This window comes from Toxorhynchites rutilus, chromosome 2 (assembly GCF_029784135.1).
Source record: "Toxorhynchites rutilus septentrionalis strain SRP chromosome 2, ASM2978413v1, whole genome shotgun sequence".
Lineage (NCBI taxonomy): Eukaryota > Metazoa > Arthropoda > Insecta > Diptera > Culicidae > Toxorhynchites > Toxorhynchites rutilus.
This window is the reverse complement of record NC_073745.1, coordinates 254,034,290-254,092,133: the sequence shown is the minus strand read 5'-3', so window position 1 is coordinate 254,092,133 and position 57,844 is coordinate 254,034,290. Positions and strand designations below refer to the sequence as shown.

Here is a 57,844-nt window from a genome sequence, read left to right as displayed (position 1 = left end):
GGAAGAAAGTAGAAGGGGAATTATTTGCTTGTAGCGTGAAAGAGACAGACTGATCACCAGCGAGCTTCGGCAATAGCGTATTGTATTTTGTTTACAAACAAAACACATTAGACTTCCAAGATGGCTGAAGAGTGGTTTTAGCAAGTTGGCCCACCTTAGGATATACTTCTACGCGCCTTGAGTCAACCGACATACGTCCGAACGTTACTGTCATAATAAACAACACGAGTGGACCAAGGTATATTTATTCAAGGTGTGTCAGTGGCAGACTTACGTCACAATGGTTAACAGCATCACTAGTGGTTCTTTTTTCTCCCCGCTAAACTGTCATCTCAAACAAAAACGAATGGATCATACAATTGGTGAGTATGGAAACTATTATACTTCATTATCATTAATTACTTCATTTCGTTTCAGCTATGAATACATCCGTTCGGATAATCCGACTTTTTCGCTCCCATCAACTGGTGAGTGAGAAAAATGATTTCCCCAATCACCACAATATCTATTTCCACTTCTATCACAGCAGCCAACAGCATCAGCTTTCCCGCAGCAGTATCCTCCGAACCCTGGGGGTTATTCCGGGGAACAGCTTCAACGACAGCAGGACCTGACCATCGATAGTATTTTGAGCAATTTTCCCTATCGGAGATCTTGTGCTTCGCGCACATTGAAGAATCCTCCTCAGCATGTGTGTCAAGGAGAAAAATATCAACTGCAAGGAGGTATTCATTACTCAGCTGGATTCGAATCGTCAATCCAGACAACCCGGATGCACCGATTCCATAATATCTACTTGTTTATTCAAGATCTTGTTTTTATTATACATACATTTTTATTTTATTTTTATGTAATTAATTTTATAATAAAATAGTAAAGTGATTGAAATTGATCAATATATTTCCTTTTCATGTTTCATAATAAACCAATACAAACATGAGGTGAGCAGTGCTGCAAGCAGGTCGACGCCTTGCATATGTTGGCAAGAAAGTGGCGTCAAATTGTTCGGCGAATGCATATGAAAGGTCGATAACTCGATTGCAAGGTGGCAGCATTTGAGGTCGATTGTTGACATTTCATCGACCCAATCTTGGCAGGCAAAACGGAATATGGGTGGTTGCGCAGTACTCGTTCGATTAATAATCGATTTCTATAGGAAGTATTCGATTAATCGATTAATTGAACGATTATCGGGGATCACTAGACTCGACGACCGTTTGGCCGCGCTCGCCGATGAATCAGTCGAGTTGTCTATTTTGTTTTATGGGTTTGTTCCCCTTGTTGATTCGGTATTCTTCTGTTACGCCTTTATCTTCAAAAATTGTTCCACGGCTGAACTAGTATTTCATAAGCAATGTATGTTTTCAATTGCAGTCATCAAATTCAATTCAGTAATTGCAAAATTTTACAGATTTCCAAATGAGCCTCTTCCAAATAGCACAATCAAATGTAAAGTTCAATGTTTATCCAGGGAAGCCAGATGACTGTTTTGAATATATTAACACGGCACGAAAAGCCCCTTCACATCATATTGAACGAAAATGAATAATTCAAATAATTCAAATGTGCATTTTCGATAAGCCAATGTCTCGGGTTCAGTCATTGTTCGTCTCGTTGCCTGGAATAGGGCCCATTATTTCTCGAAAAAGTCATATTTGAGATATACAAGATTTTTTTTTCAAACTGTATACAATCGAGTCCAAAATTGTATATACACACGGGTTTTTTACCCGGGGGATACGTACCTCTTAAAAAATCCGCGTTAATTGGAATGTGCGCATAAAAAACCGCGTTAATTGGAAAATCCGCGTAATAAAAACACGTTAATTGCAAAATCCGCGTAAAAAACACGTTAATGGCGGCCATTTTGGTTAAAAACTAGTTTTTCATGAAAAATCGACAAAAGGGGATATGAAGAAACGGCTATGTAACACTTTAGACAATTAATTTTTACATGGTGATAGACAAATTCAACCATGTCGGTCGACTAAATCCTGAGATATCGATAATAATAAATTATAAAAATAATTTATTAATTTATTTATTATTTTTAAAATTATTTATAAAAAATTAAAAAAATTGTAAAATATAAAAATTCGATTTTTCGACCTTCCACCCTTTTTTGACCGGGGTCCCTCCCATGAACCTTACATATCGAGCCTGTAAAAATAAAAAATAGAACGAATCCGCTAAATCTAAATGCTATGTCTACTAGAGCAAGGAGCGAAAACTCTGAAGCACAAAGCCAGCCCATCGTTGTTACATCTTAAACAGAAGTACCGATGTGCTCTTTAAAATAAGGGGCTCAGAATGCAAGGGGTGTAAGTGACTTGATCGATTTCTCTTCATCAACTTTTTATTTAGTTAATAACTCAACTGCAAAAACGTTCCAATTAAATTTTGCTATACAATCCGATAGATGAGGTTCTGACCTATCTCCACATTTCCAAATACAGCTGGGAATGTATTTGCAGCTAAGTTATGACCAAAAGAGAGAGTCGATGTAGAGAACTTACACTCCTTTCATTCTAAGCTCTCAAATATAAGAAAACGCAAGAAGGAGGAAGGGATCGTATCAATATTCTTGAAAATACTGCGCTCATTAGAAAGTTTACATACTAGTTCAGTCAAAATACTGTTTGGAAACTTTCACAAAATTAACATCAACATGCTTGAAGAAAATATATATACACAATAATACTGTAATAAGCCATGGCTCACTCAGTTGGGTTAGATGCAAATCATTTCTCTAATTCACTTCAGACGAACAAAACGAAACAATTCATCTGACTGACGTGTGCACAACCCTTGAACTTGATGCGCTTTATGCACGTGATGGCACCCACCAGCGGGAAAAGGCAATAAGTCGCTATAAATCATATAAATCATGCCACATATTTCAGACCCGTGTCAGTACAAGTTACTTTGCATACAAATCCGCATCACATAATGACCAATATAGTAAGAAATGGTCGGTTAATCCTGCTCTTCTTGGGAATTCTCCCCAGTGTGATAGACAATCTTTCCGCAAACAACGGAAAGGATAACATATATAAGTCAGCTCCGCGTATTCTTTCCAGCGATGAATACCAAATCGAGAAACCACTAATTGATGGCGATCATCCGCGTGAATTGATCAGCAACGGACATGTGGTATCAAGTGAATACGAACGATTGCAGCAGACTAACGATGTATTGCCTTACAAACCAAGATATTCGGGTGTTGGCTTCGTAACTAAATCTAATTTTAATAAGACAAAAATTGCTGCAGGTGATCGAAATACCCACCCACTTTCGAAGAAGTTTGCGTCCCCTGGACACAAGGGTCGCATATTGCTAAACAATCACATCGAAGACGATGATGCAGCAGCAACAGACGTGAAAAGCGATCTACGCTCGGGAAGTTACTTTGATGGCAACGGAGATTGGTTCCATAACGCTCATCATGGATCAAATATCGGCGGAGTTTGGACAAATGAATTGGCTTTCGATAATGGCATTGGAAGTGACAATCACAATCTGCCCGCGGCGATCGGACAATCGCACGGACACGCTTTATTGGGGGTACATCTGCTAAATCCGTTCATACTGGTGGCAATGTTATCGTTTGTGATTAGTTTAATGAACGCACTTCTCGGAATAGTTGATAAGTTCAGGTTACCCGTTGTTAGAGCACGCGGAGTGTCCAACGTGTCAACGCCAAAGTATTCTCGAGCTATAAACAAGAAAGTTCCAAGTGAACTGGATGATTTGATTCCTATTTTATGGAAAAGACACAACGAATAATGTAAAATGTTATGCCTAAGAAGTGAATTTCGAATATATTAAATAATATTACTCTGTTATACTTTCTTCAATACTTTCTTAAAGACATATCCAATCCTATTTGACAAGGCCCAACAATGATAAGGTCTGTTCCTTGTACTTCTGGAGGTTGTACTCATTTTCGCCATCATTAAACAGTTGCTCTATCGAGCGAGCATAACTCTGGGGTGCCTCCACTCTCTGAACATCCTCTGGTTTGTTCCAGTTTAGAATAGCTTCCGAACTAATTTTCGCACGATTGCGATTGAAGTCGTAATACTCCATATCGGCTTCCGATTTCGTTTCCTCCCAAGGCTCAACAATGTTAGATTCATGATAAAGTGCCGTCAACAAATACATTGCGTGGTCATAATTTTGCTTTTTCAGCGGACATCTATCCGTCACCAGGGTAAGTACGTCAGTATCGGGATTGTACCGCTCTCCAACCAACCTTAGAAACTTATCCTTGGCGTGTTTGTTGAGCTTCAGCGTATCGAGCTTCAGCTGGATCGTTACTATACGTGAAAGCGGGTTACGAATTGTCGGTAAGGCGTGACAGTAGTCCGAAGAGATGAAATCCACCGGAAAGTGCTGCTTCATTTTGTCCTCGCTTTCAAGACCTTTGGGCCATGGGGTACAGAATTGTTTGAGTGCTTCACACTGCTTCTTGATGACTGGTGGGGTGAGATGCAGAAAGTTTGGTATTTTCATTAGTTCTGCATTCGCAAATTTGCCCGGTGGAAACTGATGCTTTTTAGAGACGTAGCCTTGACGCAGTGGCAGCGGAACGGCTGATGGGTTGAATGATTTTGGACCCGGCCACACCGCACCCCAGTCCTGATCTGTCGCCATTTGTTGGAATCTGCGAGAGAGAGAAAGAAAAAAAGGAGATATTGTTTAAATCATATTACGAATAGGAAGTTGTGAAAAATATATTTCCTATTCTCCCAACTCCCTTTGTAATATATGGCACTGATTGACACATACAGAAAATAGTACTCCATCGAGTTCAGCGAAATTGCGTAGGGGTAGTGCGGACAAAGTGGTCACCTGCTTGTTTGATAGTATAACTATTGACTATTAACACCGTATTGATAGTCACCTTATGTTTGAAGAATTTAATGACTTTTGAGTCGCCCTGTACTTCAGTAGTACCGTCACATGTCAAAATATAAATAAAAACAGAAATTGCTCTCACAATAGCCGTAGTTCTGTGCGCATAGTATCTAAGGAATTTCTCGTGAAATTTAGTTTATTCAATCTGATATGTTGTACAAATCATCAGTTTGGATGACTGTTCATATATTCTAGGAGAGATGAACAGATATTTTGTTCAATCTCAGCGATTAATTAACATAGAAATTACTTTGATGTTTGGGGGCAAAGTGGTCATAGGTGCATAACGACGTACAATGTTCTGTTTACTAAAGCTAATATACCTCATCACATTCTGCTCTTGAAGAGGTTCTTCTTGTGGCTTTGACCCTGGAAAATATGCTACTCCCACTAAACCAAGCCTCATTTTGCGGAACGTTATATGCTTCTTACAACGTTTTTGTATGCATTAGAAAATTTAAATTGAGACTATAGGTGAATATACCAAGCTTGATATGTGCGAGTGACCGCTTTACCCCAACTATATGATCACTTTACCTCCAAGCAAAAAAAAAAGATCGATTTTTCACCTTTTTTTCTAATGATGAAAAATGTACTATTTTGAATTTTTATAGTAAAAGTCGTATGCTATCTTGAACAACAATGAGTTGAACTATAATATTCTAAGAAAAACGGGAATTGTAGCGGTATGTGAACGCTGGAAATGGGCATATTCCTTAGGGTGACCACTATGCCCCCACTTCCCCTAGCATGTCTAATGGCCCGCATACGTGCCAATCTGGTTCCATTACTTCAGACAATTTGTACAATTCATTGATTTTATGAGGAAAAGTGTATTCCATTTAGAATTTGGCCACACCAAATTTCCAATTCCTTCATGAGGAAATAAAGTACAACATCGGCAAAAATATATTTTTGTAGGTTTTTTATTAAGGCAGTATCAGTCTTCAGAAAACATGCGCAGCCCTGCGCTTGAGTATAATTTTCATCAGCGCGAGTTCAACACAAACACGTACGGCTTCATTTCCGTTTCCAATTCACGTAAAATGTAATGTAATCCGGAAGTAAAATGTAAAATCCGGAAGAGTTCATCCGTCGTGACAACTTTGATGAAGTCGGTGTTATTATGAATACCACGAATGTGAGTGCGAGTGTAAACACACATCTCCTTACATCCCATCCTTTTCCTAATGAAAATGAGTCACCCTTCTAAACTCGAGTCGACCGCGAGTAATCGGTTTCCTAGTTCATTAACCATAGAATTAAGGAAAGAACATGTTGATATATGCTATTTGAAATATAGTTAAGAGTTTGGCTCCATTAAACTTATGTAACTGAGCCTGTAAAAATAAACGGATTAATAAAAAAAAAATGAATACCACGAGACTGTCATGTCACGGAGAAAAACGAGTATATTTGTCATTTGTATTTTAGATGGTGAAAGCTAGTCACGCTGAGTTTCAAAGAATTTGCCGAAAGCAGAAAGTGATTCAGATTGTATTTAGACGGATATCAAAATTATGAAGAGAAGGAACTAGAGAAGAATTTAAAAACGTATCTTGTGAATACTTAGCAATAATAGACTCATTTTTTTCCTTGTTTGAAACTTATTATCACTTTTTTAATATTCTTTCATTCAAAGTATGTCTTCAAAACAATATCGTTGAGAATATCTATTACGTAAAAAAACAAAGGCCTTATTTGGTATAACTATCGTCCTCATTCGGATCTTGTCCTTTATATAGAATAGAATAAACAATGAATTTAAAAAAAATGTTTGAATTCAAAAACCAGCTCTGGAATGTTGGAAAAACTTTACAGTTATTATTTTATACTCAAAATATCAACAAATCAATATTATACATAATCAATCATGATGATCATTCTTTCTAATAGGAGATTATTAATTATTGTTTTTTTCACACTATTGCAGCGAAATAGTGACCTCCATTCCCATTTTATGGTGTTGCAACTCTCTGTTGTTCTAATCCTAAAAGTAGAAACAAAAAAATTCTATTCATTCAGGATAATCGGAAGTAGTCCTTTCGCTATGTTTCAATGCTACATTGCCATGTTTCAATGCTACATGCGGGAGCTACATTTTTAGTCCCATATTACATTCCATAGCGCATATACGGAATCCAAATAATAAATTTACGTCTTCTGGATACGTCAGGATTTCGTTCTAAAAATGCCACCAGGCGGGTAAATTGCTGTTTGTTCATCTTTTCTTCCCTAAAAAGCAAGATAAGATTCAAAACGTTAGCAAAAAAGCTAAATAAATACGAAATTAAACTTACTCCATTCCGCGTAACTAGCCTTCACCATCTAAAACACAAGTGACAAATATACATGTTTTTCTCCATGACGTGACAGTATCGTGGTATTCATAATAACACCGAGTTCATCAAAGTTGTCACGACGGATGAACTCTTCCGGATTTTACACACACAGTGGCAGCCGTAATAACGTTGTATACAATTCACTTCGTATTCACCGTGAAGTGACGTTCGTGATCAAGCCCCTCTTCTCACTTGTGTGATGCGCGCCTCATTCTATACACGCGTACACATACACATCAAATTCTAGCGCCTGCTTTGTCTTCGGTCGTTCTAAGCTAAGCATAAAAACAACAGCGCGTCTCCATACGAACCGTATACGCTTGTGTGAAAAAAAATATCTCAACAGAGAGAGCTATCCAGATTCAACCGCGCAGTATAGAAATATGACGCAAGCACGGTGTAAAATTCAGCGCAAAAACTCTGTAAATATTTCTGTTTCAGATACGCAATATATGTACACGTAGAATCGAAATAGATGCCAAGATATTTGAAATTCATTGAGTGGGTTATTGTTTTGCCGAATAAATGAAGCGTTAATTTTGCGGGTTTGTGCTTTATACAAAAAAAACCATCTTTGTTTTCTCCGTGGAGAATTCGACACCCATGTGGACAAAATATCCTGTAATGGTCTTTGCAGATCGGTGGAGGAGGATCCCCCAACGGAAACCACTACATCATCTGCAAGTTGTAGCGTGCAATGTACCGAAAGGCAATTGTCGATATCATTAACATAAAAGTTGTATAGTAGGGGTTCAAACATATAGCCCATATGTTTTTCTGACAGCAAATTATACAAATAATTATTTCAAGTTGGCCAGTGTCCACAATTATGAAGATGAACAGCGAGGTTTGGCGGCCAAATAGCTTCTTAAGTTTCTTCACCGTGTCGTCCAGGCCGAAATCGCGGGGATGCTTTGGCAGGATACTGTTTACGTACCGCTCATGGAATTTGGTGCCGATCTTCCTTAAGAGTAGCCTCACCTTCGCCGGATCGTCCAGATTCTTGCCGTCAACTTTGAAGATATCCTCGTAGCGCGCGAACCATGCATCGAAAAACACTCCACCGTCAGGATCATAGTAGAAGTCTTCAATTCCCGTGGCCAACGATTCGATGATTTTCTCACTTCCCGGTTGGTTGGCTTGACCGGTTCGGTTGAGAAGTTGAATCTGCTCTTGTTGGCTAGCTACCAGTTCAGTGAGCCGGAGAATTACGTTCCTCAAATCCTGGTCGGACATCTTGCGAGGGGTTGATCTGGATCGTCTTGAAGTGGGTTGAAATGACCTCGTCGCCAAAAATTGTTACAAACTCCAGCAAATGGAAAGACTTGTTTGTTCGTATGTCTGTATTCTTCGGAGGTTGGATTTTTTATTTATTTATAATGATACTACATCCCATTGAGAGATTAGATCTTCTTCACAATTTTTCGCCAATAGTCCCGATCCATGGCTGCAGTTCTCCAACTCCCGGCTGCACCGATTCTTGCCAAGTCCTGCTCCACCTGGTCCAACCACCTCGCTCGCTGGGCTCCTCTCCTTCTTGTTCCTACCGGATTCGATGCGAACACCATCTTTGCAGGGCTGCTGTCCGGCAATCTTGCAACATGCCCTGCCCATCGCACTCGTCCAGCCTTGGCGACTTTCTGAATGCTGGGTTCGCCGTAGAGTTGCGCCAGTTCGTGGTTCATTCTCCTTCTCCATACTCCGCTTTCCTGTACACTACCGTATATTGTTCTGAGCACTCGGCGTTCGAAAACTCCAAGCGCTTGTGAGTCCTCTTCAAGCATCGTCCATGCTTCGTGCCCATAGAGAACAACCGGTCGAATTAGGGATGTGTACATGGTACACTTCGTACGGGGTCGGAGTTTGTTGGACCTCAAGGATTTGCGGAGCCCATAGTAGGCACGACTTCCATTGACAATGCGTCTTCGAATTTCACGGCTGTTGTTGTTGTCAGTTGTTATCAACGAGCCAAGGTAGACAAATTCCTCTACCACCTCGAGCTCGTCGCCGTCGATCACAACACTACTACCAAGAAGAACTCTGTTGCGATCAGTCCCTCCAGCTAGCATGTATTTAGACTTAGACGCATTGATCCCAAGCCCAATCAGCCCTACTTCGTGTTTCAGTCGGGTATACAAGTCGGCTACCGTCGCATGTGTTCTTCCGATTATGTCCACGTCCGCACACTGCACCGCACACCGTTCATCGTTGCCTGAATCAGTCTTGTCAGCTTTCGGGGAAAGCCGTGTTCGTCCATGATCCTCCATAGCTGCCGTCGGTCGATTGTATCATATGCGGCCTTGAAGTCGACGAAGATGTGGTGTGTAGGGACCTGATACTCGCGGCACTTTTGGAGGATCTGCCGCAGTGTAAAAATCTGGTCCGTCGTCGAGCAACCGGACATGAATCCGGCCTGATAACTTCCCACAAATCTACTTACTATTGGCGATAGGCGGCGGAAGAGGATCTGAGACAAAATTTTGTAGGCACCATTCAGGATTGTGATGGCACGATAGTTCCCACAATCCAACTTGTCGCCTTTTTTATAGATGGGGAAGATTAAACCGTCCTTCCACTCCTCCGGTAGCTGTTCTGTGTCCCAGATCCTGACTATCAACCGGTGCATACACTCTACAAGTTTTCTCGGACCTCCCTTGAAGAGCTCCGCTACGAGGCCATCCTTACCAGTTGCTTTGTGGTTCTTGAGCTGATTAATGGCCTCCTTAACTTCACCCATCGTCGGGGGTGGTACGTCGTCGTTGTTCATTGCACCGGTGTAGTCCTCCTCAACGCCGTCTAGGCTCCTGTCTGCGCGCTGTTCAGGTGTTCATCGTAGTGCTGCCTTCACCTTTCGATCTCCTCGCGTTCGTTCGTCAAGATGCCTCCTTCCTTGTTTCTGCATATTTCGGCCCGCGGCACAAAGCCTTTGTGCGAGGCGTTTAGTTTCGTGAAGAACTTCCGCGATTCTCGAGAACGATAAAGCAGCTCCATCTCCTCACACTCTTTCTCTTCCAGGCGGCGCTTTTTTTCCCGAAAGAGATGTGTTTGCTGCCTTCGTTTCAGTCTGTATCGTTCCACGTTTTGTCGAGTCGCTCGTTGCAGCATGGCTGCGCGTGCTGCATCCTTCTCGTTCAGGAGCGCTCGGCACTCGTCGTCAAACCATTCGTTCCGTTGTCCTCGTTGTTCATACCCGATGACGGTCTCTGCTGTGCTGCTAATTGCTGATTTTAAGCAGTTCCAGCATTCATCGAGGGGAACAGCATCCAGTTCGTCTACCCCCGGTAACGCAGCTTCAAGACGCTGCGAGAATGTTGCAGCAACGTTCGGCTCCTGTAGTCGTCGTAGGTGGTACCGTGGTGAGCGCTGGTGTCTTATGTTATTGACGACTGACAGTTTAGAACGCAGTTTGACCATCACCAGGTAGTGGTCTGAATCGATGTTAGCGCCACGATAGGTTCTGACGTCGATGATATCCGAGAAGTGCCGACCGTCGATCAAAACGTGGTCAATTTGTGTTTCTGTTTGCTGTGGTGATCTTCAGGTGTAACGGTATTGGAGGCTGTGCTGGAAGAAGGTGCTACGTATGGCCATGTTCTTGGAGGCAGCGAAGTCGATAAGTCTTAGGCCGTTTTCGTTGGTTCGCTGATGGGCGCTGAACCTACCAATTACCGGTCTGAATTCCTCCTCCTGGCCGACCTGAGCGTTCAAATCACCGAGGACGATTTTGATGTCGTGTTTTGGGCAGCGATCGTATTCACGCTCTAGCTGCGCGTAGAATTCTTCTTTATCGTCATCGGTGCTAGCTAGATGGGGGCTGTGGACGTTGATAATGCTGATATTGAAGAAGTGGCCTCTCATCCTCAATTCTTTCATTGATCGGCCACCAACCAATCACCCGTTTTTGCATCTCCCCCATCACGATGAAAGCTGTACCCAGCTCGTGTGTGTTGCCGCAGCTCTGATAGATGGTATATCCACCATGGAACGATCGCACCATCGAACCTTTCCAGCACACCTCCTGCAGCGCTACGATGTTGAAATTGCGGGCTCTTAATATTTCCGAAAGATTTCGGGTACTCGCAAGAAAATTGAGAGACTTGCAGTTCCATGTTCCGAGTTTCCAATCTCTAGTCCGTGTTCTTTGCGTAGGTCTAGTCCGATTGTCTTGTCTCGAATTTCTTTGTGAATTTTCCTGTGCGGAGGTTGGAACAATACTTAATAATGAAAATTATGCTGTCAACCAGCTTAATTATTCATGGGCTTCTAGGATGATCGTCTAATGTGGTTTCTATGGAACAAATTATATTCTCCGACAGAAGATAATTTATGAACCGAGTCAAAAGATTCAGAGATTATTTCGCAAAATTTCATTAGGTCGATATTTTTCGTTATTTTTCGTTTCGTTATTTCGGAATATCAACTGTCTCACATGGATATGAGTCATTGGCAATTGATAAATATATAGGAAGACTAGCTGACCCGGCAAACGTTGTTCTGCCATAAAAATTATATCTAGTGAATATGTTGATTGTAAAATAAAAAATGACTTATGTATTGTAAGTGTGTTTAAATGATTTAAAGATCTGCACATACTTGAAACGTTCGTTACTCTTTCTTTCATACTTGTGTTTGACATACCGAGGTATAGAGCGCCAAGTCGATGACAAAAATTTAAAAAACACACAAAACATTCCTTGTATTTCATTCCCGATGTATTTCATTCACGAATCTGACATGTTTGTTCTCTTGAACGTTAAATGTAAATTGAAAAAAGGAATAAATTTCGTTTTGCAATTTTGTTGCTCTTCATCGAAGGTTTTGCTCAGCTGAGGCGAATATGGCACTACTGAACGGTTTTCCATGTCAATGTCTGCGTTGTTAATTTTTATGAATGATTGTCCGTCATTATCAGTTTTTATTCGTTGATAATTTGGACATCCACCTAGGCTTGCGGTCGTGTCGTTGATGAAATCTTTAAGAAAATGCATTGTGCAGTTTCCATCTGCCATTCAAGGCTATAAAAAAGGCTATGTTTGTGGTAACAATATCGAACAATCACCCATATTTCGTCATTAGCAGACCCGAAAGCAATTTAAATTGTTGAAAGTTAGCCTTGACCCTAACTCAACTATTTTTCTATAAATCTCCTTGCATTTCAGCCAAAATATTATCCAGAATATAAAATAATTATCAGAGACTATTTTTGACAGATATTTTCCCTACCTGTAAAGAATGTGTTATTCTGTTACACAGAACACACAATAGAGCCATAGTTCATTTAAAATTTTTGTTTTAAAAGCGTGTTTATTTCACTCGAAAATTCAGAACGCTTCACGCTTCACAGAAATGGAACACGAAACTCAATGACGTCTATACGCATTGCGTTTCAAGGTCGGATGATATTCGTTCTCTTTGAAAAACAATCTACGGGTCGATTATTTGGATATTATTTATACCAAAATACTAAAATCGCGATTAAAAATAGGAAATGGAGATAAACCTTTGATTTTTTGAAAAAAAATAAATAAAAATTATTTAGATTTTTTTTTGCATAGGACCACCCTAATCGGTATAAAACATATGGTAATCGGTACCTTAGCGGTATCATATATAGTTTACGTCCTATTCTCATGCCTACCAAGGTCTATTGATAGGTCTAAAACACTATCTCGTGCGGGGGGTTTTGGTACCCTAGTAGCCTCCCCAGTGTTTAGAGTCGTCATGTTCAATATTTCGACAATGTTTGCCTTATAACTATGTTAGTAATATGTAACCGATTACTCGCGGTTGGCTCGAGGTTAGTATTACAAGTGTTTTCGTAATTGTGATGTTGCTGTCTTCAATGATCTGTACCTGTGCCCGACACGGGATACTTCCTATTGGGATGCAGCTGACCATTAATCAGCAACGCCCCCCTAGTCTGAACCCCATATCTAGCGTGGTGCGTCTTCTCGAGGAATCCAGGATAGAATGGTCACTAGCCGGCGCAATCATCAGCTCGTGTAGAGTTGTCATGAGCGGTACAACCTTTGGCTTTTGTTGAATCATCAGTGGACTGCACAACCTTTGGCCCGTGTATCTGTAAAGAGTGTGTGTATGTATTGCCGCGACTAAGTAAAAGTTTATAGATCGAATAGGAGGGATACGAAACAGGGACACAACGAAGGAAAAATCATTAAACGTTGACATCGGCGTTCCTGAGGAACAGGTATAGATGAAGCAGAAGATCAGGATCACGGCTACCTAAGATATCCCGGATGGGGATATCCGATTGTCTGCCTTGTGCTCTCAGTGCTCTAGAGAGCTGAGAGCGAGCAGCATGGAACCGGATACACGACCAGACAATATGCTCGATGTCGTGGTAGCCATCGCCACAATCACAAAGATTGTTTGCTGCGAGCCCAATTCGATAGAGATGCGCGTTTAGGTTGTAGTGATTGGACATAAGCCGAGATATCACGCGAATGAAATCACGACCGACATTCAATCCCTTAAACCAAGCTTTCGTCGAAACCTTAGGGATAATCGTGTGTAACCAACGACCGAACTCATCTTCACTCCACATGCGCTGCCAACTAACGTGTGTGTCCTGACGAGGAATGTGAAAAAATTCGTTATAAGTAATTTGCCTTTCAAAAAGTGTGCCTTCTGAAGCGCCCACCTTAGCTAGCGAGTCCGCTTTCTCATTCCCCGGAATCGAGCAATGAGAGGGAACCCATGCTAAGGTAATCTTGAATAATTTTTCGACCAAAACACTCAATAGATGTCTTATTCTTGTTAGGAAATAAGATGAGCGTTTATCAACTTTCATTTAGCGGATTGCCTCTATTGAGCTGAGACTGTCTGAAAAAATAAAATAGTGGTCGATGGGCAATGTTTCAATGATCCCTAATGCGTAATATATCGCACCCAGTTCAGCGACATACACGGAACAAGGATCTTTGAGTTTGAAAGAGGCACTGGAATTTTCATTGAAGATGCCGAAGCCAGTGGACCCGTTCATGCATGAACCGTCAGTAAAGAACATTTTATCAGATCCAACTTTCCCATATTCTGCCGAAAATATCTCCGGAATGTAATCGGAGCGTAGGTGATCTGGTATTCCATGGATTTCTTGTCGCATGGACAGATCAAAAATGACAGAGGGATTGCAAAAGTATGGGAAGCAAACTTGGTTGGAGATGCCCGGTGAAGGGTGCACTTCATGGGTAAGGTACTCATGGTATAGAGACATAAAACTTGACTGAGGAGTCAGTTGGAGTAGATTTTCGAAGTTATCAATCACCAATGGATTCATGATCTTGCAACGGATGAGAAATCTGTAGGATAATTCTGTGAACCGAAGAGTAAGCGGGGGTACTCCTGCCAAAACTTCGAGACTCATCGTATGTGTCGAATGCAAACACCCCATGGCTATACGATAAGCAACGATATTGTATTCTCTCCAGCTTGAGAATATGAATCCTGGCAGCTGATCGGAAGCAAAAACTGCCATATTCTAACACTGATAATATCGTTGTTTTGTATAACTGAATGAGGTCTCCTGGATGGGCACCCCACCATGTTCCGGTTATTGTTTGGAGAAAATTGATTCTTTGCTGGCATTTCTTTTTCAAATACGCAATGTGTATTCCCCAGGTACATTTAGAGTCAAAATATACTCCAAGGTATTTGAAAAACATCGAGTGCTTGATCGTTTTGCCGGATAGGTGAAGCTGGAATTGGGCGGGTTCGTGCTTCCTAGAAAAAAGGACCATTTCGGTTTTCTCCGTAGAGAATTCGATACCCAGCTTGAGAGCCCACGTGAACAGGTTTTTCAGGGTATCTTGCAAGGAATTTTGCAGAACGGCGGGATTAGTACCCGTGATGGAAATAACTCCATCGTCTGCAAGTTGTCTCAACGTGCAATCTCTAGTTAGACAATCATCTATATCATTGACGTAAAAACTGTACAAGAGGGGGCTTAGGCAGGAGCCTTGTGGGAGGCCCATAAAACTGTAACGAGAAGATTTCAAGCTGCCATGATTGAAAAACATGTGCTTTTCTGAGAGTAAATTGTACAGGAAATTATTCAGAATTGGTGAAAGTCCACGATTATGAAGTTTCTCTGAGAGAATTTCCATGGAAACTGAATCAAATGCCCCTTTGATATCGAGAAAAACGGAAGCCATTTGTTCTTTGCGAGCAAATGCGATTTGGATTTCAGAAGATAGCAGCGCGAGACAATCGTTCGTCCCTTTACCTCGGCGGAAGCCAAACTGCGTATTTGACAGCAAATTGTTCGTTTCAACCCACTTGTCCAAACGAAGTAGAATCATTTTCTCTAACAATTTACGAATACAGGATAACATTGCAATCGGCCTATACGAATTGTGATCGCAAGCCGGCTTGTTGGGTTTTCGTATGGCTATCACTCTCAGATGTCTCCAGTCATGCGGGACTATATTCAGCTCCAGAAACTTGTTGAACAAGTTCAGCAAACGATGTTTTGCCAAATCGGGAAGATTCTTCAATAAGTTGAATTTAATCTTGTCCGACCCCGGAGCTGAATTGTTACATGAGAGAAGTGCAATTGAGAATTCTACCATCGAAAAATTCTCATAATCGCCTTGGAGCGGAATGTCGCGTACGACGCTTTGTGCAGGAACGGAATCGGGACAAACCTTCCTTGCAAATTTGAAAATCCAACGGTCAGAGTATTCCTCACTTTCATTTGTATGGTTCCGGCCACGCATTCTCCTAGCCGTATTCCAAAGAGTGCTCATAGCTGTCTCCCTTGACAAACCATTGACGAACTTCCGCCAATATCCACGCTTTTTTGCTTTAATCAGACCTTGTAGTTTGGCTTCTAGAGCTTGGTACTTTCGAAACCATTCCACTAATCCAGTTTTCCTGAATTTTTTGAAAGCGGATGATTTTTCAAGGTAGACCTTTGAGCACTCCTTGTCCCACCAAAGTGATGGAGGACGACGTCGGAAAGTGGTAGCAGGAACACGTTTCCTTTGAGCTTGAAGTGCGCTTTCGTAAATCAAACTCGATATAAAGTTATACTCTTCGAGTGGAGGAAGTTCATGCATTGAAACAAGTGCTTCAGATATTATTTCTGCAAATTTTCTCCAGTCAATATTTTTCGTGAGGTCATACGCAATATCGACTGACTCACGAGAACCTGATTCATTGGCGATCGATAAAATTATTGGCAGGTGATCACTACCGTGGGGATCTTGGATTACCTTCCACGTGCAATCCAGGGATAATGAAGAAGAGCAAAGTGATATGTCTAGCATACTTGCCCGTGCAGGAGGGTTGGCTATCCTAGTTGCTTCCCCTGTATTTAAAACTGTCATGTTGAAGTTGTCGCACAGATCATAAATCAACGTGGCACGGCTGTCATCATAGTGTGACCCCCATGCTGTTCCATGGGAGTTGAGGTCACCTAAGATTAGCCGCGGCTCCGGCAATGCCGCGATGATATCAAAAAACTGATGGCGGCCGACCATGGTTCTTGGAGGAATATATATCGAGGCAATGCAGAAGTCTTTGCCATTGATTTGTGTCTGGCAAGCGACAACTTCAATGCCTATCATCGATGGGAGAGTGACTCTATAGAAGGAGTGACATTTTTTGATCCCCAATAGTACGCCACCAAACGAGTCATTTCGATCGAGGCGAATAATGTTGAAATCGTGGAAATTCAGCTCGTCGGCTGAAGAAAGCCATGTTTCACAGAGGGAAAATACATCACAGTTAGAACTATGAACTAAAAATTTAAATTGATCTAGTTTAGGGATGATGCTTCTGCAATTCCACTGTATTACAGTGGTCAAATCCTTGACCTCTTGCACTGAATCAGGCATCGAGGGAAATGAACGCTGCTAAAAAACCACATTTTTCTTTCAAAAATGTTCTCACAATCGGAAGCAAACATAATACTATGCTTTTAAGAGGGTCATTTATATTTAGAGCATTTAAAATGTTGTCCACCAGGTCAGAAAGCGCAAGCAAACCAGATTGTGGCTGTTGCCTCGACCGCGAAAATGGAACAGACCGGGTGGGTGCTGCTCCGGGAAGTGTTGAGGACCCCTGGTGCGTGGAAGAACAGCTTAAACCAGGAGGTACTTGCTTCGGTCTATTCTCAGCACGTTCAATTCGAGTTTTCATTCCAACTTGGGAAGTTTCGGTCGTCTTTCTGGGGAGTGAAGGAAAAGAAGTAATTTTTCTTTTCCTGACGGCACCCTGCGATGTACCGGAACTTCCTGCATTGGGAGCGTCAGCAACAGGCTCGTCGTTCTGCAGAATGGAGTAGGGATTGTCCTGAGTCGTTGGAACGGAACTCTTAAGCATTTCTGCATAAGTCCGCTTGGAACGTTCCTTTAAGGAACGCATGATTTTTTCCCCTCGTTGTTTGTACACCGGGCATTGAATAATATCATGAGGAGTCCCGCCGCAATGAAGACACTTGTGCTCTTTCGCGCAAGGATTCTCATCATGGCTCTCTCCACAATCTGCGCAACGTTTTTTATTGCAACAATAGGCGGCCGTGTGACCGAGTTGCATACATTTGTTGCATTTCATTACCCGGGGTACAAACAACCGAACAGGTAAACGAAACCTATTGCAACGTAGTTTGGAAGGGCGGAACCCTCAAAAGTCACACGAGATTGAGAACCCTTTTGTCATTTTTTTGTGACACAGATTTCAGTCGATCGCATGCAAGAATCTTCACAGTTTTTAGTGAAGAGTTCTTGAAGCGACCGACACCATCGATAATCTCTTTTCGAGTCAAACCCTTTTCGGTTATTACGCCGTCTATTTCGACGTTGCAACAGGGCACGTATACGCGATACTCAATCGCAAAGAGGTCGCAGCGCGTGATTTCGTTCGCTTGGGTCCTGCTTGAGACGACAACTCGTAGTTTGTCTGGCCCCATCCGTGTAATCTCGGTAACTGCAGAAAACTTCTGAGTAAGTTCCTTCGAGATACGAATGACATTGAGAGGTTTAGATTTTCGTCTAAAGTATACAATGAATGGGCCTTTGGAGCCTTCATGGTATTCTTTTGGACGAAAATCCTGTTTTTCGTCAATGTCCTCATCTTCGGAACTTCCAACTTCATATACAGAAGTTTCTTCCTCAACTTCAGCTTCATCTTCCTGCTCTTCAGGAGGAGGATCGGTATCGGAAATATTCAATAGCGTCGATGGGGGATCCTTCCCGCCCTCAGCCATATCAAAAAAATCGGTCAACTGTTCGATATGAACAGAATATAATGATAATCAAAATAAATAAATAAGTGAAAAAAATATTTGTTATAGGGTTATGATGCGAATATTAAAATCAATTTATTTTATGTTAAATAAAATGATAAAATGAAAAAAAAATTCCAATAAAAGTTCAACGGTATATAAGAAATAATGATCACCCCTAATGCCAACGTTTGCCGATTTGGTTAACACAAAGTTGAACAATGGTGTAAATCGTGCACAGAAGGTAGAAGGAATGATAGGGAAACAAAAGAAAAATAAATTTCTACTTGCCGCGGCTGTGTGGCGTGTGTGATGAATGTGTCTGATTTGGATCCTCAGCGCGCACCACTTTAAACTTCGCTCCACTCGCAAGCGCAACCGGTGAAAAAGAACACTATTATTCGATGTGAAAAAAACACCTTTGTTGGATCGATTAAAAACTTGTCCGATCTGCTTGCGAGTTGTCGAACCAATCAATCTCTGAGATGTTGACGGTGAACTGTAGTGCTAGCAGAGTTATAAATTAAAGCAATATAGAGGTCTCTGCGATTGATTTCTGTCTGGCAAGCAACAACCTCAATTCCTGTCATCGAAGGGAAATGGATTCTATAAAAGAGTGGCATTTTTGGATCTCCAGTAATGTGGCATTATGATCTAGACAAATTATGTTGAAATCGTGGAAGTTCAATGCTTTTTCTGGAGAAAGTCACGTCTCACAAATGGTGAACGCATCACACTCGAAACTATGAATTTAAAATTTGAATGAGTCAATTTAGGCAACAGGCTTCTGCAATTCCACTGTATAACCATAATTGAATCCGTGGCCTGTGGTGCTGAATTATCCATTGAAAGATATAAACGCAGCAAGAAAAGCTAATTTTTCTTCCAAGTAGGTCTTCACTGCCGGGAGTAGGTATACAATGAGGGTCTTAAGAAGCTCACTTACATTTAGAGCATTCTACATGATATCTACAAGAACTGTAAATGCCAACATCCCAGCTGTTATTCAGATTGCGAAAATTGGGCTATATTGTTGGAAGTTAGTTTGGGGAGGTAGGTTCAATTCAGGACTTTGGATAGTAGGGGGTGGGCCTCTGGTTAAAAGAGAAAGCGCGTAGACCAGGACGTACTGGCTTCTGTTCAATTGCCACGCGTTTCTTAGAAATTGGCGTGCTAGTTAGGGATGTTTTCGCTCGTAGTATCCGGTCATATATTCCACTTCTATGTTTGGTTTGCCTTGCGCGATCGAACGTCAATGTTTCTCGGTTACGTTTAAACAGTATTCATAGTCGATTTGCAAATTTGAGAACCTTGACGAGCATTCCTACTGACGACGTTAGGGTTTCAACATGTGTGTGTGTAATTTTGACGTAGGACTACGTCTTTCATTTCTGTACCGGGGTGTAAGTTTTCAAGGTTCGAAAGCGAGAGAGTGACGCTGGACTGCAAGGTTTTGAACGTTAATACCTCTTTACCGGTTGAATGGAGTGGTATAATAATCACTTCATCCGAAAGATAAAATGTCAACGAGTTAGATGATTGTCATTTATTGGTTCAAAAAATCGTTTCAATAGCTTAAAAATTGCTTTGAAAGCAAGCTATTGAAGTCATAACAATCTAGCTCATTGATGATGATTGGTGATCGCAATGTGTTCCCGAACACGGATGCAAATTCTAGGCACCTGGAGAAACCGTTATAGCGAAAACATGCAAGCTGTGATTTCTTTTGCTCGCTTGCATTGGTGTTTGGGAAACCATAGCGGACACATGCAACACGTGAGTACTTTTACTCGCATCAGTTTCTGTTCTGCTTTCGCATGTAATAGACATGAAAAAATGTTTTCGTGTGAATGCGTCCGAGCGAAGGAATATTCGCAACCATTTACGCATTCGACTTGGTGTTCCCGTGATGCAATCCAAAGCATCAGTTTCCGTTCATGGAACAGTCATGAAAAATTGCTACATCACGGTAAAAGCGAAATAAATATTATGCAAGGTTATATACACTTTATTTCATTTTCAACATGAAATGCCGTTCTAAGTTTCTATTTTGCGCATGGAGTGATTATGAAAAATCTCGTGTTATTCTCACGAAAACAAAAATGAATCACGTATCAAACATCTTCAGTTGCTTTTACAAGGCCACTCAAATTTCATCGGTTCGTTTTGGGACCAGCAACAAGTTGGAAAGAGTTGAATTTTACGTTAATAACAATTCTATATTTCCAGCCAAACGCTAAAAAAAACCTTTCAGCTATCTTTTAAAATATTCATTAATTCATTAATTAAGAATTGATTCAGATGCAATTTGAAATAAATTATTACCGATCCAACTGTAGTTCTACATCTACCTTGCGGTTACATCACAGATATAACCCACTTTTTGTTTTTTTTTCATGTATCTCTCGTTTTATCTTCGATAAATTTTTGAATGCGTTTGTCAAGCCTGATGAAATATGTAGTATTAAGTAAGTACTGCTCGTTACTAAGTAAGTAATTTCTTCCAGATTAGAAGATTGTCATTAGTATCTTGGCCAGGCCCCGAAATCTTCGAAGGTGAAAAATGAGGACCGACTCTACTCCCAGTAGCTTCGCTTCGACTAGAACTGCTTCGGCAGTCGCCGCCAACGAAAAATGACTTGACTAGCGCTGACCAGCGAGGATGACTGGTGAACTAGTCCAGTCAGTGGTTATTTTAACTGACTCGACTAATGAATACAAATCTGCCTCTTCATTCAACTGACTTCAATCCACATTTCCATTTCCCCCTGATACTTATTTTGTACCCGCGTATGCACGTCCATATAAAGAGGAACGAAAACTTGATTCCTGATGCAAAAAAAGTAGTTACCCCATCAATGGACGGTTTTTTTTTCTACCCATCGTGAACTAAAATCAACGAGCTTAGACATTCATAAAGTATGCTATGAAGGTCCTCGCATTAGTATTAGTTAGTATTAGGCGTGCAAAATAGCGCACGCACACTGCACGCTATTTTATACGTGTGAGTAGTTTTCGTGTACGCTACAAAAAAATCTACCTATCCTGTAGCGTTTGTCAAACCACGGTGAACTCAAAAATCGATGCATGCAAACGTGCATGGGAGAGAGAGGAACGAATTCGTTTTGGGGGAAGTTACTTCAAAATGCAATGAGGACAATTTGACTGGGAAGAATGGAATGATATAGTCGAGTCGGTAGAGGGAGTTAGCGACTAAACGCCCGACTGACTGTTCAGTCGTTTTGGCGGAGAAATGCGTGAAAAGCCAAAAGTCATTTACCGACTGACTATGGATATAGTCAGTCGGTTAGTCAGCCGACTATCCTCAGTTGACTATGACTATACCGAGCTCTGATCTTGGCACAACTCGAGGCGCTGTAGTAACTAGGCAGAAGCTAACTTCATCAGTTGGTTTTGCAAAACCACGCAAACCCAACGGTTCTTTTCTGGACCACCAAGTTCGAAATAGTTGAATTTCATGTTAATGACAATTTCATACTCACACTCATCCACTCGCACACTAACAAGGAAAACTTTCAGCAATCTTTAGAAATAATTATTCACTCATTCATTGAGAATTGATTCAGTTGCAATTTAAAACAAATGATTACAGAGCCAGCGGTAGTTCTACGTATACCTTGCGGTTATATCACAGGTATAACCCACTTCTAGTTTTTTGATAGGTTATGTGAGGTAATGTACTTTACGTACATAGTTGTTTTAAACCGAATTTATTGCCCAATGGAATTTTACGAAATTGAATGAATTGATAGTAAGTGGTAGCTGATAGCCTAAACTATCATTTGATCCCAAAAACTTACCGTATGATTGTTTTCCGAAGCCATGAAAAATTATCAAAGTTTTTTTTTTCCTTTATTGATTTAATTAGGCTCAAGTGGATAAAGAGCCACCATCAAGCAATACATTTTAAAACTATTTGAATATATTATAACTACATAATTATTAACTTAAGTCTAATTAGCTAAAACTAAAGTGTAATATATAAAAAAAAATATAATTTATTGCCTCGTCGGTATTATCCTTGTCTTGAACAGTGCCTGTGGTGGGTCGTAACAACTACATCGCCAGTTGATGTAGCAACGGTATCCTTTGGTAGTGAGTGCCTCCTTGTTATGTTAATAGCTCCTGTAATGATCTCATCTCAACGGGTACTAAGTTCTGCTTGTGTAATAGGAAAGGAAGGGAGAGTGGACAGTGGGAGTAGGAGATGTGACCTAAATAATAACATTAGCGCTTCTTAGGAAGACATGGGGAAGACATGGGGAACATAAAATTAGGGTCGCGAGTAGCTAAGATATTGCGAACTGTCATGCGTGAGTGTACTCCTTGAGCCTCTAAATCGGCAACCAGTTTAATTCTTTCATTGCAAAATTCATTACATGACCAAACAACGTGCTCGATGTCATGATATCTTTGACCACAATTGCATAAATTGTTAGTAGCAAGACCTATGCGGAAGAGATGCGCATTTAGCGCGGAATGATTGGACATCAATCTGGACATAGTTCTAATAAAATTTCTGTCAAGATCTAACCCTTTAAACCAGGCCTTCGTTGAAACTTTGGGGATAATAGAGTATAGCCATCTCCCAAGGTCATCTCTGTTCCATTGGTTTTGCCAACTGGTGAGTGACTGCTGTCGGGAAATGGAGAAGAATTCCCGATACGCTATTTGTCTTTCAAAAACTGTGCCCTGCATACTACCCATCTTTGCGAGTGTATCCGCTTTCTCATTACCAGGAATAGAGCAATGGGAAGGAATCAAAATGAAAGTGATTCGAATACTTTTATCAACAAGAGAATTCAATGCATTCCTAATTTCGATAAGAAAATATGATGCTTTCGTCTGTTGTTTCAAGGATTGAATGGCTTGTATACTGCTAAGACTATCCGAGAAAATAAAATAGTGATCAGGTGGTAAGGACTCAATGAATTATCAAAGTTACTGTTCGATTTTTCGAACGCTTGGCATAAAATGGATTAATACTAAAATTTAACTTTAAAATTTTTAAACTGTCTTGTTGAAGTCTTCGGTAGGCATTTCAGTCGCAATGTTGACAAGGGAGTATGATTTTGACTCACTCGATCCACCCCCTCGAATGCATAGTAACTTGATAGCAAAAAGGTGGAAATTGACTTCTTCATTATTTCTGTTGACCCAGTTGGTGATGTCTTGGATCAGAATATCCATCTACCTTTTGAAGTTTTGTTCCCCGCTTGCAGCCACTTTCTCTGCGAGTCACATCTTGTTCTTATACGGACACCTCTGATATTCTGTACGGTTACATTTTTTAAAGGTCATGTTATCTGAAGTCGGATCAATGTCGATAGCAATCATTCCGGCCATGACCCATACGGCTTCCATGGATATGGTTCTGTATGTGCTCGCTACCCTCATGGCCATGGCTCTGTAGGCTATCGATTATTAGACCCAAGCACATAAGCTCACGTTTAGGGACAATAGACTGCTTCCTATGAGTTATTTTCGCACGCTGAACAGTTCTACAATTGCGAACCAGCACGATTTCAGTCTTGTGATGCGCTTTTGTGAGATTTGCAACCATGAAATAATGCCTCTTCTGAATCAGCGTCGAGAGCAACCTCTATCCAGCACTTGCATTGGATATCTATTCTCATATCTTTAAAATATTGAAGAAGTTTTGGATTCAAAAATCACCATAAGCGATTAAACAATACAATCAAAAAATCTTGGTTCAACCATGCCATCACATTTTAACATAAGAGAGCTTGTAAGTCTCTAACCCTTTGGTACCTATGGGTGTTTAGTAGTGCTATTAAAACTCGAGGAGGTTTAGACACCAAATTCTGCATTCAGAATGTACTATGCTCTGACATACTCTTCCGTTCCGACGCTTGCTAACTAATCATTTACATAACTCTTGCCTACTACAGTGCAATAGTTAGCAATAAACTAACTTTGAATCTCTCCACGCTATTTTGACTATCTCCTAAAATATATTTTAGATTTAACTTTATGGATTATATCGGAAATCATCAATTTGACTTGAAATCACTAAATATCGTAGAATACAAAAAAGATTTATGAATTTGAAAAATTGCTTACAGCTTATATTATTTACCTTGGTGGAGGAACCTCTTTCATCGTCCTCCTTCGAGCAGGTGGTCTAGTTTTGACTTGCTTAAAATTCAAAACCGGGAATTCTGAAACAAAACAAAAATTATCACCATCATTATCACACACATGCGTCTGGTTTTCAAATCGAAACCTACCCTCATCATCAATACGTTTGCTAGAAGCATCTGGTTGGGTGGATTGAAAACGGCAACACACAATCCGTACAGGTAGTATCGGTTTTCCAAATCGTGTGATAAGCGCCATTCCTGTTGTACGTAATTATTCGAATTTTACTAATCCTCAATAGAATAATGCAATGTTTTGGTGAGGCACTGCGTTCATTTACATCACACAGCTGTCATTGCGCAAAATAAACACAAATGACACAGCGCGGGCGTCGATAAAACAGACTACGTTCTTCAAAAACTTAACGAAAGTGTTGATGCGCCATCTTGAATAACGCCCAACGCACACTTTGCGGGGATCGTCAATCAAAACACCAGCGGAAAAAACCGAAAATACAAACAGCCATACAGAAGCGTAACTGCCGCTCTGAAGTTTTTCACCTTCATTTCGTTTGTGAATCAAGTTATTTCTGTTAAAATTAGTGCCCAAGCGTTCGTGAGTTTCGTTGGTTTCTAAAAATTACGTACATTTGTGCTGAACGGAAACGGGTCGTCGCAATCATCGTTCACATTGGAAAAGCTAGTAAAATGGGTGACAGCCGAAACATCCGAGTGGCGGTTAGAGTCAGACCGTTCAACCGGAGGGAATTGGAACAAAATCAGCGTAACATCATCAAGGTAAGGGTTGTATAGCTTTTGTCAAGGACATGTCCAGTTTGGTTTCCAGTTATGTGCTGGTTGGAGTCGAACAAACCAGCATGTCATAACATGTTCAGCATGACCAATGTTTTGGTTCAAACAGATTTAACGGCTATAAGTTAGTTCGACGCTCAGACCAAATTGCTTGGGAGTAACACTTGCATTAAGATGTTAGAAATGGCATATGGAGAAAAACATTGATAACATTGATAAAATGATTTTTACGTGGATTTTACTAGGATAGATTGATATACAAGTTCGAACAGCATCAGGCGTAAGTATTGGTATCGTATCTCGATTGTAGGGTGGAATATTTTTGTGCTGAATATCATCCAATAAGAAAGATCCGTAGAATGATGATGATGTTGGATTAAAGAGGCTTTAAACTTTTCAGTTCATTCGCCACTAGACACGTAGAATATTGCTCTCTTTGTTTATAAATTCAAGAAAAAACATTCCACGATTAAAGGAAAATATCAATATCATCCTACAAATGAACTGAAATTGAAATTATGCACGCGGAGGCTATCTGGAGTAATGGTAACATTCATACCTCTCACGTTAAAGGTCTCAAGTTTAATTTTCACTCCCGATCAATCAAAACAATTTCGATCCGTTATTCCTGCATGATTTTCCAAATCCGTTAAATGTGAGGTGTAGCTTACAAAATACTTAAACTAATGCAATCAATAACTCATTTTTTTTCAAATTTTGCGTTTGGCCCCCTCTGACTTAAGGGGTATGCGAGCCACGAAAAAACAAAGAATATTTTTACTATCCATTAACAGTTCAGCTGAAAAGTTCATAAGGTAACACAATAAAACAATTTTTTGCAAAATTCAATTTTATTCAAAATAATTGCCTTCGAGGGCGATAAAGTGATTATAGCGATATTGCAATTTTTCGTTACCATACTCTTTCAGTTTTTCCAAAATAAGTCTCAGTTTCGGTAATCACTTCATAATCGGTCTTAAATTTATTGCTAGCGAGCATGCTCTTCAGGTCTGCAAACAGAAAATAGTCGCTGGGGGCCAGATCTGGAGAATACGGTAGATGCGAAAGCAATTCGAAGCCCAATTCATTCAATTTTGCCATCGTTTCCATTGATTTGTGATTTTTCCATTTTTTTCACAATAACAAAAGTTGCTTCACTCTCAATGCTGTTACTCACGAACCAATCGACCGATTGCTGTCAAATTTTGACATGTATCCATTGAAAGATGGTACTTTGTGATAGTCAAGTAGATTTTTGCAAGAGACATCTAGACGTCAACCTTATGAACTTTTCAGCCAAACTGTTATATAATCATTTGTGTATCTATCTTTTACCAATAAAACAAAAATTTAACGGAAAAAATATTCATAATTAGAATAGTTACAAACTGATAAAGTGAGGGGGTTAAAAAAAAAGTTGTGCCATGGCGTAACGATTCCAGCCCTTCTGGTTATCTGAAACAAAAAAAAATCGAACAGATTCTGAATCAGTGAAGATGTCGCTATCACATTGACTGGGCCATTTCGTGAGATAACACGCTCACCAAACATGGTTTTCAATAAATCGATTGTTAAATTCGCTGGGTGGCTTGTGGCGCCGTCCTGTTGAATCCACATATTGTCCAAGTCCATATCATCCAATTCGGGCCAAAAATATTCTGTTATCATTGAGCGGTAGCGATTCACATTCACAGTAACGTGCTGGTCTGGGTCATCACGGAAGAAGTACCGGACCATAAACCGCACCAAACCGTAATTTTTTCGGGATGCAATGCTGAATCATGGAGTACCGTCGATGGGGGTGAAAATGGGTTAAAAATTGTAGTTTTCGAACTTTTTGTTGAATAAATATCGTAAATTAGAATAAAACACAATTCTGATTACGTAGAAATACATATTTTCTAATGATGAACACTCGTAAGTGTTCAAGGAATTGTTGAATAATATTATTTCTTCACTGAACTACGATTAAATGAAAGTTGACCCAATCTCATCCCTTAGAGGGGGTGACAATGGGTCAAAGTAGTGAATATTACTTTCTATTCAGAATTTTGTTTAGTAAACGATTTCTCAATAATTTCAAGATAATTTAACAATATGTAAGTGTCTTGAATGCTTATTCGAGTTAAGAAAATAGTGTCAATCCACCTAGAAGGGCGATCGAAATGATTATATATACTGCCATTCCATGTCAAACCGGTATAGCGGTTATCAGTTTTTCGGGAAAAGTGATAGTTTTGTTTTTTTATTTCAAAACATTAGACCCGTATTTTATATCATTAGGGTGGTTATTTCGATTTTAGGGTTGCTCAAAAAATATTTTTTTCACAATTTTTTCAAAAATGACTTTTTAATTCATAACTTTTGAACTACTGTACCGATTCGGATAATCTACATATCAAATTGAATAGGTGACCATTTCCATTTTAGGGTGGTCGGAAAAATATTTTTTTTTATCATTTTTCCAAAAAAAAATTTTAAACTCATAACTTTTGAACTACTGCACCGATTTAGATGATCGATATACCAATTTGAAACCACATGAAATACCACATGTGCATGAAAATTGAACGAAAACTGAAAACAAGTTACCTTTGCAAAATCACTCGAAAACGATTTTAACATATCCTCTCGGATATTCGGATATGTTATGTAAAAAAACTTCTGCTTTCAAGAAATAATATAAAACACATGGTAACCTTATTTCCGAAACCATTTTTTTTATTAATCCGTTTATTTTTACAAGCTCAGTTGCATAGGTTTAAAGAAGCCAGACTCTTAGCTATATTTTTTCTAAAATACATCAACATGTTTCCTTAATTCTATGGTTAATAAAATTTCCGAATCCATGTATGCTGTGAAAAACAATTACAATCAAAAATTACGAAAACAAAATCTGTTTTTTTTTCAAGTGTAATGTTTTTCAAACAAAACTAGCTCATTGGCAGCGTCTCAGTTTTGACAATCTAATTCAACTAGTTCTGGCCAACATAGCATCATCAAAAAGAATTGAAATCGACGTTTCATCAAGTACATAAATTATATTAACAATAACAATGCATGTGCATGAAGTAGAAGTCATATCGAATTTAAATGATTAATGATGTTTTAATTTTGTAACATAAATACTTATTATAAATAAACTATATTTGGACAAAAAAAGATTGAGAAAGGTCATCTTTGGAAAAAGGGGGAAAAGTTGATTTTTCGATTTTCGTGAAATCAGAAATGACTCATCTGACAAGACTTTAAATAATAATTCTATCCAATATTTATAATTTTAGTAGTTCTGTATAATGCTGGCATGAGATTTTTTCTGAGGTGTGAATTATTAAATAATAACTTTTCGTACTACAGTTAACTATTATACATTGGAAGTTGTGGAAATATGTCTCCTATTAAATGGCTCACAGCTTTCAAAAATATTCGCAATATTTGACGATATATTACTATTAGTAACTTTTTCCATTTTTGATCCAATTTCACCCCCACAACCCATTTCACCTTCATCGATGTTTTACTTATTGACTCATCGCCGAAGATGATTTTTCGATGAGAATCCGGATCATTTTCAAGTTGTTGCTCAGCCCAATTCACGAACATACGATGCTTCTGGTGGCCAAGTGGCTTCAGTTCTTGCGTCAATTTGATCTTGTAAGGATGTAGGCCAAGATCTTTTCGCAAAATTCGCCACAACGATGTCACAGAGATGCCCAACGCTTGACGCTTGACGAATGACGTGTGAAAGACTGATTTGGGCCTTCCTCAATTGATGCGCTAGCGGCAGCAACATTCTCGACACTACGGGTACTTCTTTGTTTCACTGGCACGGGAACATTTTGAACTGTGCCTGTGGAGCGCTCTTAAAGTTGAGGTCATTGACTCCGAATTTCAGTTGTAATTTTTGATAAACTCGACTCGTTGTCGGATCGTATATCTTTCCATTTTGAAATGGCAAACCTTACTGAAGAGAAATGTCAAGAGAGCGGGAAAAAATATGGCGTCGTTTGCTGTCCCTATCGGTCTACTTTTGTGGTGTGCCTATTGAAATACCCATTACAGGCAAACATTTTTTTGTGCGGTGGATGAGAACCGCATAAAAAATAGTGCAAAACTTAACCAGTAGCTTTAAAAAAACGTGTTCGGTACACATTTTGAAAAAAACTTTTTTTGTGTGGTAGATAGGGACCGCATAAAAAAAGTTTCCCCAAGAAGTAACTCAAATCCACGCCGTTCACCGTTTTCCTTTGGTTCCCTGCTTGCGATGGGACAGTTTACCTCTTCGGTTGTGATAATATAACATGGTCTGGAAGCTTTTGTGATAATTTTGAGCTGTAGAACCATGATGACGACCAACCATAGATGGTGCACCATCAGCCATGGAATGATCGATTCTCCTCTGATATCAGTCTTCATATATGTAGCAAAAATCATTTCTTGGTACATATTTTCATCTTTAACATATCGAACATAGCTTAACAACAGAGCTTCATTGCTGGGTAATGTAGACTCGTCCAGCTGGAGAGAAAATCAGTTGGTCTATAAAAAATTGAAAAACATTTTTCCTTCTTCTTTAATTGAAAAAAAACCATTGTAACAAAGTCTTGCATCTATTCTAACTAACACATATGAACACCTTATTCGACTATTTTCCAGGTTTTGGACAAAACCACCCTCATGTTCGATCCGGACGAAGACGAGGATGAATTCTTCTTCCATGGCATGAAGCAAACACATCGGGACATCACAAAACGAGTGAAGAAGAAACTCGCGATGGAATACGACGACGTATTCGACGCTGAAGCCAACAATGAGATCGTCTTCCAACACTGCACAAAACCACTGGTGCAGTCCGTTATGGACGGATACAACTGCTCGGTGTTCGTGTACGGGGCGACCGGAGCGGGCAAAACGTTTACCATGTTGGGCAGTGAAGAATTCCCGGGTATTACCTTTCTTACGATGGAGGAACTCTTCCGACAGATAGACGCCCTGTCTGCGGTTCGTAAATTCGACATCGGTATTTCCTATCTGGAGGTGTACAATGAACTGGTGATGAATTTGCTAACAAAATCTGGCCCCCTAAAGCTGCGAGAAGACGCTAGCGGTGTTGTGGTTAGTGGACTGGTGTTGAAACAAATCCACAACGCGAGAGAACTTCTCGATCTGTTGGCGCTCGGTAATCAAAATCGAACCCAGCATCCGACGGATGCAAATGCCGAAAGCAGTCGTAGCCATGCCATCTTCCAAGTACACATCCGGATGGTAGATAAGACCAGTGGACAGAAGAAAACGGTCAAACTCTCGATGATAGATCTCGCTGGTAGCGAACGTGCCGCGAGTACAAAAGGAATCGGGATCAGGTTCAAGGAAGGCGCCAATATAAACAAGAGTCTGTTGGCGTTGGGAAATTGTATCAACAAATTGGCAGATGGTTTAAAACACATTCCTTACCGAGATTCCAATTTAACCAGAATTCTCAAAGACAGTCTCGGAGGGAACTGTCAGACGCTGATGATCGCCAATGTGTCTCCCTCGTCGCTAACCTATGAGGATACTTACAATACACTGAAATACGCTTCACGTGCCAAAAAGATACGTACTACTTTGAAACAGAACATCGTTCCATCGAACGTGCCAAAAGATTATCTGATCAAGAAGGTTAATGAACAAGCAGAAGAAATTGAGCGGTTGAAGGCTAAACTCAAGAGCCTAGAGGAGCAAAAATCTGAGATCACTGCGCCTATTGTGGGATACGGTTTGCCCGATGAAACACTCCTGAACACATGGCGTTCGAGAATTGAAAATTGCTACGCCATTGCCAATACCTCACAGGAGCACTATTTCAACCTACAGAGTAAGGAAAAAATACTGAATCTACGTTCCAAATTGAAGGAACAAGCGGAGGCCATAAAGAAAATTGTAACGCTAGACGGAAAGCATTTGAATTTGGTAAGTGGGGATATGATTTTCCATAACATTATTCCAAACCTTTGTTTCAACATATGTTCCATTGAAACAAACTGTATTTTCTCGTATAACATTACAATTTATATTAACATAACACCTATCTACTATTTATCTCCCATGAGCTCAGCCTGTTTAGTTTCCATGAGCTGTTCCGCTTCTTTTATGTATTCATTTGCTATCGCCGTAATCTGAGCTTGCACTTGGAAGTTCAAATCCTCTGATATATCGGCCTGTTTCTTAACCTTTTTGATGACTTGATTCTGAATATCTTTGATTGCATCCCGACACTTGATAAAGAGACTCTTGGCGTTTTTCGACAAACTTTCACGATGTTCTCTGGTGACTTTTGGCACCGGGATGAACAACGTGGTTCCCTCTTGTTGGGGATTTAGGTTCATCCCACTCTTTTGAAGTGCTTGCAAAACAGCTGGAATCGTTTGTGGGAACGACACCAGATTCACAACGACAGTTTTGGGATTTTTCCTCACTACTTGACCCAATTCCTGCAGCTGATAATCGGCGCCTTCGTAAGCAACCTTGAGGGTTTCTAGTGCCCCAGTTGCGGATCGAAGCGAAAGGTTCTTGATGTAATCATTCTTCATGTTATCCAGTATTTTCTCCATCTGCGTCCGGAAAGTGCCCACGTCGAATACCTCAGCTAGTTGGCCATCGTTGATGTGAACCTTCGCTGGTGCTCCTTTTTTCTCCTTTTTCTTATCTTTACTTTTGGCATAATTCCGAACTGGCTGCTGCTGCTGCTGGAGTCTGCATATGGATGGTGAATAGAGGATTCTTGTGTCCGGCCCGGCATCTAGCGTATTCCCACTGACAATTGATGAGAATCTGTACGCGACTGTGGCTACAAAACGAATGTTTCTGATTTTTAACATCTCCCGCGGGTATTTTAACCGTTACGACTGAACTTCTCTAAAAATGAGTGTTTCAGAATGTTTGTAAACAAACCAATACGATATGATTCAACAGCGAAGTCCGACTTGTCAAATTCAAATGCTTCGTCAAATTGAACGAAATGCTTTGAGTGAACCCAATGAGGTACATATGTGGTGAAGCAGAAGGTAAAGTATACAGTAGAACCCCGATTATCCGCGAGCATATGATCCACGGTGCGGATTATCCGCGAATGCGAGTTCCATAGTAAATTCACGGAATCCGCTAGTGAGAGACAGGCTCATGCTCTTTTCTTATGGTCTTGGCTTTCACATTATCTGACCATTGGTGTACACGACCTTAAGACGCGTCCACATTACGCCAATCGGTACCGGCCGATCAGCATCATTCGGCATAATGTGGACGCGCCTTTATAGATGGATAGTTTAATGATTTTTCTATTGATAAAACATAGTTTTCTTGCCGAAATATCTTTTTCCGTGTTTGCACCTCATTTTGAGTCCTTTATTGCGTTATCCGCGATTTTCGTTATGCGCGTTGACTTAGCTAGCGTTATGCGCGTTGACTTATCCTCGAATATTGTTTCACAGTAATATTCGAGTGGTGGGAAACGTTATTTTGATCTGCTCGAACGGTTAATTAACACGCAGTCCACTTTGTTGTGCCAGATAGGTCCCAACAAATGGTGTCGACAACGGTACCAATATCGTGCCATTTTGCAATGATTTTGTCGACCTACCCTTCGTATTCGACAACCAATTACGAGCCAACACTGTGCCAATCTGGCACCACGTCGACCGGTCATAAAAATTGCTCGAATCTCATTATGGCTTTATTTGTTTTCATGAAAGTTGAAACAAAAATTGAAAAAAAAACTTCGATAGAAATTATTTATTTGATATCCAATGCGACTTTATATAAATCGATACTAATACTAACACTATGATATATTGTATACTATTACGAATAATAGCTATCCTACACAACACGTTACAATGAACGAAACAATCTTTCACTGGAACATTCGGCGAATACATTTTAAGCATTCATAATTATCGTCCGATGATTATCCTATAATGACTACCGTAAAATTATTCGATGCGGCTAGAATGAAACTTTAGTCCAAATACCACCATTCTAGACTATACTTTGCGGATGTGGACGAATCAGATCTTCACTAAAAAGTAAACGTAGAAAAAATAAATTGATTGCAATTGTTGTCCAATTGAATTTTACCTGAACATTCCTATTCAGTTAAAGTTTGGGATGTTGAAAGCATCATCTATATCATCAATAAGTGGGTTTAACGCGATCGTTGGATGCAGGTCCTAAAGCAGCTGCTGACGAAGCAGTTAGAAATTCAAGGTTAGGTAATTGTTACGATGGTCCATGCATCAGATGCTTTTTCTGTAACTGCGACGTTCTCTGAAATAAAATGCTTTTAAGCTAACAATTTATTGTATACATTGAATTGATATGCACATCTGGCTGCTACTGAATAACGCTCAATCGCTGATTTTATACATGTTCATTTGTTCCTCAAATAGTGAGAATGTTTTTTTTCTTTAAAGGCTGATTGATCTGTATGCATTTTTACATAGACAGGTGACTGCAAATCCGGATGCATCCATTGCTACATCAATTATATCCATACAAGTCTGATTGAAGACAACAAAAGCGAAATAACCACATCAGATGAAACTTCGTTGGAAACATCCGTTGGCGATATTGTCTTTGAAATCTTAAATTTATTGTCATCACTTCACGTCCTTCGTTTGCTATTCGCTGAAATTCAAAGAAAAAAACAAAATCTAATTGTTATTTGAAGAAAAATTACCTGTTTAAGAAAATTCTTCACTCAGTTCACTCTTTTTGCTTTTGTTTATTCGAATGACAGTTCAGTGAGAAAGAAGAAAGGGAATCGATGCAGTGATGTCGTTTTACTAAGTACTAGTTATCGTGTACTTTTATAGTTCAACTTATGGACAGTTTAGCCTGCGGGGGTGAAAGAGGGGGTTTTTTCCAGCACTTTACACCGTTCCGGTCGGTATTAGGTCTATAACCGCTCGAAAGTATAGTAGAGCGGGCAGTTTATTCCGCTATTTCCTGAACTACATATAAATACTACACGAACTACTTGTTATTTGCACTGTTTTGTTATTTTTTGGCGCTACAGAAATGCGTATTTGGGATTTGCGGTATTAACGTATGAGCGCCACCAGAGCGTGACACATATTTCGAACCAAAAATGTATGCCGTATGTAAGTATGCTGAAGGATCGTCTCCTATGTTTAAAACTTACCGGGCAATCGGTAGAACACGGGTTTGCTTGCGAGACCGCCGCTTCCGACGGCGCGTCGGCGGGCCACTCGGATTGCGTTACCCCGGCGGCTTGGAGCCGCCTCGGTTCCTTATCTTCGTTAGATGGATACTTCGTCACCATTATTGACACTAGAATAAATGTCATTGCGAATAAATAAATTCATAATGAAAATTGCCCTACAGTGGTGTTCATACGTTAATACCGCAAACCCCAAATACGCATTTCTATAGCGCCAAAAAATAACAAAACAGTGCAAACAACAAGTAGTTCGTGAAGTATTTATATGTAGTTCAGGAAATAGCGGAATAAACATTTATGTAGCACAAAAGAATAATAAAACACTGCAAACAACAAGGCAACAACGATACAAAAGATATCTGTGAGCCAGTGCGAACAATAAAATTGCTATCTATTAAATTTCGGCTCCGGTGATTAGCGTGAATACAGTGATTTCAATTAACCCTCGATGTAGTCCTACGTCTCTCCGGTTATGTCCACAATATTACCCACCTTTTTTAATATAAAATTACAAGATCTTGTTAAAAGTTAGTCTCCCCATATACCTTCCAATTGGTCTATGCTATCTGCCGGTTTTTGTGTGAATGTAATTTGCAATTTTGAAAAAGACAACGAGTTTTCATCTAACGTTGTTCTTGTTATTTTTGTAGAACATAGCCCGCCTACAGGCATCCATCGATCGGTACTCCAAACAGATCACACAACAAAGGGAAGAAATGCATCGATGGGCGAAGCGGTACAAGGCAGCCATCAAAAGTATTGCTACTTTGAAGGCAGAAGTGAACTCGACTCCGCTTGTCGGCTTTCTCAAATATCAGCTCGAAGCTAAAGACGCGGAGCTTAATGAGGCAAAATCCCACCATAAGAAAAGTCACGTCATGAAAATCAATATGATCTATGTCGATGAAAACAAGCAATGGGAGAAGATAACGACCCTCAGTGCGGACATAATTCAGCAGAACTACTTGCTCCTACGAAGTATGGGACGGCTGGACAATATCATTCTTGAAAAAATGGAAAAATTGGTCCGCTTGGATCAGTGTCAACGCGGTGTCAAGTTCAGCGAAGACGATGACCAGAGTGAGCTCATGAAAGAGGTGAATATAACCGATACGAGCATCGAGAAAATCACAAACCTATCTGATTGCGTAGATACACTCGATTGGAATGGGGAAATGGAAACAGAATGTGCACTGAAGCGACTGAAGAGTGATGATGAAAGTGAATCAGAAACTGTCTCCAAAATGCAAACTGATGAACCCAACGTTGTCGAGTTTAAGAAGCCTAAGGCTCTGCGACCTCTTAACTTCAAAGCGCAGAGTTTGAGTGTGAAAACCACCGTAACCAGGAAAACTCCAACGAAATCTCAGAAAACAACCACAATAGCACAATTTAAAGTTCCTAAGCTGCTCGTCAGTGGTTCCACCAAAATGTCTTGTGCCAAAAAATTGCAAAAATTCTCCAGTTCATCGTCTTCGACCGATACTAGTGATCTTTCCGATGGTCCTGATGAAGGCACTGCTAACGGCAATAACACCTTCTGCATCGATTCTAGCAAAGATTCTGCCAGTTCCTTGTTCTCTAACGTACTTGTAGAGAGCAACGTCGATCCCAAAGTACTGAATAAAGGTTGGTATCTATCAGATTTTCGACTGAACCCAGCAGTTACATTTTCAATCTATTTGAACCAGTTCTCAGGCGAGCTTCCACCAAGGGAAATGTGATTTCCAAAGTCACACTAACCCTGAACAAGGAGAACCGGAAATTCAGCCCCAAGCGAGTGGGCAAAAGTCCAAGGCCACTGACACGTACAAACAGTCGATGTAAGTAACAATACCGACGGGGGGCATTATGTGAACCGAAAAGAAAAAAATCATCTTTTTTCGCTTCCTTGCAGCACATACTACGGCAACAAGTTTGATCAATCGATATCGGATGATGAAGGCTGGTGCAATCGCAGGACCTTCTTCTACTGCTGGGCCCTCGTCGGGAGGACTGAAAAGTGCCTACAACAGTGATAATGAACGAAAGAGAGCACAGCCGATGAAAAAGTAAACTGATCAAGATTAAAACCGAAAGGAAAATATTCCCCATAATGATGTTGTGTTGGAATTTTTCGAAACTTTGTATATCTACATTTAAAGGCTTAATTTTATGCGTTCAGAAACAATTGTACCGTGAGGTGAGAATGTTGATCATATTCATATCCTAAGATATTATTTTTATAACTGTTTATTGAATATATAGCATTAAATATGAACCCACTATAAAAAAGCATCGCTCGTAAGTGTATATAGCTTGGAGCCCATAGAGAGAAAAGCATTCTGAGAAAGATTATTTTTTAGGGAGTAGATTATATGAAATGCATATCGTCGTCGTCAGAGAAATTTTATTTATCCATCGCAAATTACAAAAATCGTCCAAAATTAAAGTATAGAGTTCAATTTTTTTCCGAAATCCTTTTTGTTTTTTTTTGCAGTGTCTTAGAATATCAACAAATATTCACGAGTAACGAAGTATCGTGACCATGAGCAGCTGGAAGAACTGTTTCGTGCCAATGAAACGCAGAAGCTCTACGAGAAGGTAACCCAATCTTGCAGAGACTATGTGCCGCAAGCCGCCATATGGTATGGCAAAAAATGCACGAGAATTTGGACATTTTCGACTGACCAAGGCAACCCTGAACTGTGTAATGTGCTACGTGTGTGTCTCGGGATACTCACGAGTCCCTTCGTGTCGAGCAGAGGCTTAAAACAAGGGGAAGGACTATCATACCGCCGGCAACAACACCAGTAAGAAGATCCGTAGACCCATTCTAGGTGGTAATCGTGTCTACCTGACACTGACATTACGGACGACCCTGAGATCGAATCAGGTGCGCCGCCGCACGAAGTTGAAGCTGTACAAAACGCTGATTACACCGGTGGTTCTCAATGGGCTTGAAACGACCCCAATGCTCACTAAGGACATCCTAATAGACTTGATGTTTTTGAGCGAAAAATGTTGCGGTACTCCACCGAAGATAGTGGAGTACAAGCCTAAGACGAACAGTGGTGTAGATGCATGAACTAGTTACTAGTTACTAACTGGAGAAACCCCCATTGCACATCTGGCAAAAGTCAGAAGACTGCGATGGGACGGACATGTCGCAAAGATGCCGGACTACAATCCGATAAAAAAGCTTCTTTTCAGCAACCCCTCCGGCACCAGAAATAGAGCAGCACAGATCGGAAGTGACTTGCGTGTGTTGGGACGCCTGGGATCGTGGCGACAAGTTCCAAATCATGTACGAAATGAAAATATGCCTCCCTTCGAGCAGTAACTGCAACTGCAACGAAACAACTAAAAAAGGGAAAATGGAATAACTCTATTTAGAACATTCGTGTTCAACATTCCATCGCTAGCGAGCTTGAATGCTTGATCAGTTCTTGCAGTAGTGCCGTACTATTCCCATCGTGTATCACCTCCGACATCATCCCGGTTGTGGCTAAAGAAACATCTATTCAAGCATCACCGGGACTGCTCAGCAGTCATTCCATTGTCTTCTCTTTATCTCTCCTTCCAGTGGTGCCGGCTGGGGGCGAGTAACCATAGTGAAGATCGGGTAACTAACCCCGGTGGGATGTTGGTCGTATAGTGACAGGGAAGGGGGCCTATCCGAGCGTCTGTTCACTATGAAGGTGCAGCTCAAAACAGTGTCTGTTCCCCATGTCAGGGGCGGCTGATAACTGTCTTCTTGCCATCGGGGACTCCAAAAAGAGCTGTGTACGTCGGTCCTCTTGCGAGACAGGGGGTTGGTGCAGGCTCGCAAGGCATCCGTAAAAATGAAGCGCACAAACACGAGCTGGGTACAGCTTCCTTCTTGATGGGGGATATGCAGAAACGGGTGATTGGTTGGTGGCCGATCAATGAAAGAATTTGCAGATTGAGGATGCGAGGCCACTTCTTCAACATCAGCACCATCATCATCCACAGCTTCCATCTAGCTAGCACCGATGACGATAAAGTAGATTTCTACGCGCAGCTAGAGCGTGAATATAATCGCTGCTCAAAACACGACACCAAAGCCTTCATCGGTGATTTGAACGCTCAGGTCGGCCAAGAGGAGCAGTTCAGATCGGTAATTGGTAGGTTCAGCACCCATCAGCGAACCAACTAAACGGCCTAAGACTTATCGACATCGCTGCCTCCAGGAATATGGCCATACATAGCACCTTCTTCCAGCACAGCCTCCAATACCGTTACACCTGGAGATCACCTCAGCAAACAGAAACACAAATTGGCCACGTTTTGATCGACGGTCGGCACTGCTCGGATATAATTAACGTCAGTACCTACCGCGGCGCATATATCGATTCATACCACTACCTGGTGATGATCAAGCTGCGTTCTAAACTGTCAGTCGTCAATAACATAAGACCAGCGCTCACCACGACAAATGCAAGCGACTCGACAAAACGTGGAACGATACAGACTGAAGCAAAGTTAGCAAACACATCTCTTTCGGGAAAAAAGGGCCGCCCGGAAGAGAAAGAGTGTTAGGAGATGGAGCTGCTTTATGGTTCTCGAGAATCGCGAAATTTTTTTCAAGAAACTAAACGAATCGCACAAAGGCTTTGTGCCGCGAGCCGAAAATTGAAAGGTGGAGCCAGCACTACGATGAACATCTGAACAGCGCGCAGACAGGAGACCAAGATGGCATTGATGAGGACTACACCGGTGCAGTGAATACGACGACGTACCACCCACCGACGATGGGTGAAGCTAAAGAGGCCATTAATCAGCTAAAGAACCACAAAGCAGCTGGTAAGGATAACTTCGTAGCGGAGCTCTTCAAGGGAAGTCCGAGAAAACTTGTAGAGTGTATGCACCGGTAAGAATCTGGGACAAAGACCACCTACCGGAGGAATGAAAGACGGGGTAATCTGCCCCATCTATAAAAAAGGTGACAATCTGGATTGTGAGAACTATTGTGCCATCACAATCCTAAATGGTGCTTACAAAATTCTGTCTCAGATCCCCTTTCGCCGTCTATCGCCAATTAGATTTGTGGGAAGTTATCACATTTTGGACCACATTTTACACTGCGGCAGATCCTGTAAAAGTGCCGCGGGTATCAGGTCCCACATCTTCGTTAATTTCATGAATTAAAGGCCGCATATGATAAAATCGACCGACGACAGCTATGGAGAATCATGGAAGAAAATGGCTTTCCCCGAAAGCCGACAAGACTGATTCAGACAACAATGAACGGTGTGCGGTGCTGTGCTTGGATCTCAGGTGAGATGTTGGAATCGTTTGAGACTCACAGGGGACTTCGACAAGACGATGGACAGGAGAGTTTGCTTTTCAACGTGGCGCTGGAAGGTGTTATGCGGAGAGCAGGCTCCAACATGCGGGGCACGATTTTCAACAAGTTTAGTCAGTTTATCTGCTTCGCCGACGATGTGAACATAATCGGAAGAACAAATCGAGATGGTGAGGAATTTGGCTCGTTGATAACAACTGACAACAACAACAGCCGTGAAATTCGAAGAGGCACAGTCAATGCAAGTCGTGCCTACTATGGGCTCCGCAAATCCTTAAGGTCCCACAACCTCCGACCCCGTACGAAGTGTACCATGTACAAATTTCTATTTCGACTGGTTGTTCTCTATGGGCACAAAGCATGGACTATGCTTGAAGAGGACTCCCAAGCACTTGGTGTTTTCGAACGCCGAGTGCTTTTTTTTCCCTGTTGGGTGTGAACCACTGCGTCCATTATTCTGAACTATTGTGGTATATCCCATTTTTTTATACTCAGCTTCAAGCTTACCTACTGCTTATTGATGAAGAAGTAGACTGAAAGCTATAGCGAGATAGGTGCCAATCAGGAATACTCTGTTTGATAAATTTTATAATCCTGATCGGCGACGCAGACCAAATTTCCTTGGGCTCCAGAATAGCCTTATCAAGGTATCGAAGTCTGCGTCTAGTTAGAGCTCCACAATTACAGAGCAAATGTTCCGAGGTTTCGCTTTCGGTATTACAAAAACGACAAATATCATCTTGCACTAAACCTATGTTTTTGAGATAGTATTTACTCGGACAGTGTCCTGTTATAAGACCTGTGATTGTGCCTAAGTCTTTCTTATTAAGTAGAATAATATACGGTGGTGTACAGGAAAACGGAGTATGGAGAAGGAGAACCACGAACTGGCGCAACTCTACGGCGAACCCAGTACATATCCAGAAAGTCGTCAAGGCTGAACGAGTACGATGGGCAGGGTACGTAGCAAGATTGCCGGACAGTAGCCCTGTGTTCATATCGAATCCGGTAAGAAAAAGAAGAAGAGGAACCCAGCGTGCGGGTGGTTGGTTCAAAGGTGGACATGACTTGGCATGAATCGGTGCGGTCGAGAGTTGGAGAACTGCAGTCTTCGATCGGATTTATTGGCGAAATATTTTGAAGATGTAAATCTCTCAATGGGATGTAGTATCATTATGAATAAATAAAAATCTGGTGTTACTTGAAGACGTCTCATCCTAATTCATTTTGATTTGTGTCACACGGGGCTTGGAGTCAAAAATGTTGATGAAACAATGGTTTTGTCCGAGTGTTTTCTCGTAATTTTCGTTCTGAGTATTCATTGTCTCATCAACTATGTACGGAATACGCGCCACATTGGGACTATCTGCCTGGAACACAAAAAATTGTTTCACCTCTGATACCGGACCAACATAGATCGTGTCAAGGTTGTCAAGAGCTTGATTGAAATCTTCCGATTCGGCTGGTCCAACGTAGATCATTGCCCATTCGAGACCCTCTTCAATTTTTTCAGATCGCTTCACCCGAAAACAATTTAAACAAATAAAAATTGTATATCAAGTTCGTAAAATACTTACATTTCATAAGTGTTTCTTTAAACTGAGCCAACACCAAACAGTGAAAAAACTGTTTGGTATTACCCCTAACCAAGGATGGTTCCAATCGTATCAACGAGCGCTCGTTACATTTTCTTATTTGATTCATTCAACGCACACAATAAAATGCTTCAAATCACTCATGAAACAGAAAACTGACGTGTCAACGAAAACACTGAATGAACACAGCGTGAGAGTTATCGTTTGGTATCTGAGCGCGTGTTCATCGATACTCGCTTGTATCATTTTATGACTCGTTCGTTAGTTTCTGCCTGCGCTTTACTTTCGTTTCCTGATCCGATTGGGTGCTTAGCCTCGGAGCTTTGGATCGAATCGCTTTGTGATAGAGTGGTGTCGCTCTCAGAAAAGAATTGAATCGCAAGGCAAAAATGCGATGCGATGAAAATATAACTTTTCGATGTGCTAATGGGCGCAGGTGCGCACCTAACAGTTGTCGTCCAATAACTTTTAAAAGGAAAGCCAATAAGGTTAAGTTTGCTTACCAGATAGTAACTATATATAACCTTCGATACGCAATTTATAAATACTTGGTTTTGCTTGTCCAATATTTATTATAATACAAATTGTCAAAAGCGGATTTTTGTCTAATAGTGGAGGCACAAGTTCGCAGCCTATGGGGCAAACGATCGCACTTATTGAAATAAGCTTTTGAGATAACTTGTACCAAAAATCAATGATTTATCATTGGTAGCGAGTGAAAAAATCATTAATAGCGTGTGTAGGCATCATCCAAGAGGGGATGGGTAGTTGATTACTTGCTGGCTAGACTGATTTGTTGTAAATTTCGAAAAGGCATACGATGCATCCTCATGAAGCTAGATCTCGTCCCTCTAGTTTTGTAACCTGGTTGTATCCGCGCTGGACTTTGATGGCTTTCGCAAAAACACCAAATCTTTGGAGAAATCGTTTTGTCCAATGGTCTGCAATGGATGATCAGTTTCTCAGACTGCTCACTCTCGACTAGAGATGAAAAGGAATGTTGATTTTATTTTCACTCCGGATGATCGAATTTTCCGGATAATCGAATCATAAAAAAAATAAAAGGAAATCTCTCGGTAAACGTAAAATAACAATGATTCGCACTGACTTATTCATATAATGCAGTATCTTACCCACAAATTAACTAGCGCCCCATGGGGGAGGAGTAATGTTTTGAAATTCGAGAAAAAAAATCATTGCCTTGTTACAGCTCATGAACCAAAATATTATTCAAATGATCTAGTCCAAATACAAGCAAAAGCTTGGCATCCAGGAGCCAAGGAGAGTTCGATGAGATGGTTAAGCGAATCAACATTAGGATGCTATGTTTTGGGTGGCCGAGGCTTGGGATGAGGTACCAACTGATTCCATTGTGAAGTCAAGGAAAATGTTGATATCCTGTTGTCGGCTGTAAAAGAACGCACAAACGCATGAACGGTGATGTTATGGTTTTCGGAAGACTCAAACTTTGGCGTCTTTACGACAATAGTAAGTAAAGTCTGAATGAGCTATAATGTTGTATAGTATATCTTTTCGAGGTAATCAATATTTTTCAGGAAGTCCCATTCGTAAATTTGAGATGATCATTCTCGCTGGCACTCTAATGCACATCGTTACTCATGAATTAATTTTCAAACCGAAATAAATAATAATTTGCAAGAAAAAAAAATTAAATTAAATTAAATCTATTCTGCGATAATATCGTAACATATGAAGATGCTAAATAGACATCTTTTGAGAATCCAATAAATCGAAGGACTATCCAAGCGGATTCAAAGATTTATCACTTATTTTGTATTCTTTGCAACAATCTCAATACTCCTACCCCAACTTTTCCTTTTCCTTACTACATCCGTGATTGTTCGAAAGATCATATTATATATGATGCACTGTGGATAACTGAATTAAAACATACTAAACAGACCATGCTCATCCTAACTACATCCATGTTTCATTGAATTATCATATTAGGTATGTTTAAATATTAAATCGATGTATTCATTTAAATTTGGAATTTCCAACGTATATAAATCTACTGCAGATAATCGAAACTAGTTGTATTGACCAACCCCTTTTCCAGCCCTCTCCTCTATCTAGCTTCGTACAAATTTGTTCAAATAATCATATTTATAAAGTATATTAACAAATTATTCAAAATTTCCGATAAAAAAAAAATCAAAACCAAAATACTCCGGATGATCGAGTCTAAAATTCCGGATAATTGAGCCCTCTGGATAATCGAGTCCGACCTGTACTTACTCTTTCTTAACTAATTTTAAAATTATTTCAATATATTCCCAAAAAATCATAATTGTAACCTTTCAATATTCTTTCTGTTCAATATTCCTTGCAGAAAACGTGATACTCTATTAATATGTGTTCTTCGTCTTCAATCAGTTTTTAAAGTCATTTATCCTCCATAGAACAAAATTATTGATTGTCGGTCTGGGAGACCATTTGCGCGAGTATATTAGGGTTAAAAACAGGTTTAAAACGTTTTGTTGGGAGAAATAATGCATACAATCTGGCACGTAACGTTATTTGATTGTGTTAAAAGTTCTTTCGGATTTACATTAGAACATCATTTCTTTTCTGAAGAACATTCCGCAAAAACTGAAATATGTATATTCGGAAGATTACTGTACCGTATTTATTTTCCATCGATTGGTGAAACGCTATACTCCATGCGAAAACTGGTAAATATTGACCATCCGGATAACAGAAAAATTGTTGCTATCAATTTCATATCACATCTGTGTGTATATTCGCATGCATCAGACTTTTTTATTCGATATTTTCTTCTTTACGTTAGCCGTGTGGTCCTGTTTTTTGTCGTTAAAAGTTACCTGCTGGCGGTTTTCTAGTTTCCTTTAATGCTGATATTCTTCGAAAACAAACTACTGTACCACAAGCATTTACAAAACATAACATATTTAATCGCATATACAATTAGCCCACATTAATCTAAAATATGTATTACACCTGATAAATTTTTTAGAATAAGTAGGGGACATTCAAAAACAACTGATCGAATGAAAATTGCCGCTTTGTCCCTGCTTATAAATGTTTGTACGGTATGCATCACAATATACAGATATTTGCTGCATCGGCCCCTAAAACGCTTGCTGTCGGTATGATAATCGTTCAAATGAGTGCAATCACGGGAAAATTATCGCTTGGCGATCCTTCTCTGTCTCATCCGCACACAAATCCGATCGATGGTGAATCATTGGTCGACAAAGCTGCTGTTCTTTCTACTTACGAGACAGAATGAACTTGTCTACCACATGTTTGGATTCGCTCACTCACTGATTGGTATCGTATGATGCGAGACCAACACATTGATTGAAGAAGCTGTTTTCACATGCTGAAAAAAGTTGGATGCTTTCGTCGATTCTCTCGTCAATCACCAACATTGCCCCTAACAAATATTGAAATTCAATGAACGCAAAAATTAAAACGACAGCACTGCCGTGATTTCGCAAAGTGACGCAAGCGCCAAAATTGACATTTTACTTTTTATGTTATAGATCGATAAATAATACCAAATCCTTTAAAACGACTGCAAAGTTTTATAGAAATGTGAAAAAATGACCCCGTAAAAGCTTGAAAACGGCATGGCGTAAGCGCCATTTCCACTGTGATGTGGCGCAAGCGCCATTTCCCTTTTGATGTGACGTAATTTGATTGTGCTGCGATGTGATTTTTTTATCTGTTCTGATGACATAGAATGAACGAGAAGGGACAGCAAATTTCTAATAACAACATGTTCCGTAATAGACTTTTTGCCGAATGAGAGTCGCATGACTTTTTTCTTGTAAAAAACACATTTCGGAAAATCTCCTCATGCCAAATATTTTAATAAAAACAGTCGATCCCTGTGCAGTGATACATTTATAACAACAATTTTGTTATACAAATCATGTACTTAGAAGCTCTGTTTAAAAATCTTGTCAAATATTTAAAATCAGAAAATCGAACTCATATTGAAAGAAAACAAGTATCCTAGATTGAAGTGTACTGTTGTTCTCACATATTGCACATAACGATTGTAACTAAATAGTTAAAACTCATCAATCATCAAAAAGAAAAAACTCATCAATTGATTACAAGGATTTTCCAAAAGTGTCCTTTATCTTCAGGAATCAAGAGACAAAGCTTCTTGACGATGCTTACTTACCTCACCTGCTCAATTTCTCTTTCGGATGAATTGAAGTGTTGATTGAATGGTAAATGTGGTAAATGTTGGTAAATGCTGCACTCTTCTAAATTCTCTATCGAAACGCACCTTAACAAAACTCAAAACATCCTCGCGTAAACTGTATTTGCTTGACATCGAATAATTTCGGACGGGATTATCTTATTTGACACGGATGTTTTCAATTGCATTTTGGATTGGAAAAAAATGGTGCTATCCATAATTGTTACATCTGGTTCTCAACTACGTTAGCCTGCTCGACGATTGCTACAAAGTCGGAAAATTTGTAGAACTCTTCTCCTTGATGCTTCCTTATGCTCCGTCCAACGGCGGCATTTTGGAAAAAATAATTGGAAACAGATTCTCGCATTCTTTGATGGATGAACGCCAATCGGTTGTGGAAACAGCGATTAAAACTTGCTGTTTCCACAACAAACTGGCGTTGGTAACATAACTTAAACAAAACTCCATTTTTTCCAAAAATCAAGCCGATGGCAATGTTTCTCCATCAATTGTACACAATTTGTACAGATCAGATTTTCGTAATGTACGCGTATGCTGGTTGTACATGCAATTTTGCGAAAAGTCTCATACTGAAAATTCTTCCCTCTGGCGCTTGCGTCACTTCGCGAGATTACGGCAGAACAGCAATTGAACGGAAAAGCTGTCGACACATATCGTGCGCGACTCGACATGCTGAGTTGAATTGAAAAAGTTGGTTCTTTCGAAGTTGCCAGTTGCCTAGTGTATATGCTCCCATTTGATTACACATGCTCTCGACTTCTTTGCGATATTCGTCAAGTTGTTTTCCAACTTAGGTTGACTAGTGTGTAGATAGCCTTACTCGATAAGCCCAGGGTATTCTTATGTTGATCAATGAATATTTACCATTGTTGTACGTCTAAATTAAACCTACCGATATAGTATTAGGTTTACAGGTACTCTCAGGTAGAGTTAAAATCTCAAATAAAACAAGTGGGTTTCTTCGAATCGAGCACATTGTTCGTCAAACCACCGAAAGTGTAGTGTATATCGGTCTGGCGCAGCACATGTGTCGGTAAAGCAGATGCATCTGTTCTGATAACAGCTGTGTTTGTAATGAACCAACCCTGGCTTCCAATCACGCCAGCATCCGCGTTGACGGCATTGAGCTTTGTATTACAGAATGGGGGAGTAGGCATGACAATATGGGTTTGCAGAAGAAATGAACACCCTTTTGGAATAAAAATTATGAATGAAAATTATTTTTCCCAAATCAAATTAGTACTTCATCTAAATGAAAATCACTTTTGCTTACAAGTAGTGTAAAAATATCATACAAAAATTGTGTCTAATGATAATTTTATATTATAATGGTAAGTTTTGGTGAAAATATATGAAAATTCATAGAAAGTAGTTTAAATTAGGGTCAGAAAAATGTATTTCTAGTAGAAAAATAACGCCAAGGAAGAATTTTCATACAAATTTTAGCTTTAAAATTGCCTTAGGGCCGACTAATCTGACAGGGAATAGTTGGCCTCATACAAACTAATGTCGTATCCAGATGGCGACACCATTCCACCGTCAACGCGAATTTCGATGTCATGCTAGAGTTGTCAAATTTATCTGAATGGTGAATTCCAACAAGAAGAAAAACCACTACTGGAGGCGAATTAACAGAGAAGCTTGGTTCTGAGAGAAAGCAAGCAAGTGCATCTCGGAGATTCAGCCGTTTCTATATGTATTCCAAAATGCAGAGTGTACTTCAAGCCTAGCTTAGAGAAGAGTTTGTTTTTGTTTAATTCTGCTTTAAACCGCTTCTTTACTGTGCATTTGTGTTGTGTTCAATAGTGTTCTTTTTCTTTGCATCAAGCCGAGCCTTCAGAGTATAGTTTTGTTTTTGTTGACTATTTCATTTGATTATATCCTGTGCCAGAGTCGAAGTACAAATAGTTAATATTTAATTAGTCAAAATGATAATCGCTATCGAGGGTTGTGCTCACGGCGAGTTGGAGAAGATTTACGACCTGATTGAGAGCATTCAGCAGCGAGAAGGATACAAGGTCGATCTTCTGATCTGCTGCGGAGATTTTCAATCTACAAGGAACCTACAGGATCTGCAGTGCATGGCCGTTCCAAAGAAGCACTTGGATATGTGCACCTTTTACAAGTGAGTGGAATTATCGTCAAATTTCGACGTAGGGTCTTACCATTTTTGTGATTGTGATTTCAGATATTACAGCGGTGAAAAAACTGCCCCGGTATTAACCATTTTCATCGGCGGAAACCACGAAGCTTCGAATTACTTGCAAGAACTTCCGTATGGTGGTTGGGTGGCGCCAAACATTTACTATCTCGGGTATGCTGGTGTAGTGAATGTAAATGGTGTTAAAATCGCGGGAATCTCCGGCATTTATAAGGGACACGATTATCTGAAAGGTAGATTTGAGTTTTCTCCGTTCAATGAGTCTACCAAGAGAAGTGTTTATCATATTCGCCAAATCGATGTGTTCCGCTTGAAACAGTTGACGCCAAAGGTGGACATTTTACTTTCTCATGATTGGCCTCGAGGAGTTACCAGTTATGGAAACAAAAAGCAATTGTTACGATTTAAACCCGCATTTCGAGAAGACATTGAGGAGAACAAGCTCGGAAGTGCACCTTGTGAGGACCTGTTGATGACTTTGAAGCCACCTTACTGGTTCTCAGCTCATCTCCACTGTAAGTTTTCCGCGCTCATTCCTCATGGCGATGGAATGGTCACAAAGTTTCTGGCATTGGATAAGTGCTTACCCAAACGGAGGTTTTTGCAAGTGCTTGATATAGAAAATCCCGAAGCATCTCCTGGGAAGAAAGTGGAGCTTTGCTACGATTTGGAGTGGCTCACGATTCTTCACCTCACCAATCATTTGATCAGTGTGAAGGGAAGCAATGGATACATGCCGGGAGACGGCGGCGGAGAGCGGTTCAACTTCGTTCCTAATGAGATGGAGAAAAGGACTGTGTTGGAGCGGTTCCAAAATGATCTCCGCATACCTTTGAATTTCACACGGATCACGGCACCACACGATCCAAGCGCTGCGGCTGATTTTGATCTTGTGGAGCAGCCCAACGCCCTGCTGAATCCCCAAACGACAGATTTCTGCGACAAGCTGAACATTGATGATCCCCTCCGGTTAGCCATGCTCATGAGTGGTCATGAGCTCAACGTCTCAAACTACGTGGACCTGAGTCCGTTGACTGTTTCGGTTAGCCCGGAACGAAACGACGATGAGCTGATAATAGAAGACGATTCATCCTCGAATGAAGAGTCCAATGAACCCACACATTTGCTAGCCCGGCCCACGTTGTCATCTATTCTACCGAAACCCAAGTGGCGCCCTAATTCTAGTTCAGACGAGTCTACGCTCGATTCTTCCTCCCTGTCTACATCGAATCGCAGCGCTCCGACGCCCAAAAAGCAGGATTTGAATCTATCGGACAATTTCACTATTGACGATTTGAATCTGTCGAGCCCTAAAGTTATGCATGTCGACGGTGCATCCGCCGTCGTGGTTGAAGACGCAACGGTAGGTAATGCCGAGGAAAGACCACCGAATAAAAAGTTCAAGCGGCGGAACCAAGCGATATATGCCAAGGAAGACAGTGATTAAGGAAGCGCGGATGATCAGTTGTACAAAAGTGGTGTGCATGATTTGAGGGGAACGATCATCAGCTATCAGCGATAGTGAATTGTAAATTATTGATCAACTTTGCAATACTCGTGGGAGGGACAAATCACTTTGACGTCAGTAATTTTAAACATAAGAAATTTTTTCATTGAATAAATTGAAAAGTATTCGTGAGATTGCATGTTTATGCATTAATTTTCAGCCCCTCTACCAATTCGGTACCGGGTTCGATTATGTGAGATGATGAATAAAATTTTGTAGAAAAAAATAAGATAGTTTAACCAACGGCGTATAGTACATTAAATAGAGAACACAACATGGCCTGATTCTTGACCACTCTTTGTTTTTTGGGAGGCTTGAAACTTTGAGGCCTGATTAACAATTTTTCCCCAATGAATTCGGTTCGTGGCTATCTCTCTCCAATTCCGCGGGCACCCTGTGCTCACCATGTCATGCTTCACTTGGCCTGACCTTATTGCTCGTTGCGCTCCTCGTCGTCTCGTACCAGCCGGATTCCCGATGAACACCATTTTTGCAGGATAGTTGTCCGACATTCATGCAACATGTCTTGCCCAGCGTATCCTTCCAGGCTTGATCACTTTCTGGATACTTGGTTCGCCGGTGAGTTGCGTGAGCTTGTGGTTTATTATTCACCTCCATACGCCGTCCTCCTGCACACCGCCGAAGATGGTTCTTAACACCCGTCGTTCAAAGATTCCGAGTGCTCGCAGGTCCTCTTCGAGTATTGTCCAAGTCTCGTGCCCGTAGAGGACGACCGGACTTATTAGCCGTTTATACAGGGAACATTTTCACGACTGTTAGGTCTGTTTGACCTTAAGTGTTTGTGGAGGTTATAGTAGGTAAGACTCCGATTGATAATGCGTCTCCGGATCTCGCGGCTGGTATCATTGTCAGACGTTACCATTGATCCAAGGTAGACAACTTGGCCCACTACCTCGAACGCATCGCCGTCGATCATTTACACTACTACCTAATCGGGTCCTGTCGTGCTCGGATCCGGAAGCCAGCATGTATTAGGTTTTAGACAAATTGATTTTCAGTCCAATTCTCTCTGCTTCGAGCTCAAGTCTGATGTAATGTTCAGCTGCCGTCTCAAATGTTCTGCCGACAATGTCTACGTCATCAGCGTAGCCAATGAATTGACTGGATCTATTGAAGAACGTACCACGCAAGTTAAACGCTGCTCGTCCCATAACACCCTATAGCGCAATATTGAACAGTAGTCAAGAGAGACCATCGCCTTATCGAAACCCCCTACGGGACTCGAATGAATCAGATAATCCACCCGATATTCGCACTCAGCACTGTATTCCATCCATCGTAGCCTTAATCAGTCTTGTCAGCTTCACGGGGAAGCAGTTTTCGTCCATGATTCTCCATAGCTCTTTTCGTGTTATTGAATCGTATGCGGGTTTAAAGTCGATGAATAGATGGTGCGTAGGGACTTTGTACTCACGGCATTTCCGGATGATCTGCCGCAAGGTGAAAATTGACTGACCTTCGATGAAGCCGGCCTGAGAACCTCCCACGAATCTGTTTGTCAGGCGCGATAGCCGACGGAAGATCATTTGGGAAAGCACTGTGTAGGCGGCATTCAGGACGTTATCGGTCCACGGTGCACGAAAGTTTTCACATTCTAGTTTGTCCCCTTTTTTGAAGATAGGGCAAATAACCGCTTCTTTCCACTCCTGCGGTAGTTGTTCTGTTTCCCAATTTCTGGCAATCAGCCGATGCGGATAACTAACCAACTTTCGTCAAGTTCATAGAATTCTGTACAAACCGAGACGGAAAATTAATGCTCACATCTGTTGGTATTGGTGCTTTCAAACCATCTGGCGTTTAGCTGAGAAGAACATGGACTGCTATAAATTGATGTTGATTTACACAAAAGTAACTACTCCTTCGTTCAATGCAGCAGTTCTTATCGTTACATTTCACTACTTGCAAAAGGTCTTGGCATGTCCTTACGTGACGAGCAAACTACTCGGCTTAATATTGTACTAATTCTGCTTCGTCAATTTGGAAGTTTTCGGACCTTATATATTCTGCTTTGACGGGATATTCATCGATCGCTAGGTTATTCCATAAATCAGCTTCATACGATTCATACTAAAAATGCATACTGCATATTAAAAATGTTTTGTTTCCAATTCCGGGTCCCTTGTTTTGAGTTTTACATATAAGTTGCATATCGGGTCCCTTATGATCACGAATAAGTATTTAACCTACCGGGAAAGAGGGACAGTCCGACTTTCAACTCAGTTGAATGCACTGCGTGCTGGAGAATTTGTAGCAACTAATATTGCATCAAGATTCAATTGATTGAAATGATAAATCGAAAATATATATGACCTTTTTAAAATAAGAGTTCTCGTCTGGTACTTCATCCACATTAATTATGGTTTCCTTAAGATATCTCTGCACTTGCTTAAAGTGAAGGTGGAACGAAGCCACAAATGGCTGTCACAATGGCGCTCACTTCTTTCATCTCCCTCCCTCACCCCTCGCCCGATATGCAAAAAAATCAATAAATTTGTATGTAGAAAATGATCGTTTTCGCACACTTCCCATCAAGTAATATTAACCAAACTCTAATCGATTACTAACGAGATATTAAATTTTCATCTGACGTCGCAATGTATAATGAAAAACGTCGGAAAACTGGAGCTAGTGCTCTGAAAGATAAATTTTTATTTTTCAGTTTTCCGCAATGGTTTTGTTTGTATTCGGAGAGCATCGTTATTTTTTCGACACTGATGCCAGACAACATCATCGAAACAGCTATAACAAACACTCAATAAAATGTTATCCCTAAGTCATAGCGTTTCATGTCATGAAAATCAATAAAATAAAATTGTGTTGATGTCAATACAATTATTATTTTTACGTTTAATGGGTCTATAATGAAAATCTTAGCAACTTTAACATTCGTTAAGAAAATTGTATTGCAGAGCTCGGAACACAGCTGCACATGCCTTCAAAAATAGTAAACGGAAAAGTATTACATTCAATCAAAACGCCTCGGCCAACGAAGAGAAGGGTTAATGCTCTCCAACATGTATATGTGAAAACGATCAACGAAGGAAAATTTTAAAGAATTAAAGAATTATCAACATCGAGTTACTGTGCGAAAGAATTTGTTAATACCAAAAGAGCCCCATTTCGCATGTGTTATAAATTTGCTCATACGCTCGCATATAATCAGAATTTTTCTTCATATGCAAATTCACCTTCTATATATATTTATATTTGCAATTGTTCATCGGAACACATCGTTCATGCATTTTACTTCAGTATTGAATTGTTATTTTCTTCAAATGTATTCTAAGACTCGTGTCAGTGAAGCGCCACACAGTCTGATAAGGGAATTGATCTATTTACGGGTGCTTTGCTCTTCTCTCACAAATACTATTATCCCATTTTTACACGTGGTTTTACCTATACTACTACAATGGCTTCCTTCCACCTTCACGAACCACCTTAAGCGAACTTCAATGTCTATATACCATTGAATGGACCGAATGGACAGTTAAATACTTGTTTGAAGAATCATAGGTGGACATAGGCTTCGTTTTGTAATTTATGAGAAACAAGCATTTAAAAAACTGGTATTTTGGAGCATTGTCACGTCGCAAAAATGAAGCATATATTAGTTTATCAGATGAACCTAAGTTCAAACATTGTTATACCTGGGTTTTATTAAGCAAGGTTGGTAAATGACTGGACTAAGCGTACTATCGGTACTTCACGTACCTGCAGGCATAAAATAGACCCCATTCGTGGTCCTTAGCTTTCTGTCCAGTAAGTCCTATCCGGTGCCGGCTGGGGTACGAGTAACCATAGTGAAGATCGGGTAACCAACCCCGGTGGGATCTTGGTCATATGCCGACGGGAAAAGGGCCTCTACGAGCGTCTGCTCACCATGGAGGTGTGGCCCAAAACAGCGTTTGTTCCTCATGTCAGAGGTGGCTGATCACTGTCTTCATGCCAGCGGGGATTCTAGAAAGAGTTGTGCACGACGATCCTGCGGCGAAACAGGGGGTTGGTGCACCCATTCGTAAAGATGAAACGCACAGGAAAATTCATAAAGAAATTCGAGACAGGATAATCGGACTAGCCTCACGCAAAGAACACGGACTAGAGATTGGAAACTCGGAACATGGAACTGCAAGTCTCTCAATTTTCTTGCGAGTACCCGAATTCTTTCGGAAGTATTGAGAGCCCGCAATTTCATCATCGTAGCGCTGCAGGAGGTGCACTGAAAAGTTCGATGGTGCGATCGTTCCAAGGTGGGTCTAGCATCCACCAGAGCTGCGGCAACACATACGAACATACGAGCTTCCATGTTTATGGGGGAGATGCAGAAACGGGTGATTGACTGGTGGCCGATCAATAAAAGAATGTTCAGATTGAGGGTGGCCTCGCATCTTCAATGTCAGCATTATTAACGTCCACAGCCCCATCTAGCTGTCGAATATTGTAGGCGCAATGCCCAGGCCTCGGAACGAGAGCGAGCACGTTTTCCTTCCTGGTGTTTTCCTTCAAATATGTATTCGAGTGTCTTATGGTCAGTTAGTACCGTGATGCGTATTCCGAATAAATACAAATAAAATTTCTCGGCTGCCCAAACGACGGCTTATGCCTCGCGTTGGGTTTGCGGGTACACTCCTCCTGTCTTTGTAAGGCCTTATGACACGAAGCGGATTATCCTTGGCTGGTTCATACTATTCCTTTTGACTAAAACCGCTCCAAGGCCCACCTCCGATGCGTCCACGTAATGCTCTGTCCGGTCCTTCGGATAGCCGAAACTTCAGGATGCCAGAATTAGCCGATATTATAATGTGAACACACACTTCGTTCGACGGTTCAACACGTAATGAATTTATTTTTCGAAATCTTTTTATTACAGGTTCCTACGGGAGACACTTGAAGCATTGATTCATTTAGATGCTATGTATACGATCACCAATCAGCGATCGGTGAACATGCGAAAGGGGACACTTTTGTTTTTCGCGAAAACGCTGACGGCCTTTGTGCAGGCGAATTTTCAATTATGTGTCGGTTAGTAATAACAGCATTTTCCCACCGATGTAGTTTGTCGAATGTGCAAGTTTGGAAAACGTGGGAATGACATGTGGAATGCACATGTTATACTGGCTAGCATATTCCAGTTTTTTCTCAAAAACCCTGGCGTTGCTAGACACCAACTTCTCCCAGTCATTCTCGGTAACGGTGTTGATTGTTGCCCCAGAATCAATCAAAAATTCAGTTGGAAGTAGGTCAAAAATCCCACGATTGTTCCATCATTCTGTGTCTTCACCTAGCAAAATAAGTGATTTGAAAATACTATTAGTGTTTGCTTATTTATTCATCGCTTAATTCAATAAGATTTAACTTTTACAGTTTTTGTATTAATAGTATCGGGTTTTAGATAACTTATTCTGGTTAGCTGTGCACTTTCTTGCAAAGTAGCCCACATCGCCGCAGCTGTTGTATGTAGTATTTCGGGCAATGCAGTTTTCAGATTCTCGTTGGTGCCGTCAAGATCCACACTGGCTACATTCTGTTCATCCTCTGCCTTCCCATTTTCGCTCGCACTAAACCGGTCGTGTGGAATGTCTACTCCTTGGCATTATCTTCCTTGCCCATTCTTGCTTGACCACTGCTATGGCTCCATTTTTAGATCTAGATGGATGCGTTTTTCACCTTCTACTTCAATAAAACCTTGCGGTTAATCGCATAGTTCACGATCCCATCCAGATTCAGTGTACTTTCGAGGCATGCGGCGTACGCAATCTCAGCAAGTAGCGAGTGAATGTCTCACCAGCGGCCTGGCGGAGAGAAATAAAAACCTCCAGTTCTACTCTTTCGTTACGTTTTCCCACGAAATAAGGACGAAATATTCTATAAGATAATTTTCATAATGGCTTATGAAGCCACCTTTAAAATGGCAACAAATTTTACAACAAATCGGTGCATATTTGACCCAAATCGGACAATCCGAAACATCTTAACACATTAAGTACCGCACGTTTTGGGGCAAACTTGTACGCTTCATTTGTTCGGATTCCACGAATGAGATCGTTTCCATCGGTGTGGATGAGACGAAGACGAGTCATCGGTAGGTCTTGTTAGATTCTTGACAGACCAAGGATTTAACCATCAAGTGTACAAAACACGGGTTATTTCGTGATCCATCCGTAATAGACGGAACGCGAAACACGAGAAAACTCGTGAGCGGTCCGCAATGTTGTAACCCGCGACGCCGGGGGAGCGCGCGAGCCCGTCGCTACCGGGGAATTTGCGCAGATAAGCGGTCGGCTTAAGCGCCACTCCCGTGAGGGAGACCGACCGCCGTGTTATTTTCCTTGCCCGGCAATGAGACACCCACTGAGGGCGGGTTTGTCCTTTTCTCCTCACAAACCCGGTTAGCTTCGCGACTTTTTTCCTGCACTCTCGGGAGAACCCGCGATATCGTTTGTCCACGAGACGTAATGCAGACACAAGGAAGTCTGGGTCGATCCCACTGACTACCACTTATGCTGAGGTCTCCTCACTGGACCTACTAATAATGATCTTCCCCTCAACTTCAGAGCTCGCTTCGGAGCGTAGGAGTGAGAGTGGAAGTAAACAAAAAAGGAGTCTCCACCCTGACTCGTGACCTAATTAACACAAAAAGAAGAGTGAACGGGTTCGTCGGTGTTTAGGCCACCGCGAGCCAGTAAATACACATTTGTTTCTTAGACCTTAACATATAAATCGAACGGAAAAGTTTATTTTACACTACATTAAATATCAAAACATCTCTCACAACATTCTCAATCACTTAAATCAATTAGCTTCATCAACACTTCTCTTCTACATTGAACATTTAGTCAATCAGGAAAGAACATCCATCAACATAGAAAATTTATTTACTCTAAGAACATTAATCAAATTTCATTACTCTACTCTAATTTTCCTCCCAAGTCTCGATCTCATCACATCTAGGTTGAGAAGACGGCGCGCTTGCTATTTACTCCGTTAGGCTATTCATGAATGGCTTCGCTTATAGCGATTGAAATTACACAGTCATATGGAGTGAGCTCTCCACTGCATGCATTATTTGTGTGTGTATGGCTTTGAATTGTGTGGCTTTCGTGGTTAGTAGCTATTTATAGCGTTTTGCTCAATATCACTTATCCTACATGCGCATGTTAATAATGGATAAGGAAAAAAGGTACTCACTACCATGGATTTATGTGATTCGCTACGTCGACGGGTTCTACTCCTAGCTGGGCGTGCGATGAGCGGTCCTAACTTCCGGTTTACGCCTGTTGCGGCTGCCAGTATTGTTCGCGCAGCGCAGTCTTCGAACCAGGCGGAAAGGTTTGAGCCTTGGCTGGATTTTTGGTCAATTCCAACGTTGACTCCGTGGGGTCAGTAGCGGCGCTTCCTAAAGAGGTTACACGAAAAGCACACACAAGAACCATTCAAAATTACGCCACATGAGCCAAACCACAATGCCATTCTTACCTCCGGATGTATTTAACGGATGCACGGGAGGGTACAACTTCAACTTTGCCTAAATCTATCGACTATCCAGCTAACAAAATTTGAACAAAAAAAAAAAAAAAAAAAAAAAAAAAAAAAAAAAAAAAAAATGGTGGTTCTCAAATGGGGATCAACATAGGGTAGGAGCCTGCCTGTTGGTCTCAAATGTTCCTATCTCACGCCTCCACGAAGATCATATGACGACATTTTTAGATCGGGCGTGAACTGGAAACACACACCTGGTCTTGGCTCCGAGAACGGGTGTCGAAAGTGGCTAAGTGAGGGGGTGCGAGCGAGTCAGAGCGCTATATCTCTCCCGGGGAAGGCCTCCCGGGTCATGGAGGCCTTGCCAACCCGCTGTCTCCCGGGCAAAGGAGATACACCCAGAAAATGGAGCTACGTTCACGAAGAGTAATTAGAATGCGATCACCCGAGGAGGGTCCCCGAACTGGAGCTGGTCCTGGAACGGGCGTAAGAGCGAGCGGCCAGCGGCTGGAGGGCGATGTGCAAGAGCGGGCCACCAGCCGGGTTCAACCCGAAGAGCTACCGCCACACGGAAACAGCAGCCATCGACATCACCCAAGAAACGCTGCGCCTACGAGACGTGTTGCGACTGCCAGACGACAGTCGTCCACACTTGTGGGTACCACTAGGCGCCGGATCATGTGGACACACGAAATGAATGAATTCGTGATCCGCGCCTATTACATCTGCACTGCTTTGGAGACGGACATGAGCGGTCGCCCTCGAATACTAACAATGTTCGAGGAAGCGTATCCAGAGTTCGTCGGGAGGCTTGATCAGAACGCGATGAACGCGAGGCGTAGAGCGATAGTACGCAACAACATGCTCTCCCAAACGCAAATCGACGAGATCA

General features: G+C 40.9%; 5 protein-coding genes and 1 long non-coding RNA gene across 9 annotated transcripts; 3 read left to right on the top strand and 3 right to left on the bottom strand.

Moving 5' to 3' along the window:
• Positions 1-1,249: 1,249 nt before the first annotated feature.
• LOC129764282 (uncharacterized) lies at positions 1,250-3,806 on the top strand. Of its 3 annotated transcripts, none has more exons than XR_008741099.1 (2): positions 1,250-1,356; positions 1,412-2,022. XR_008741099.1 is itself a non-coding variant. In XM_055763200.1 (2 exons), the coding sequence occupies exon 2, from the start codon at positions 2,950-2,952 to the stop codon at positions 3,784-3,786; it is 837 nt and encodes a 278-aa protein (XP_055619175.1). In that variant the 5' UTR covers positions 1,268-1,356; positions 2,764-2,949; the 3' UTR covers positions 3,787-3,806. The 3 variants fall into 3 exon arrangements, 2 of the variants coding, with proteins under 2 accessions (XP_055619175.1, XP_055619176.1); XM_055763200.1 differs by lacking the exon at positions 1,412-2,022 and adding an exon at positions 2,764-3,806 and having other exon boundaries at positions 1,268-1,356; XM_055763201.1 differs by lacking the exon at positions 1,250-1,356 and adding an exon at positions 2,764-3,806 and having other exon boundaries at positions 1,426-1,449.
• Positions 3,807-3,842: 36 nt separating this feature from the next.
• On the bottom strand, positions 3,843-25,005 carry LOC129764280 (28S ribosomal protein S35, mitochondrial). The gene is made up of 3 exons (XM_055763198.1): positions 24,780-25,005; positions 24,629-24,710; positions 3,843-4,666 (listed from the first exon to the last, which is right to left on the bottom strand). Exons 1-3 carry the CDS (start codon positions 24,886-24,888, stop codon positions 3,883-3,885), a joined length of 975 nt encoding a protein of 324 aa, XP_055619173.1. The 5' UTR covers positions 24,889-25,005; the 3' UTR covers positions 3,843-3,882.
• A 69-nt stretch (positions 25,006-25,074) lies between these two features.
• LOC129764277 (kinesin-like protein KIF18A) lies at positions 25,075-37,087 on the top strand. Its single transcript, XM_055763196.1, has 5 exons — positions 25,075-25,427; positions 30,099-31,394; positions 35,313-36,291; positions 36,354-36,485; positions 36,560-37,087. The coding sequence occupies exons 1-5, from the start codon at positions 25,338-25,340 to the stop codon at positions 36,715-36,717; spliced, it is 2,655 nt and encodes an 884-aa protein (XP_055619171.1). The 5' UTR covers positions 25,075-25,337; the 3' UTR covers positions 36,718-37,087.
• LOC129764283 (ribosome-recycling factor, mitochondrial) lies at positions 28,179-32,396 on the bottom strand. Its single transcript, XM_055763203.1, has one exon. It carries the CDS (start codon positions 32,300-32,302, stop codon positions 31,517-31,519), a length of 786 nt encoding a protein of 261 aa, XP_055619178.1. The 5' UTR covers positions 32,303-32,396; the 3' UTR covers positions 28,179-31,516.
• On the bottom strand, positions 33,228-36,791 carry LOC129764284 (uncharacterized). Of its 2 annotated transcripts, XR_008741101.1 has the most exons (5): positions 34,624-36,791; positions 34,159-34,316; positions 33,804-34,106; positions 33,558-33,746; positions 33,228-33,498 (listed from the first exon to the last, which is right to left on the bottom strand). It is a non-coding gene; the product is annotated as an uncharacterized LOC129764284 (long non-coding RNA). The 2 variants fall into 2 exon arrangements; XR_008741100.1 differs by having other exon boundaries at positions 34,159-36,779.
• A 10,286-nt stretch (positions 37,088-47,373) lies between the features above and the next one.
• LOC129764278 (lariat debranching enzyme) lies at positions 47,374-57,039 on the top strand. Its single transcript, XM_055763197.1, has 2 exons — positions 47,374-47,912; positions 47,976-57,039. The coding sequence occupies exons 1-2, from the start codon at positions 47,716-47,718 to the stop codon at positions 49,393-49,395; spliced, it is 1,617 nt and encodes a 538-aa protein (XP_055619172.1). The 5' UTR covers positions 47,374-47,715; the 3' UTR covers positions 49,396-57,039.
• Positions 57,040-57,844: the final 805 nt, after the last annotated feature.

Excerpts from the sequence above, each read along its gene's own strand:
- LOC129764278 (XM_055763197.1), top strand. The coding sequence starts at position 47,716 with ATGATAATCGCTATCGAGGGTTGTGCTCACGGCGAGTTGGAGAAGATT. Across the intron at positions 47,913-47,975 it reads GATATGTGCACCTTTTACAA|ATATTACAGCGGTGAAAAAA; the intron begins GTGAGTGGAATT and ends TTGTGATTTCAG.
- LOC129764282 (XM_055763200.1), top strand. The coding sequence starts at position 2,950 with ATGACCAATATAGTAAGAAATGGTCGGTTAATCCTGCTCTTCTTGGGA.
- LOC129764280 (XM_055763198.1), bottom strand. The coding sequence starts at position 24,888 with ATGGCGCTTATCACACGATTTGGAAAACCGATACTACCTGTACGGATT. Across the intron at positions 24,711-24,779 it reads CAAACGTATTGATGATGAGG|AATTCCCGGTTTTGAATTTT; the intron begins GTAGGTTTCGAT and ends GTTTTGTTTCAG. Across the intron at positions 4,667-24,628 it reads AAAGAGGTTCCTCCACCAAG|ATTCCAACAAATGGCGACAG; the intron begins GTAAATAATATA and ends TCTCTCTCGCAG.
- LOC129764283 (XM_055763203.1), bottom strand. The coding sequence starts at position 32,302 with ATGTTAAAAATCAGAAACATTCGTTTTGTAGCCACAGTCGCGTACAGA.
- LOC129764277 (XM_055763196.1), top strand. The coding sequence starts at position 25,338 with ATGGGTGACAGCCGAAACATCCGAGTGGCGGTTAGAGTCAGACCGTTC. Across the intron at positions 25,428-30,098 it reads ATCAGCGTAACATCATCAAG|GTTTTGGACAAAACCACCCT; the intron begins GTAAGGGTTGTA and ends ACTATTTTCCAG. Across the intron at positions 31,395-35,312 it reads ACGGAAAGCATTTGAATTTG|AACATAGCCCGCCTACAGGC; the intron begins GTAAGTGGGGAT and ends TTATTTTTGTAG.